This window comes from Neoarius graeffei, chromosome 3 (genome assembly GCF_027579695.1).
Source record: "Neoarius graeffei isolate fNeoGra1 chromosome 3, fNeoGra1.pri, whole genome shotgun sequence".
Lineage (NCBI taxonomy): Eukaryota > Metazoa > Chordata > Actinopteri > Siluriformes > Ariidae > Neoarius > Neoarius graeffei.
In genome coordinates, this window is record NC_083571.1 from 966,984 (window position 1) to 1,039,072 (window position 72,089).

Consider the following 72,089-nt stretch of genomic DNA (forward strand, 5'->3'; position numbering starts at 1 on the left):
GCCGCGCTGTGCTCCGATCACTTTTTGAAGAATCCCCATCTGTTGGAGAGTTTAGGTGTCAGTGTCGGACAGAGAAGCTCAAACCTGACGCTGTTCCGACAAAATTCGAACACAAAATCAAGCAGTCAAAGAAGAAACGGAGCAGCAACGCTCAAGCAAAAAGGGGAAGATTGGAGATAAACATTTTTACCCTTTGCTTGCAATTGACAAGTCAAGAATCCTGAGGGCTCCTGTACAATCACTGTGGAAATGAGACAAAAGGGATATTTCCTCGCTTAGAGTCGGCTATAAATAGTATAATGCTTGTATTACTATTAGCAATATAAACGAATCCACGTTATATTATAGGGATTGTGTGTGTGTGCCCGTGTGGTTTAATTATTCTTCAAAAGGGCTCTTATTTAGTATTACGATGAAAGTAGGAATTGATCATAACTACCAGGATAAATCGTTTGGGCGCGAGTCTTGTTGAGGTCCGGAGTCGCCACGATCAGAGTTGGCTGAGTCGCTGTCTGATTCCGAGGCCGCACGGTCAAACCAGTGAGCCACATTCACCGACTGCTTCGCAACGGCCATAGGGTCATACAGATACGGTTTCACCTCTCAATATTCAATTTGGAGAGTTCCTACTTCAAAATCGCTCTCGCTTTCAGACATTTTACACAATCTCTCACGACCAAAGTCCGTACACGTGTGCTCGGTTCGCAGGTAAACACAGAGCTGCTCCCGGTCTGTTTGCCTTGAATGGCATCACGACGGCGGTCCCCTGGCGGTGAAAGTGCGCGTAAGTGAGATGTAAACAAACCTTCGGAACTTGCGCAAACCAGTATATTTTAACCATTTTATTCAATTTTAGGGTGCAAATTAGACACCAGGAAGATTGAATTCGCTTTTTGGGTCGTTCTTCTCGAAAATAAAGTTGATGTTCTACGTTCCACCTCCAACCCTTGCCTATGACTTTTAAATCCTTTGGAGTCAGCAGGGATATTCTTACTACTTTCTACTACTTCTTCACTGAGAGTATAATGACATTTTCCATAACCTGCTGCTTCCACTCCCTTAGCCTCCAGGACAAAAAACTGCCTGCAGAGCACAATCAAAGTGTGCTCTAAAATTATTGGACTCCCCCTTAGGTCACTCTTAACTCTCTGTGAGCAGCAGACAGTAAACTCAGTGGGCAGGATTCTTCAGGAACCTTCACATGTCCTGTTCCCTGCATTTGAGTGGGTCCCCTCAGGACGCCGGCTCCACTGCCCGAGCTGCCGAACACAGAGGAGAAGAGTGACCTTTGTCCCCAGAGCTCTTCAGCTCTCTGCCATCCTTGTCCCTTTACTCGCCCCTCCAGCCCCTTCCACCTTCTCCACATGCACTCGAACCTGTCTGGTGCACTATCACCCACTCTGTACACATACCACTTTAAATATAGTCTCTGCTGCTATTGATCCTTCTACCTCATAAGCAAATTGCACCACACTGTATTTTTGTATTTTTGTCTATACTGCTTTTTAATTTAATTTTTTTGTTAAATCTTTTTTTATTTTTTATAGTTAAACACATACATACCAGTATATGCATATGTACATACAATATACCAAAATATATATACATAATATATACATACTTACATACACATGAAAACTTCAATTATATATAAAAAAAAAAAAACAAAACAAAAGAACAATGAACAAAAAAAAAAAAAACACTACCCTATCACCCCCCGCCCCTCCCGTCTCCCACGGCTCGTCCTGACAAAAAAAAAAAAAAAAATGATACTGGTTACCGATGCATTCCTGAGTACAACAGACACACTCAGTTGGGCAGTACCTCCAAATTAGTGAAATATGAAATAAAGGGTTGCCATTTGTGAAAAAACTTGTCCGTACATCCTCTCAATGTATACTTAATTTTCTCCAGTTTTAGGAAAAACATGGTGTCTTTAAGCCACCTGAAAATGGAAGGACATTTAGCAGATTTCCAATGCAACAGTAAAGAACGTCTTGCTAGTAAGGATGTATAAGCAATAATATCCTTTTGTATAGAATTCAGTGCAAGTGAGGCATCAGGAATCCCAAAAATGGCAACCAACGGGCAAGCCTGCAGATTTACACCAAGAACAGTGGACATAATGGAAAAATAGCCTGTCCAAAAACTATTCAGCTCAGGGCAAAGAAAAAACATATGGCTGAGGTGACAGGGAGAGCCATGGCACTTATCACATGTATCTTCTACTTCTGGATATATTTCAGAAAGTCTTGACTTGGAAAAATGGACCCTGTGTAAAACTTTGAATTGGATAAGTCCAAGACGAGCACAAGAAGTAGTAGACTGTATCCTACCTACAGCGCGTTCCCAGACCTCTCCAGTTAATTGAATTCCCAGTTCCCTTTCCCATGCATTCTTAATTTTGTCATTTGACTGACTGTTTAATGCCAAAATGAAGTTATATATATTTGAAATCATTCCTCTCTGATGTGGAGAATGTGAGAGCAAGCTTTCCCAAGGTTGCTCTGGAGGTACAGAGGGAAAATTAGGGAAACACTTAGAAACAAAATTACGAATTTGAAAATAGCGAAACAAATGAGTAGCAGGGAGTCCAAAATTAGATGACAAGTTGGCAAAACTATCGAAAACGCCATCTACATATAAGTGTTTAAATTGTTTGATACCCTTGTCATACCACCCTGAGAATGTTGAGTCTAAGAGTGATGAAGGAAATAAGTGGTTGTTGTTTAAAGGACCCAAAGAAGATATGGCTGTGAATTTAAAGTGTCGTCTAAATTGATACCAGACCTTTAGTGTATTCAGAACCACTTGGTTATCAGTGTATAAAGAGAGTTTTGTAGGTAAAGAAGAATAGAGTAAAGCGGCTATGGAGGATCCCCTACAAGATGGTAGTTCTAATTTACACCAGCAGGTTCCAGGAGATTGTAACCAGTAGCAAAGTTTATGAATGTGAGCAGCCCAGTAATAAGATTGAAAACTGGGTAATGCAAGTCCACCGCTAAGTCTGCATCTCTGCAATAGAGATTTACGAACCCTTGGTGATTTCCCAGCCCATATAAAAGAAGAAATTATCTTATCCAGGGAGTCAAAAAAGTTTTTTGGCAGAAAAAGAGGAATTGACTGAAATAAGAAAAGGAATTTTGGTAAAATATTCATTTTGACAACATTAATCCTGCCAATTAACGAAAGGGGTAGGTTACCCCACCTTTGAATATCCGATGTAATCTTTGAAATGAGAGGAGTGAAATTAGCTGCTGCAAGGCCAGATATTGAACGCGTCACATTTATACCTAGGTATTTGAACCCCGCCAAATTAAAATGAAAAGGCAAGTCTGACTGTTGGAGGCAACATGCTGCAGTGTTAATGGGAAAACATTCACTTTTCTCCAAATTCAATTTATAACCTGAAAACGAACTGAAGTTCTCCAGAATATTTAAAACGGGAGGGACAGAAGTTGCAGGATCAGTTACATACAATAACAGATCATCAGCATACAACGATAATTTATATTCAATCCCATTTCGAACGACTCCTCTAAATAAAGGGGAGGACCTTAGTATAATAGATAAAGGCTCAATAGCGACTGCAAAGAGCAAGGGCGACAAAGGACAGCCTTGGCGACATCCGCGACCCAGGACAAAATAATCAGAGTAGATATCGTTAGTATGGACACTAGCTTTTGGGGATGAGTAAAGAAGGCGAATCCAAGAAATAAATTTATCACCGAATCCAAATTTCTTCAGAACTGCAAACAGGTACTCCCACTCTACCCTGTCAAAAGCTTTTTCAGCATCTAATGAAATTACAATCTCAGGAAGTTTAGATGAATACTTGGAGTAGATTATATTAAAAAGTGTACGGGTATTAAAAAACAGTTGGCGTCCTATTATAAAACCATTTTGCTCTTCAGATATAATAGAAGGGAGCACGTTCTCTAAACGAGATGCGATTACTTTAGCCAGCACCTTCACATCAGCATTAAGCAGAGATAACGGTCTGTAAGAACCACAGCTGGTTGGATCTTTATCTTTTTTAAGAAGGAGAGCTATAGTGGCTTGTGTCAGGGTTGGTGGTAAAGAACCAGATTCCAAGGATTCGTTGAAAACTGATAAGAGTAGTGGTGCCAGTTTTCCAATAAATGTTTTAAAAAATTCAATTGGAAACCCGTCGGGGCCAGGGGCTTTATGGGATTGCATAGCTTTAATTGAATTGGACACTTCCTCAACAGAGAGAGGGGAGTCCAATTGTTTGGCAGTATCGGAATCAATCGTAGAATTAGAAAGATTCTGAAGAAATTCATTCATTCTAGTATTGTCTGCAGGGACGTCAGCCTTATATAATGATGAGTAAAATGATTTGAAAGTAGCATTAATTTCCTGAGGGTCTGTAGTAATTATACCAGTCGTGTTTTTAATACTAAGTATCAATCGGGAAGTGGCCTGTCGCCGTAATTGATGTGCCAGTAATCGACTGGCCCTGTCACCATGCTCATAGTATGAGCTGCGGCTGTGTAATAACAAGTGCTCTGCCTCTTTAGTTGACATAAGAGCAAATTCTGCCTGTAAATCTAAACGCTGTTTAAGAAGTTCTGGAGAAGGGTTCAGACCGCATCTTTGATCAAGGTCACCAATCGCAGAAGTAAGTACTTTAAGCCTAGCATTAAGCCTTTTATTGGAAAGCGCAGAATAAGAAATAATCTGTCCTCTAATATAAGATTTAAATGTCTCCCATAACAATGAACATGAAGTGGAGTCATTCTGATTGAAAGAAAGGAACTCATCAATAGAATTTGAAATGAAGTCACAAAATTCCTTATCTGACAAAAGAAGAGGGTTAAATCTCCAAAGTGGGGGGCTACGTCTGTAGGTAGATAATTGAATATCTAATAACAAAGGTGCATGGTCAGATATTACGATGCCTAAATAGTCAGAGGAAACTACACATGAATTAAGAGTGCTATCTATAAAAAAATAATCAATCCTTGAATACGATTGATGCACCTGAGAGAAAAAGGAGAATTTTTTAATGGAGAGGTTACGAGATCTCCATGGGTCAACAAGACCGTTCTGCCTCATAAAATCAAAGAATGTTTTAGCCATAGCAGATTGAGCCAGATTACGGGGATTAGACCGATCCAACTTTGGGTCAAACACGCAATTTAAATCCCCACCGAAAATCAACAGGTGAGTATTTAAAAAGGGGAGGTTGCTTAATAATCTGTTTGCAAATTCAACATCGTCAAAGTTTGGTGCATACACATTTACCAACAAAACCTTTTTTTGCATTAATGTTCCGGCAACTATGAGGTAACGGCCATTCTTATCAGCAATGACATTAGTGGATGTAAACTGTACTTTTTTGCTAAATAAGATGGCGACTCCTCTTGCTTTTGAGTTAAAGTTTGAGTGGAAGACCTGACTCACCCAAGGGCAATGTAGTCTGTGATGGTCCTTAACCTGAAGGTGAGTCTCCTGTAAAAATACTATATCAGAGTTTAAACGTTTCAAGTGTGTAAAAACCTTAGATCTCTTAACAGGATTACCCATGCCTCTAATATTCCAAGTAATAAATCTGAGAGATGTGCCTGATTTATTGTGGTTAACCATTTAAGTAAATAAAGGAAAAAAAATACAGATAGTCATAACAAGCCGTGGTGGGACACCCTCCCCCCAACACACCCCTAAACACACATACACCCAAAGTCTCCACATAACCCCAGAACAAAGGAGACAGCGGTGTTCCCCAAAGTGACAAAAGGTCGTCCACAACAAAGTGAAAACGACTCGGAGAGTAAGCAGAACAAACAGGAGTAAGAGAAAAAACCAAGAGTACAATAAGAAAAAAAAAAAAAAAAAAACGAAAACTCCTACCGATTTCAAATCAGATTAACAGCATGCGCAAAATGACAATTACAATATATATATAAAAAAAAAAAAAAAAAACCTCACACGAAGACTTGTTTCGTCCGATAGAAAACATTCCACCAAAATACCAATGATAAACATCCCGTCAAGTTTCCATAGAGATCACGAGAAATACAGGCAGTATGGCAGCAAAGGAAAATATTCTAAATAACAAACCAAGTTATACACAGCACTGCGAAAGTCTCCAAAAAAGTAGTGAAAATACAATAATTTCCATTGCTCTTTAAATAACCAAAATAGTGTGTATAACTCCTAAGAAAATAAATTATATATATAAATAAATCATTTTTTAAAAAAACGGCGTATATTACAAACAAACAAAAGCTACACTAACCTAGTTAGTGCATCAAGTCGGAAAAACCCTCATTAATGCAATGACAAATTTGAGATTAAGTGAGTCCACAACTGTAAACAATAGAGCAAAAATCAAGCCTGAGTGCGATAAAGAGTAAAAAAGATCGGCTGTGTAAAAGAGTCATTACAGCTCACCCATCCGTCAACTTTTTGACATAATCTCCGGCTTTCTCCGCTGAAACAAAGTCCTTCTCCACTCCGTTATACGTGATGCGAAGCCGCGCCGGGTAAAACAGCCCATATCGAACACCGTCAATGCCACGAAGTTGCCGCCTGACATCGTTGAATGCAGCCCGAGCCCGGGCTATCTTTGCAGTGTGGTCTGGGAAGACTGAGATGGTCAAACCTTGGACTTTAATTTCACGGAGCTCTCTCGCGCGGCGTAAAATGTCCACACAATCACTATAATAATGAAATCTGCACACAATAGCTCGTGGTCGTTCTCCGGGCTTGGGCTTAGGTTGAAGAGTCCGGTGGGACCGGTCCAAAAGCGGCTCCTTTTCCAACGCGAACGCTTCCTTTAGCATGGCAGCTACAGCAGTGGTGGTGCAAGTGTCGGGGCCCTCCGGTACTCCAATTATCCTCACGTTGTTACGTCGTGACCTAGACTCCAAATCCTCACACTTATCTTCCAGCTTGGCTACGCGAGCAGTGAGGTACTCGATGGCGCTTTTCATCTGGACGATGTCGTCGGTACACTCGGAGAGTACATTCTCCATCTCCACAACAGTACCTTTCAGTGCAGCCACATTAGCATCCGTATCAGCTTTATCCTTAGCCAACTGTGCTTTCACGGTTTGCAGGTCGAGCTGGATAGTTGACAAAGCATCCCCAAGAGTCGCCTGTAGCTCCTTCTTAAAAATATCAGCAATGTCAGCCCTCAAGGAAGCCAACAACTCGAACTTGAGAGCGGCGACGTCAGGGCCAGCCTGCGACGGGACGGACTCGGCGGGGTTGGGTGGGTCACTCGAGGCTGTGGTCGAAGCTTGCAGGCTAGGCCTCAGTTGCGTCTGAATAGTGTTGCGAGTTTTTACGCTCTTCCCGGCCATTTTACCGTCGTCCAAGATTAACTTTGCAAATAAAAAATGAAACGAAGTGAGACTAGACAAATTTTGTGACCAAAAAGCGCAGATTAATTACAATTTAACTCGAAATCGGCAGGAGCCCTCAAACTCACGTCCTACTCCATTAACTGCTCAGCAGCGCCCTCCTCTAATTTAATTTTTTTAATAATTTTTTTAAATTATCATATTTATACCTATTGTACCACTGTACAGTTATTTATCCACATACTGCCACCTTGCACACTGTCATAATTTTTATGTTTCATGCTTTTGTGTGTGTGTGTGTGTGTGTGTGTGTTTAACTGTACTTCTCTGCATGCCTTTTAAATTGCCCCTAGGGGACAAATAAAATGTTTTGAATTGAATTTAAACTTTCATCATCCTCAGTTTTCAGTCCGATTCCCTGAATGTCTCGGTGAAAGTGATGACTGAGAGGAAAGAACACATGATTTTTATCACTTTACCGAACTCTGAAGCCACAGGGGCGGCAGCAGAGGCCAGCGGGAATCTCACTAATGATATGAATGACACTCGCCAGTCCACTCAGGATAAAACAGAAGATAACGGTCAGAATGACACTAACGGTAGAGCTGAGCCTTCTGTTGCTGGTCAGACTCATGAGTCCGTCTCGAATGCAGACATCTGAGAGCATGTGAATGAGATTACTGATGAGTCACAGAAGGAATTGATGTGTCAGTGAAGGTTCAGGAGACTCTGATAATGAGTATATTGATATAGAGGACTTAGGCCGAATCCCATTTCACCCCTTGGACCAACCCCTTGGCCCTTCCCCTCCATTTTGCGCGTTTACGTGAAGGGGTAGGGGTATCCCAATCCCAGTTAACGCGGAGGGGTAGGGGAAGGGGTAGGGCTTCTGTACCCCTCCAAATGGAGATTTTCCTGGAGCTGACTCCGAACGAAGGGGTTTGAGTGATTTCCCACAATGCCATGCGGATTTCAGCGAGATTTCATGCGGATTTCAGAAAGATGGCGGTTCCCGCGGCGGAAGATTGTCATAAATGTATTTTCTCCATTATTTACGTGTTTTAAGTTGTTATCCAGAGGAAACACGCCGCTTGATTCGCTTTCGAGCTGAGAATGAGCAGCGATTTCTGAAATCCAAGCTGCTGCTAAAAAGCTTTGGGAGTGAGTATTGTTTTCAGTTGCTTGACTGCGTACGTTTTGTTCTGTTATTCTCGCTTTTATTGTTTACATGAGTGTTCTGACACCTCATTCTGTCGGATGTGGTGCACGAAGCGCCAAAGATATCCCATTCAGTGGTGTTAGTTAACAAATCACACCCTGCCAGCAGAGATTTCTGGTTCTGGCTCTGACTGTAGCGGCTGGTCGCAGCCAATGACACATTTGGTCGCGTTTTGCTAACGTAAACGCTGACGGAGGTACGCGATGACGTATGCGATCGTTGAAGGGCTATCCCAATACGTAAGGGTTGAATTTCAAGCCCTATCCCTTGTAGCTCAGTTTCAAGGGGAAGGGCCAAGGGGAAGGGGGAGGGGTAGGGGAAGGGGTAGAAATTAGAATTGGGATTGGGCCTTACTCAATGATTTTCCAGAGTCAGAAGACTGAGGATCTCATCTCATTATCTGTAGCCACTTTATCCTGTTCTACAGGGTCGCAGGCGAGCTGGATCCTATCCCAGCTGACTACGGGCGAAAGGCGGGGTTCACCCTGGACAAGTCGCCAGGTCATCACAGGGCTGACACACAGACACAGACAACCATTCACACTCACATTCACACCTACGCTCAATTTAGAGTCACCAGTTAACCTAACCTGCATGTCTTTGGACTGTGGGGGAAACCGGAGCACCCGGAGGAAACCCACGCGGACACGGGGAGAACATGCAAACTCCACACAGAAAGGCCCTCGCCGGCCACGGGGCTCGAACCCAGACCTTCTTGCTGTGAGGCGACCGCGCTAACCACTACACCACCGTGCCGCCCCAGACTGAGGATCAACTGGTAAAAAAAGAAATTGCACACGTTGGAGCAAATGAATAAATTTCTTGATGTTACAAAAACAAATGTATGCAAGCTGTGGGTTGGATTATTATTATTATTATTTTACAGATTGACCTTTGTTTTTGGTATCTCATTCAATGACAATGAAAAAAGCTTCCCTTGAGGAACCTGAGCAGATAGTGTTACCACCTGAAGGAAGTTCACATGTGCAGGAAGATGCACTCTTAAGACGCACAGAGCTAAACTCAATAAGCACAAATGAAAAAGAAGTCCTTTCACGTCATCCATGGAGGTTTATTTATTTATTTATTTTTAGCATCCTAGGCTTATATTAATCTGGACTCTTTAAACATCAGTGGAAGCCGTGATGGGAACAAAAAGATCTTCTCTTTTACACAGACCCCCATAATCAGGGAGACTGGTGAAGGGAATGGAAGGACCATTTTTTTTAGGCTATGGGTCTAACACCAGTACGGGAGTTACTGTTTTGCTCTCAGAGCATTTTCAGAGTCAGCCAACAAACATTATTGAGCTTGTACCAGGGGAAATGCAGCACACTGATGTAGACTTCAGTGGTTTCTTCTTTCCTCTTTGTCCAGCCCCTAATGTTGGTGCAGAATGCAAAGAGTTCTTCCAGAAACTAAGGATTGTGTTATCAGATTGTTCTAAAAATAGGGTGATTTTTTTTTTAGCTGAGGATTTTAATTGCGCAGTTCACCACACACTAAACAGGAACCATGATGAACCCCATCCAAAGTCTGCTACTGTTCTAAAAGCCTTGCTTGCCTACCATGATTTAGTGGACGTGTGGAGAGAGCAGCACACCTGGATGAGGTGTAGCTCAACCGTACTTTCAGGAGCAAGGCTCGACAGAGTGTACAGCCAAACGACCCATAGAGGAATGTTCTGCTGTAGCTGTATCACCCCCACTTTCCTGTCAGACCACCATTTTATTTCTGTTGCCTTTCCTCTGTCACAAAACTGTTCATGTTCCTCCTACTGGGTTTTCAGCAATAGTTTTTTGCAGGATCACAACTTTGTGGTTTCTTTCACCCTTTCCTGGGAGGCCTGGAGAGAGTAAAGTCTGTTGTCCATCCCTCAGTCTATAGTGGGATGTGGGTAAAAAGCAAGTTCAAGTCTTCTGTCAACAGTTTAAAACAGGAAACAGTTATACTTGTAATAGATGTATCACGTTCATTATGTCTTCTTATTAAATCAAGTCATTAGTTTTCTTTTGTTTCAGACATGTAAAAGTTTTTTCCTTTACCTGACATGTTTCGACGGTGTAACTTCCGTCTTCATCAGAGGGTCACCCGGATGTTGGTGTGTGACGTGCCTTTATAATCAGCTGATGTTACGGAGGTGTGGCCTCCCTGTCAATATTGACAGGTCGGTCCCGCCTCCCGCTGTCAGCGTTGCCCCCTCAGGACGACGCTTCAGGTGTGGGAGAGCATGTACGCCCCCTCATCCCTGTTTATTGTTCTTGGGCTCCACTTTCTGATTCCTATTGACTCCTTAATCCAACGGTGGTATCTGTTGTTCTCTTGCTGTATGATCTGAGCATTGTCCCAGTCCATTATATGATTTTCCCTTCTGCAGTGGTCCGTTATTGCTGATTTGAGGTTCTCTTGCATGGCTTTATCTTTTATTGCTCTTGTTTGTCTCTGTTCTGTTTCTTTTTCACATTCCTTTTTTTGTGTACTAAAACTCCTTCCTGTCTCCCCAATGTAGGTTTTGTTGCATGACAGGCATGGTATTTCATATATGACATTACATTTACTGTGTTGGTCGATTTTGTCCTTAGGGTGAACTAGTAGCTGTCGTAGTTTGGCGTGTGGTTTCACAGGGGTTTGTATGTTGTGTTTTTTCATGGCTCTTTGGATTTGTTCTGTGACTCCTCTGACACACGGTAGAGTCACTACTGCTTTACTTTCCTGTTTTTGGGTTGTCTGTTTTCTTCCTTTTTCCTGCGTCTTTTCTTTTGTTTTCACTTGTTGTGCGCCTTTGTGTATGGCCCATGGTGGATATTGACATGTGATCAGAGCTTGCCGTATGTGTTGTTGTTCTGTTGTACGTTCTGTGGGGTCGGTTATGATTGCTGCACATTCGTAGAGAGTTCTGACAACTGACAGTTTGTGTGCGATGGGGTGTTCGGACGTCCAGAGCAGATATTGATCAGTGTGTGTTGGTTTTCTGTAGATTGTTATTTTGATGTCTTCGTCGTCTATATGATGAATTTTTATGTCCAAAAATGCTATTGATTTTTCTGTTTCCTCTTCATGTGTAAATTTTATGTTGCCGGTGTCGTCTATGGAGTTGAGGTGATCAGTCAATTGTTGGGTGCGTCCGACTTTCACTTTCTCCAGGATGTCATCTACATACCTCCTCCATAATGTGGGCCTGCACTCTTCTGGGGCAGATGTAATAGCCTCTCTTTCAAGATGTTCCATGAAGAAGCCGCACATTATGGCGGAGAGTGGGTCCCCCATCGCAAACCCCTCCTTCTGCCTGTATATTGAACTGGAAGTATGTGGATGTGGCAATGAAATTGAGCAGTTGACTGATAACTGTGTGTGTTTCTTGAGAGTCATCAGTCAACTGCTCAATTTCATTGCCACATCCACATACTTCCAGTTCTGCGGAACAATATACAGGCAGAAGGAGGGGTTTGCGATGACTCTACCGTGTGTCAGAGGAGTTACAGAACAAATCCAAAGAGCCATGAAAAAACACAACATACAAACACCCGTGAAACCACACACCAAACTACGACAGCTACTAGTTCACCCTAAGGACAAAATCGACCAACACAGTAAATGTAATGTCATATATGAAATACCATGCCTGTCATGCAATAAAACCTACATTGGGGAGACAGGAAGGAGCTTTAGTACACAAAAAAAGGAACATAAAAAGGAATGTGAAAAAGAAACAGAACAGAGACAAACAAGAGCAATAAAAGATAAAGCCACGCAAGAGAACCTCAAATCAGCAATAACGGACCACTGCAGAAGGGAAAATCATATAATGGACTGGGACAATGCTCAGATCATACAGCAAGAGAACAACAGATACCACCGTTGGATTAAGGAGTCAATAGAAATCAGAAAGCGGAGCCCAAGAACAATAAACAGGGATGAGGGGGCGTACATGCTCTCCCACACCTGGAGCGCCGTCCTGAGGGGGCAACACTGACAGCGGGAGGCGGGACCGACCTGTCAATATTGACAGGGAGGCCACACCTCCGTAACATCAGCTGATTATAAAGGCACGTCACACACCAACATCCGGGTGACCCTCTGATGAAGACGGAAGTTACACCGTCGAAACATGTCAGGTAAAGGAAAAAACTTTTACATGTCTGAAACAAAAGAAAACTAATGACTTGAGTTATACTTATACGTATCAGCGCTGTGTGAGACGGCTGCCTCTCCAGTAGCTCTGTAGTTTTTAGCTCTTTAAACCTCTTTTTTCCACCTTTTTTTACTTTTTGCTCTTCTTACGAAGAGATAGTGTGTTTAACTATATAACATGGATATATTGAACTTTAACACGCAACCAGGAGCCAGTTTTCTCACTCATTCGAGAGAGGAGCTGCTGGCCCTGAAAACAATGGGACGAGCCGGGATACGACACCCCATCCCGGCAGAACTGAGGAGGAAACCCAGGGGCTGCAAAGCTGGAGCTAAGCTAAAGGCTAGGCTAGTGGACAACCGGCAGCACTACAAACCATCCATTCCCTCCGTTGTCATGGGGAATGTGAACTCGCTGCCGAATAAAGTCGACGAGCTTTCCGCTCTGAACAACCAGCGGATTTACCGGGAGAGCAGCTTATTTATCTTTACGGAGACATGGCTAACACACCTTGTACTGGATGCTAACGTGGACCTGCGGGGAATCACTGCTGTGAGAGCCGACAGAGACACTAAAGCATGCGGGAAAAGCAAAGGTGGGGGACTCATCATTTATGTTAAATGGACCATCACTACATCTTCAGAACTTTTGAAGCATTTGGGTTTGGCCCTTATTTCATAGCATACATCAAACTCCTGTACACAGATGTAGCATGTTAAAGATAAATGGGACACTTACAAGACCTTTACCTGTCAGTGGAGGCATTCAGCAAGGCTGTAGTCGCTTTGGTCTTTTGTCCGCTGTAGCTATAGAGAGTCTTCTGACACAGTGAAGGAAGAATCTTCAAGGTGTTTCTGTTCAAGCCTCTGCTCCAAGAGGGGTTTCACCAGTGAAGCTTCTTGCTTATGCAAATAATGTATCTGTTGTCATACAGTGACAAGAGGAAATAAGGAACTTGTTTGCTTGCTTGGACACATTTCAAAAGGCTTCCTCTGTAAAAGTGAACTAGGGAAAAGCCTGTCCCTGCTGGTAGGGCAGTGGCAGGACATGGAAGTGCCACAGCTGCCTATACAGAGACAGACTAAAGATCCTTAGGGCCTTCTTTAGCACAGCCTGTTAATGCAGAGGGAGTGGGATGGATTATCTGAAAAGGTGCTTGGGAGACTGAAGAAGTGGGAGTGGATCCGTATACAGCTGTACTCTAAAAGGTGAATGCTTATTGTCAAAAATCTGGCTGCATCAATGCTGTGGCATCAACTAGCTCTTTTAAATCCACCTGCTGAGCTTCTCGTCTCTCTTCGGAAGAGTTTTGTGAAATTCTTTTGGGATGGGAATCACTGGCTCCCTTCTGGGGTCCTCTATCTCCCTGTGGCTGAAGTGGGGCAAGGCTACCAAAGTAAAGGCAATGAGACTTCAGTCTGCCCAGAAGTTGTTGTATAGTACAGATCTGCCCTGGGTGGAGTTTGGCCTTGCATTGTTGAGGGCCAGGACTGAGCTGCCCATCGATTGATAGTTGTTTTTATTGTCACACACTAACTCTGTTCAGATGTTGCCTACCAGTTTTTATGGTTCTGTTCTTGAGGCCTGGCAATACCTCAGAGTGCCATGAACAGAACACTCTGGCCTCGATGAGCCTTTGTTTTTTGTGTTTTTTATTTTTACTGGTTTAGACAAAGTGTTGTATCTGAACATGTTACATCGCATTTTACCAGAGCAAAAATAAACAATCTTAGTCATTCATTTGATTTGATGGAAAGAAGCTGGAGGTCTGTACATAATCTTGCATCTTCTCTGGGATGTAAGTCTGAAAGAATGGTAGGAGACATACTGAAGAGTTTGAAGGCAGGTCTACCTGACTGCTTTCTGAGCTTCATTAATCAATTTATTGATGGAGATCCAGTCAATGTCCCATTTCCTGATTTACTTGTTCACCCCAACAGAGTTGTACATGAGAACAATGAGAGATGGTACTCCTTTAAGAGATGCAGGACTTACATTTTGTAAGACCTGGTAAGAAGGATCTGTAAAATAGTATTGTTTCAAGTTTCAAGTTTATTTGTATAGCACTTTTAACAACAGGCATTGTCATAAAGCAGCTTTCCAGAAAATTAAAGATTTTAAACATGAGTTAATTTTATCCCTAATTTATCCCTGATGATGAAGCCTGTGACGACGGTGGTGAGGAAAAAGTCCCTCAGATGGCATGAGGAAGAAACCTCAAGAGGAGCCAGACTCAAAAGGGAACCCATCCTCATCTAGGTGATAACAAACAACATGATTATAAATAACTCACTTCTATAACTGTGTCCAATAGAGTCACAAAGTACAACTGTGTAACCAGTAAATTCATAATAGTTTAATGGGAAGTCTGTTTTGTTGAAGTTATAAATTATTCATTGATGGAGACTTGAGTGTAAAACTGTTCATGACAACTGCAGTCTTAAAGTTAGCAAGTCAACGGAAGTCCTCAGACGTAAATGTATTACTGTAAGCGTCCAGAACGTCTTTCAAGTGTGTCTTTCGACTGTCCATATGGACTCCGTCCTCCACAGGAGCGATGTGATGAGACTCCAGCCAGACGTAGGGCATCAGGATGGATCATGTGAGTCCGAGGAGCAGAAGGGGTTCAGCATCACTAGTATCTCAGGATCGACATGTAACTCAGAGAGACAGACAGAGGGGAGAGATGGGGGGGGGGGGGGGGAGCAGGTTGTTAGGTATGCCCAATGTCACCTAAGTTTAATGTGTGCATTTTAACATACTGAAGAAGAGACCTGATACAAAATGGAGGACTCGTGAGCCAGTCGAGATCCAGTCACCCTCGTGGAGGATGTTGTATAAAAGTCTAATTTTAAAACACTTTGGTGATCTTCAGTGGTGTGTTCTCCACCGGACCATGGCCACCAAGGTCTTTTTTTTGTTGCAAAGTTGAGGCCTGATATTTCTCCACTGTTCAGTCTTTGTAATGGACCAGTCACAGTTTTTCACTGTTTTTGTGATTGCTTAAAACTGTCTTCTCTTTTCCAACTTCTGGATGGAGTGTTTCGTAGACTTGGTTCCATTTTTTTCAAAGGAATTGTTTATTTTGGGGGTTGAGTACTCACGAAATAAGAGAGCTCTGAACTTGTTTAAATGTTTTGATTGAAAAGCAAAGCTGGCGGTATGGAAGAGTAGTAGATGGGAGGAGGAGGAGGCGGGGCAGAGTGTAAACCAAGTGGACATGTTTAAGGTTCTAGCGGAATCAAGGGTCAGAGTGGAACATGTTTTTTTTTTTTTTTTTTCAAGTTACTGCTAATACTATTTGCTCACATAAATGGTGCATAAACAAGGGTTTGATTTCAGAAGTTGATGGTAAATTGATATTTAATTGGTAAAATGTGTTTCTCGTATTATGGGGTTGGGCTACTTAGTAGATGCTTTAGGATGCTTTTGATCCATATAACTATTCAATATCAATAAAGGGGCTTTAAAAGTCAGAGTTTAACTCTCTCTCTCTCTCCCTCTCTCTCTCTCTCTCTCTCGCCCCTTTCCCACATCCTGTTAAAGTCGGGACTCTGACTCCTTTGCTCCTCCCCATGTTCTGTATGAAGCGTGTGAATGTGGAACGGGGTGTGTGTTGTTCCTCCTCTGAGCTGAGTGATTGGTCGTAACAGAGCTGGACTCGGCGTCTGTGTGAAAGGGACAGATGGCACAGTGGGACAGGGTGTGACGCTTTTAACACTGACACTGTTCTTTCTGAGAGCAGCACGAATTCAAACATCTACGGTGTCTAAGATCCACGAGCCTTTCTGTCTTACATCACTTCCTGTTTTTCTTCACTTTCTCCTCCAACATGTTTCTGATCCACAAACATGTTTCTCACATGAGTCTCTCCATCCACTCCTCTCTTCCTCATCAACCCCAATCCCCGCCCCCTCGGCAAAAGGACACAATCGTGTTATATATATCGATCCCATTGCTTCCTTAAACCTGAATTACTTAACAGAAGTGATCACATGATTATATGATGTTCAGTGACTCTACTCGTGTTTGAAGAAGGGTATACACATGACGGATAACAAAGTCACCTCAACACTCAGTTCACCGCTGTTGTGTTTAAAGCAGAGAAAAGTTAAAAGCATTCTATGTTAATTTTGTGTGTTGAAATATTTTAAATCCTGGATCTGTGGAGTCCAGAGTCTTTCTCCACAGTGCAGTGAAACTCTCGCTCAAAAACAGTCAGCTACTATTATGATAAAGTTCACATTAAGATGTGAAGAATGCATCGTGTGTGTGTGAGAGAGAGAGAGAGAGAGAGAGAGAGAATGATGCCAGTGCTTTTTAAACACACTCAGCTACAAGAAATAACACACTCCAACATTAATTCATTATGAAATGACTTCTCTCGCTCTCTCTCACGCACAGTAAACAGAAACCTCGTTAATAATAACATGTGAACGATGAAGCTTCTGAAGTTCACTGGGAATAATGGAGATATGTACAATTTCAGACGTGACCTCTGAATAAACTATAAACTTCTATAAACTTTCCCAAAACTTTTCCCTCCCCATCACTTACTTCCACCATCATGACTACTAATCTGATAAGACTAACTTAATTTCCTGTTTTCCTTCTCAGATCACCAGTGATCTGCTTTCTGTCTGTTGCTGGGAAAACAGAATTTCTTCAGAATAACTAAAAGTGATGAAGATGGAATAACTGCTGTGAGCTTTTAATTCCCCCTCTGCCTCATCTTTTCTCCTCTTTCACGCAGCAGCTGAATTCACTCTGCAACAGTGTGAGGAATTTATTAAAGAAAAACAAGAATAACTGTAGGAGGAATTCTTCCAGGATTCTTTTGGAATTAAAAAAAAATACACATCACTTGATGTCAGCGTTACTGCTCCTGCCTTCCTTCCTTCCTTCCTCAGCTTGTCCCACAGTCAGGTTGCCATTTCGAGTCTTCTGCCTCCATCTTTGTCTATCTTGGGCATCTCCTTCAACCTTCAACCAGTCCCTTCTCTCTCATGTCTTCCTCAACAACAACATCCATCCCCACTTTGGTCTTCTGACTCTCCTCTTTCCATCAACAAGTAGCTTTAGCACTCTCATCCCAACATAGTTCTTCATCACTTCTCATTCCATGTCCATACCAGAGCATTCTCTTCTCCTGGATCTTCTTGTGAATTTCTGTCACTTTCATTCCTTTCCATATCACTTCATTCTTGATCTTATCCATCTCCTTAACTCTATATGACCACCTCAGCATCTTATTCTCCATCACATCCAACCTCCAAAGTGTTACTGCTCCATTAATGCAAAAGAACTCTACAAGTGTAAGTGCACACCTCCGCCAAGCCACATATCATCAACATCAAACTCCCCAGAAAATGGAATTAAATTTTCACCAAAGTCAGTTCAGACAGGATATGTTGTATATACTGGGCTAATTTCTACTGGTCATTTTATAGAAGATAAAAAAGGCGGAATTTTCCTGGAATCGTACACACAGTCTATGAAAAACTACATGATGGATTCGATGGAACTAAAACCCCCAGAGATACACTTATGATAATAACTAAAAGCTGAATGTTATCAAACACCATATATGAGATGTGAGAAACACTGCAGGCTGCAGTGGAATCAGATAATCATCTTGAAACGTCAGCAGGGGGCAAATGGTTCATGATCAAAGCTAACGTGACCGACAGAGTTTGTGTTCCTCCACTTTGTTCTGCCTGATTGACTGATAGCATCTAACTTTAGCTGCCATGTCTTTGCTGAATGACAGAGCAAACAAACTAAAATGCTCATGATTCTTACTGCGAGGTGAAATGATCTGATTTAACTAGAAATAAAACTCACATCAGGAACACAGAGAGCTAGTTTCAGCAAATGTTCAGTTCTCAGTGCGAAACGTTTTGATAACTTTTTCACCTCTTGACAACTGAAAAGCGTTTAACTGAAATGTCGTAAATATTAAACGATACATATAAATATACATTTATATGTACAATATAGGGCAGCACGGTGGCGTAGTGGTTAGTGCTGTCTCCTCACAGCAAGAAGGTCCGGGTTTGAGCCCCATGGCCGGCGAGGGCCTTTCTGTGTGGAGTTTGCATGTTCTCCCTGTGTCCGCGTGGGTTTCCCCCACAGTCCAAAGACATGCAGGTTAGGTTAACTGGTGACTCTAAATTGAGCGTAGGTGTGAATGTGAGTGTGAATGGTTGTCTGTGTCTATGTGTCAGCCCTGTGATGACCTGGCGACTTGTCCAGGGTGAACCCCGCCTTTCGCCCGTAGTCAGCTGGGATAGGATCCAGCCCGCCTGTGACCCTGCTCACGATAAGTGACTACAGATAATGGATGGATGGATGGATGGATGGATGGATGGATGGATATGCTTATTTTGAATTTGATGTCAGCAACACATTTCAGAAAAGTTGGGACGGGGCGTGTTTACCACTGTGTTGCATCACCTCTACTTTTAACAACACTCTGTAAATGTTTGGGAACTGAGGAGACCAATTGCTGTAGTTTTGAAAGAGAAATGTTGTCCCATTCTTGCCTGATATACAATTTCAGTTGCTCAACAGGTCGGGGTCTCCTTTGTCGTATTTTGCGCTTCATAATGCACCAAATGTTTTAAATGGGAGACAGGTCTGGACTGCAGCAGGCCACTTTAGCACCTGGACTCTTTTACTATGGAGCCATGCAGTTGTACCGTAATATGTGCAGAAAGCGGTTTGGCGTTGTCTTGCTGAAAGAAGGAAGGCCTTCCCTGAAAAAGATTTTGTCTGGATGGCAGCATGTCACTCTGAAATGTGTTTATATCATTCAGCATTAATGATGCCGTCCAAGCTACCCATGTCATGTGCACTAACGCCCCCTCATACCATCACAGATGCTGCTTTTGACCTGTGCACTGATAACAAGCCGGATGGTCCCTCTCCTCTTTAGCCTGGAGGATGTGGGGTCCATGATTTCTAAAAAAAATTCAAAAATTTTGATTCTTCAGACCTCAGGACAGTTTTCCACTTCGCCTCAGTCCATTGTAAAAGAGCTTGGGCCCAGAGAAGGGGGCGGGGTTTCTGGATATTGTCTATATCTGGTTTTAACTTGCGTTTGTGGATGCAGTAATTAAGTGTTTTCACAGACGATGGTTTTCTGAAGTGTTCCTGAGCCCATACAGTGATTTCCACTACAGACACGTGTCTGCTTTTAATGCAGTGTCTCCTGAGGGCCTGAAGATCACAGGCATCCAATGTCAGTTTTCAGCCTTGTCTCTCGCATACAGAGATTTCTCCAGATTCTCTGAATCTTTTAATGATATTATGGACTATAGAGGATGTGATCCCCAGATTCTTTGTAGTTTTACAATGAGGAATGTTATTCTTAAATTGTTGCTCTGTTTGCCCACACAGTCTTTCACAGAGCGGTGAACCCCGCCCCATCTTTACTTCTGAGAGACTCCGCCTCTCTGGGATGCTCTTTTTATACCCAATCATCTGACTGACCTGTTGACAATTAACCTAATTAGTTTTTTTTAAAGCATTACACAACTTTTTCTGTTTTTTGTTGCCCCTGCCCCAACTTTTCTGAAACATGCTGCTGACATCAAATTCAAAACGAACAGATATATTCCAAAACACAATAAAATTTCTCACTTTCAACATTTGATATGTTGTCTTTCTACTATTTTCAATGAAATATAGTTTCCATGATTTGCAAATCTTCATCTTCTGTGTTTATTTACAGTTTACACAGCATCCTAACTTTTTTGGAATTGTGGTTATATATATATATATATATATATATATATATATATATATATATATATATATATATATAAAAAATCTCCTTCTCACCCCCGGCGGGGGGGGGGGGGGGGGGGGGGGGGTGGTATCCATGTCATCCTCAAGCTCGGGTCCTCTACCAGAGGCCTGGGAGTTTGAGGGTTCTGCGCAGTATCTTCGATGTTCCTAGGACTGCGCTCTTCTGGACTGAGGCTTCAGATGTTGTTCCTGGGATTTGCTGGAGCCACTCTCCCAGTTTGGGGGTTACTGCCCCAAGTGCCCCCACTACCACGGGGACCACGCAACCCTTGACCTTCCACATCCGTTCCAGCTGCTCTTTCAACCCTTGATACTTCTCAAGTTTCTCATGTTCCTTCTTCCTGATGTTGGCGTCAGCTGGGATCGCCACATCTATCACCACCACCCTCTTCTGCTCTTTGTCCACCACCACTATGTCCGGTTGGTTAGCCAGGATCTGTTTGTCAGTCTGGAAGCTGAAGTCCCACAGAATCTTGGCCCTGTTGTTCTCAGCCACCTTCTGTGGTATGGCCCATTGGGACTTGGGTATTTCTATTCCATACTGGTTGCAGATGTTCCTGTATATCAAGTTTATTTGTACAGCGCTTTTAACAATAAACATTGTCGCAAAGCAGCTTTACAGAATTTGAACGACTTAAAACATGAGCTAATTTTATCCCTAATCTATCCCCAATGAGCAAGCCTGTGGCGACGGTGGCAAGGAAAAACTCCCTCAGACGACATGAGGAAGAAACCTCGAGAGGAACCAGACTCAAAAGGGAACCCATCCTCATTTGGGCAACAACAGACAGCCTGACTATAATATTAACAGTTTTAACAGGTATAACCCTCAACTGTCCTCATACTATACTATCCCAGCCACTTGATTGTGCCTCTCCATGTACGCTGATCCAGCTAGCATCTTACACCCTGCTACTATGTGCTGGACTGTTTCAGGGGCTTCTTTGCACAGTCTGCATCTTGGGTCTGATCTACTCTGGTAGATCCTGGCCTCTATGGCTCTTGTGCTTATGGCCTGTTCTTGTGCTGCCATGATTAGTGCCTCTGTGCTGTCTGTCAGTCCTGCATTATCCAACCACTGGTAGGATTTCTTGATATCAGCCACTTCCTCTATCTGACGGTGGTACATGCCATGTAGGGGTTTGTCTCTCCAGGTTGTCTGTTCCTCCTCCTCCTCTGCACTCTCATCAGGGTTCTGCTGCCTGAGACATTCACTTAGCAGTTCATCCTTTGGGGCCATCTTTCTGATGTATTCTCGGATTTTCGATGTTTCATCCTGGACCGTGGTCTTGACGCTCACTAGCCCTCGGCCTCCCTCTTTCCGCTTAGTGTATAGTCTCAGGGTGCTGGACTTGGGGTGGAACCCTCCATGCATGGTGAGGAGCTTTCTAGTCTTGATATCTGTGGCTTCTATCTCCTCCTTTGGCCAGTTTATGATACCAGCGGGGTATCTGATGACTGGTAGTGCGTACATGTTGATGGCTCGGACCTTGTTCTTACCATTCAGCTGACTTTTCAGGACCTGCCTTACTCTCTGGAGGTATTTGGCTGTGGTTGACTTCCTTGTGGCCTCTTCATGGTTTCCATTAGCCTGTGGGATGCCAAGGTACTTGTAGCTGTCTTGGATATCACCTATGTTGCCCTCTGGTAGGTCAATCCCTTCAGTCCAGATCATCTTGCCTCTCTTTGAGACCATCCGGCCACACTTGTCCAATCCGAATGACATCCCTATGTCATTGCTGTAGATCCGGGTGGTGTGGATCAACGAGTCTATTTCTCGCTCATTCCTGGCATACAGCTTGATGTCATCCATGTAGAGCAGGTGGCTGATTGTTGCCCCACTACGGAATCGGTACCCGTAGCCGCTCTTCGTGATGATCTGACTGAGGGGGTTCAGGCCTATGCAGAACAGCAGTGGTGATAGCGCATCTCCTTGGTATATGCCGCACTTGATGTTGACTTGGGCAATGGGTTTTGAGTTGGCCTCTAGGGTTGTCTTCCACATTTCCATTGAGTTCTGTATGAAGGTCCTTAGGTTCCTGTTGATCTTATACAGTTCCAGACATTCCAGTATCCATGTGTGTGGCATTGAGTCGTAGGCTTTCTTGTAGTCAATCCAGGCACTGCACAGGTTGGTCTGTCTCTTCTTACAGTCTCGGGCGACTGTTCTATCGGCCAGTAGCTGGTGCTTGGCTCCTCTGGTGTTACTGCCAATTCCTTTCTGTGCCTCGCTCATGTATTGAGCCACATGCTTACTCATTTTTGCCGCAATGATGCCTGACAGGGCCTTCCATGTTGTGCAGAGACAGGTAATTGGCCGGTAGTTGGATGGGATGGGTCCCTTCTGGGGGTCCTTCATGATTAGGACTGTCCTGCCTTGGGTTAGCCATTCTGGGTGGGTTCCATCCCTCAGCAGCTGGTTCATCTGTGCTGCTAGGCGTTCATGGAGTGCAGTTAGCTTCTTCAGCCAGTACGTATGGATCATATCGGGGCCTGGTGCTGTCCAGCTCTTCATCTTTGACACTCTTTCTTGGACGTCTGCCATTGAGATGGTTACTGGTTCTTGTTCTGGGAGGTTGCTGTGGTCAGCTCTTAGGTCCACTAACCATTGGGCATCGGTGTTGTGTGATGCCTTTCTTTCCCATATGTCTTTCCAGTATTTTTCCACCTCAGCTCTTGGTGGGTCTGACCGGTTGTTGTTCCCCTGCCATTGAGAGTACACCTTGGCTGGTTCAGTGGAGAACAGCTTGTTTATTCTCCTGGCCTCTCCTTCCTTGGTGTATCTCCTCAACCGGGTGGCCAGAGCTGTTAGTCGCTGTTTGGCAGTTTCGAGTGCCTCTGGTATGGAGAGTGAGTTGTACTTCCTGGGTGCCCCTTTATTCACCATGTTCCCTTTCTGTAGTTCAGCTAGCTGGCTAACTTCTCTCCGTGCTGCCTTTATCTTGGCCTCTAATCGTCTCTTCCATGGTGGATACTGTTTGTTATGTCCCGAGCCCACCTTGTGTCCAAGCATCTCCATGATTACTGTTGCTGTACTGTGTATCAGCTTGTTGGTCTCAGTGATGGTTCTTGTGGAGATTGTCTTCAGAGCAGCATTCACATCTACTAGTAGATCTTCTGAAGGTACTTGGCAACTCAGCTTCGGTATTCGTCGGGGGCTCCAGGTTTCCAGTTGGGTCACGATCTTCCTTCTCAGGTCAGCAGCTCTTGTGTTGAGGCTGTTAGCTGTTGGGGCTTGGTACCCAATCTCTGGTTGTGGGGATGATGACATCTCCCCGCTGACCTGTCTTCCTGGCTCCCCCTTGCCGTAGCATCGTTGTTGTATTTCATTAATCTCTAGTTGTGATAGCAGATTTCGATTATGGATGTTGGAACACTGGGCTAATAGCTGTTTCTTTGTTAGCCTTGATTGTGGGTTTCGAAGTATCCAATGGTCCCACATTCGCTGCATGTATCCCCTCTCTCTGGGATTGCTTGTATAGTAGCATTCCAGCAAATCCGTATTTTCTGTCCTCGTCCATCGATGTCTTGTTCCAGTAGCCCATTTCTCATCAGTTTGCCCTGGTTCCCTAGCAACTGACGCAGACCTTGTTGACCCGGGTGACGTCTGAGCCGGTATGACTCTATCAGTTATGTTTTCACTCATTCCTGAGGTAGGCTGATATATCATGAGGGGTTTTTGCCTAAGGACCCTTACTGGATGATGTTTTGCCCCGACCGGGATTCGAACCCTGATCTCCTGCGTCGTAGTCAGTGAGCATTACCACTGTACTATCCAGCTGATATGTGTGTATATATGTGTGTGTGTATATATATATATATATATGTGTATATACACATATGTCATCATCAGTGACATTACCTTACTGTTATACAGTAGCAGTGAATAAATTCTTTCATGAAGTTTAGTGCTGAACAAAGTTACAGTGAAAAATTTTTCAAATGCGATCAAAGGTGATAATAATGCAGAATTACTGAAGATGATTTGACCCTGCATCGACACTCTGTCCTTCTGTTTTTTCTGAAAGGATCCCATTAAAAGCCACTCCACTCAGCTGTTTTATCTGTTATATTATATCAGATTAGTAAAGCTGCCAGTTTTTATTTCCTCACAAAAAAAAAACATCCAAAATGTTAGTGGTCATCCCATCTTTTTGCACACACACAATGACCCTGTCCGATTTCTTTATGATCTAATACACTATAAAATAATGCTGTATGCACTTTAAAGTGAATGTGAATCTTTTGTGAATGATCTGCACAGCCTTGATTTAATTACTGCAAAAAAAAATCTCATCCATCAGAGGTAATTTTATTTTGTATTAATCAGTCTGATGCTTTTATCCAGAGTGTTTTATGCTCTGTTGAATGTCGCCACTTAATTTTGATCAAGGCCATCTCCGGTAACGTAGCAGGGCTTTTAGTTCAGTTTTGAGTGACGAGAAATGAGACTGACGCTCCATCATGTCTTCTGATGCTCCATGCCCTCCAGTGTCCTGTAAAGTCTGGTAAAGTGTACTTACAGCGAATTAAGATTCATTATTTCTCTTGTACTGGTACGAGACCGCGAGTTGGTCTCGTGGTTAGCGTGTCTGTCTCTCGATTGAGAGATCGTAAGTTCTACTCACGGTTGGGTCATACCAAAGACCATCATAAAAATGGTACCTACTGCCATCTGGCAAGGCACACTGCAATACAGATGAAAATGGGGAGTCAAACTCTCGCAGTTGTCAGAGGACTCGTCCCCCACTGTAACCCTAGCTAGGTGAGAGGCTGAGGGCTACGGAAACAGAGATTGGCGCCACATGACGTGGGAAGGACTTTGATTTTGATTTATCTTGTACAGAATTTATATGAGGTCCTCAATCCTGAGTTTAGCGTATGACCATATTATCACATCATCACCAGTCAATATGTCCCGCTTCTCTACTCTTCGGTATGAGCGCTACAGCTCTCACTGTCAATTCATGATCTGCTGTGTACCGTATAAATGAAATGCCAATGGAAATTTGGAGTGTGTCACTACAAAAGATCAAAGCAATCTCATCTCATCTCATTATCTGTAGCTGCTTTATCCTGTTCTACAGGGTCGCAGGCAAGCTGGATCCTATCCCAGCTGACTACGGGCGAAAGGCGGGGTACACCCTGGACAAGTCGCCAGGTCATCACAGGGCTGACACATAGACACAGACAACCATTCACACTCACATTCACACCTACGCTCAATTTAGAGTCACCAGTTAACCTAACCTGCATGTCTTTGGACTGTGGGGGAAACCGGAGCACCCGGAGGAAACCCACGCGGACACGGGGAGAACATGCAAACTCCACACAGAAAGGCCCTCGCCGGCCACGGGGCTCGAACCCAGGACCTTCTTTCTGTGAGGTGACAGTGTGAACCACTACACCACCGTGCCGCCCCACAGAAAATTAATTTTGGTGAAAATCAACTGTCAACTGAAATGAATACAGAGCATTACTAGATGGGACTTAGTAGAGTCCATATCTCCACCAAGCCACATCTTATCAATCCCAAAATAAAATCACTTGAACATAGGATAATGCTTAAGTTGTCCACCAAAATTCATCAAAATCCGTTCACTACTTTTTGAGTTACATTGGAAACAGACAAAAAAATCTTGGATCCACAGACGTATACGCATTCACCTCAAAATCTAATCAATTGTACCTTTCCTCAAAAGTTACTTTGGGAACAAACAAACAAACAAATGGAGGTGAAAACATAACGTCATCCAACACAATTGGTGGAGGTAATAAAAGAGAAAAGTGAAGAACCCTGAGTACTGAGACTTGAGGAACATCACTGGAGCAGATTTGAGCATAAAGAAAACCGTGAAATGTACTTTCTACACTCAACTCCATAAGAGTCTGGTGATCATTATCTCCACCAACTGTGTTGAAGGAAATGACGTTTTCGCCTCTGTTTGTTACTTGCGAAAATCAGAGATTTTTGTTGCAAGTATGTTGATCTGTCCGTTTGTTTGTTTGTTTGTTTGTTGGTGCTCTAGCATCATCATTTCTTGTCCAATCTTCACCAAAATGCGCAGGACAACTCACTAGAGTCACACAAAGTCATCATTAGTTTTTGGTGGGTCAAGGTCACTAAGGTCAAATTTTGTAAAAACACCTAATCGGCCATAACTTCCATTTCTTTGTGATTTTCACAAGTATTGTGCTCTACACGACTTTTCATTTGTTTGTCTGTTTGTCTTCTTCCAACATAACTCAAAAAATAGTGGATGGATTTTGATGAAATCTTGAGGAAAGCTGGGCTATGAGCCAAGGAACAACTGATTAGATTTTGACACAAATCCAAATATGTGGCTTGGTGGAGTTATGCACTCCCCCCTAGTGCCCTTCTAGCCTGCTCTTCTTCTACTATTGTTTTGCTGTTGGCCCATGACTCTTCTGCTTCTTCTCTTCTTCCCACCTTTTCCTGACACTAACCTCTTCAGCAGGTATGGAAACCATCTTCTCATGGCAGTTTATCACCTAAAGCTGAATCCCAGGATGATTCATATGTTTTATCTTCCTGGAAATTATCCACACTTTGATCTTTTCATCTCCTTTGAAGACCAACTGAACAGTTCTGAAAATTAATTGGTTTTTTTTGTAGTCCATTATCACTCTCATGTTAGAAGCCTTATTCTCTCCACCAGACCTCCTGAACGTGTAATTAAATCAGGATGCAGAATACAGCAGTCCAGCTCATCATCCATCATTCCAGGTGGTGGAAAGAAGTTCTCCTGCCTCTCTGAGTGCCTGAAGAACCACATTTTCACTAAATACCTAAACAAAGAGGGCGGCACGGTGGTGTAGTGGTTAGCGCTGTCGCCTCACAGCAAGAAGGTCCGGGTTCGAGCCCCGTGGCCGGCGAGGGCCCTTCTGTGCGGAGTTTGCATGTTCTCCCCGTGTCCGCGTGGGTTTCCTCCGGGTGCTCCGGTTTCCCCCACAGTCCAAAGACATGCAGGTTAGGTTAACTGGTGACTCTAAATTGAGCGTAGGTGTGAATGTGAGTGTGAATGGTTGTCTGTGTCTATGTGTCAGCCCTGTGATGACCTGGCGACTTGTCCAGGGTGTACCCCGCCTTTCGCCCGTAGTCAGCTGGGATAGGCTCCAGCTCGCCTGCGACCCTGTAGAACAGGATAAAGCGGCTACAGATAATGAGATGAGATGGGATAAAATATTTACTCAGCTACACAGGCAGACAAGCAGACAGAGAGACAGGCAGACAAAGAGACAGGCAGGCAGGCATACAGGCTGGAGGATTCATTTGTGTCCCAGTGGACACACGGAATGCAATTTTATTTTGGGAAAGAGTTCAGATCTGATATTTACAACCATATTCACCATAGTTTCACGCACACACTTAATGGCACTAAGCAGATGTTTTTTATCCAAACATCAGATCACTGAGTCGAAAAGCAGAAACAGGAGTGAGAGCTGAAACATGCAGCAGGGTTACAGAAAGTCATGGGTTTTGTTAATAGTCTTTGTTTAGGTCTCATCTCATTATCTGTAGCCGCTTTATCCTGTTCTACAGGGTCGCAGGCGAGCTGGAGCCTATGCTTAGTGCCATTAAGTGTGTGCGTGAAACTATGGTGAATATGGTTGTAAATATCAGATCTGGACTCTTTCCCAAAATAAAATTGCATTCCGTGTGTCCACTGGGACACAAATTAATCCTCCAGCCTGTATGCCTGCCTGCCTGTCTCTTTGTCTGCTTGTCTGCCTGTGTAGCTGAGTAAATATTTTATCTCATCTCATTATCTGTAGCCGCTTTATCCTGTTCTACAGGGTCGCAGGCGAGCTGGAGCCTATCCCAGCTGACTACGGGCGAAAGGCGGGGTACACCCTGGACAAGTCGCCAGGTCATCACAGGGCTGACACATAGACACAGACAACCATTCACACTCACATTCACACCTACGCTCAATTTAGAGTCACCAGTTAACCTAACCTGCATGTCTTTGGACTGTGGGGGAAACCGGAGCACCCGGAGGAAACCCACGCGGACACGGGGAGAACATGCAAACTCCACACAGAAAGGCCCTCGCCGGCCACGGGGCTCGAACCCGGACCTTCTTGCTGTGAGGCGACAGCGCTAACCACTACACCACCGTGCCGCCCTAAAGCTTTTATTTAAAACTATTTTGCTATTTCATTTTGGTGAACATTCTCAAAATTTGCTACTTCTATTCTCTGTCTAAAACAGTCATGGGGCTGTTTTTGTGCATCTTTGACCTATATTGAGAGCCATTTTGTAAATAAGTTATTTAGTTCCGCATTACCTGTTGTAGTGGGAGGGGGCTTTAATTGATGAGATGCACAGAGGCACATGTATGAGGAAGCTGTGAGTTCCTGGAAAACAAAGGGAACAGCTTCTGTCCTGGTGAGACACGTTGTGATGCTCTCTACCATTGTTTTAAGCTAGCGAGAGTAAAAGTTGCTAAACCTGGTTTAAACTGAAAAAAAAAAACCTAGCGTGAATTTATTGTGAGCTTGTATATGACTTTTACAGTTGGTTTTGGTTGTTAAAAGAGACGCTAAACTATGTTAAAATCGTCTGAGATTTCGTCTCATTGGCATGTTGTTTCACTCGCTGCAGGGGGAGACCGCGCCAGTGCCTGTGTGTGTATGACTTATCTGCCCTCTCTTGCTACATTGCAGAAAATTAAAAGTGCTGATCCTGACCCCGGCCTGAGTGTCTGTCTTCATGTATACCGGCATCCTTCTTAAGTCTGCTACGCCTGCCTGTCTCTCTGCCTGCCTGTCTCTCTGCCTGCCTGTCTCTCTGCCTGCCTGTCTCTCTGCCTGCCTGTCTCTCTGCCTGCCTGTCTCTCTGCCTGCCTGTCTTTCTGCCTGCCTGTCTCTCTGCCTGCCTGTCTCTCTGCCTGCCTGTCTGTCTGCCTGCCTGTCTTTCTGCCTGCCTGTCTCTCTGCCTGCCTGTCTCCCTGTCTGCCTGTCTGTCTGTCTGCCTACAATCCATATCAGCAGGCAGAATCAGTAACAGTAGGCAGCTGAAGGTCAAGCAAGACACAAACAGCCTATCAGAGGAACAGACAAAAGGCAATAATCCAATAAACAAGCGAGAGTCAAAAACCCAGGATAACAATATTACATGGGCTCGGTAAGGTCACACTGAATGCAATACTTCGCAAAGTCAGTTAGTTCCCAGCGTCCTCATAAATGCATGCTGATTGCGCTTTAATCCCGGACAGGTGCATGTAATTAGTCTTTGAGGTGCGCGCTACTCAGAGCGCGAATGTATGCAAGTGAAAGTTCAAGGCGTGCCAGGCACAAACACGTACAGATGTGTGCGGATGTGACAACTACAGTGGTGCTTGAAAGTTTGTGAACCCTTTAGAATTTTCTATATTTCTGCATAAATATGACCTAAAACATCATCAGATTTTCACACAAGTCCTAAAAGTAGATAAAGAGAACCCAGTTAAGCAAATGAGACAAAAAATATTATACTTGGTCATTTATTTATTGAGGAAAATGATCCAATATTACATATCTGTGAGTGGCAAAAGTATGTGAACCTCTAGGATTAGCAGTTAATTTGAAGGTGAAATTAGAGTCAGGTGTTTTCAATCAGTGGGATGACAATCAGGTGTGAGTGGGCACCCTGTTTTATTTAAAGAACAGGGATCTATCAAAGTCTGATCTTCACAACACATGTTTGTGGAAGTGTATCATGGCACGAACAAAGGAGATTTCTGAGGACCTCAGAAAAAGTGTTGTTGATGCTGATCAGGCTGGAAAAGGTTACAAAACCATCTCTAAAGAGTTTGGACTCCACCAATCCACAGTCAGACAGATTGTGTACAAATGGAGGAAATTCAAGACCATTGTTACCCTCCCCAGGGGTGGTCGACCAACAAAGATCACCCTAAGAGCAAGGTGTGTAATAGTTGGCAAGGTCACAAAGGACCCCAGGGCAACTTCTAAGCAACTGAAGGCCTCTCTCACATTGGCTAATGTTAATGTTAATGAGTCCACCATCAGGAAAACACTGAACAACAGTGGTGTGCTTGGCAGGGTTGCAAGGAGAAAGCCACTGCTCTCCAAAAAGAACATTGCTGCTCATCTGCAGTTTGCTAAAGGTCACGTGGACAAGCCAGAAGGCTATTGAAAAAATGTATTGTGGACAGATGAGACCAAAATAGAACTTTTTGGTTTAAATGAGAAGCGTTATGTTTGGAGAAAGGAAAACATTGCATTCCAGCATAAGAACCTTATCCCATCTGTGAAACATGGTGGTGGTAGTATCATGGTTTGGGCCTGTTTTGCTGCATCTGGGCCAGGACGGCTTGCCATCATTGATGGAACAATGAATTCTGAATTATACCAGTGAATTCTAAAGGAAAATGTCAGGACATCTGTCCATGAACTGAATCTCAAGAGAAGGTGGGTCATGCAGCAAGACAACGACCCTAAGCACACAAGTCGTTCTACCAAAGAATGGTTAAAGAAGAATAAAGTGAATGTTTTCAAATGACCAAGTCAAAGTCCTGACCTTAATCCAATCAAAATGTTGTGGAAGGACCTGAAGCGAGCAGTTCACGTGAGGAAACCCACCAACATCCCAGAGTTGAAGCTGTTCTGTACGGAGGAACGGGCTAAAATTCCTCCAAGCCGGTGTGCAGGACTGATCAACAGTTACCGGAAATGTTTAGTTGCAGTTATTGCTGCACAAGGGGGTCACACCAGATACTGAAAGCAAAGGTTCACATACTTTTGCCACTCACAGATATGTAATATTGGATCATTTTCCTCAATAAATAAATGACCAAGTATAATATTTTTGTCTAATTTGTCTAACTGGGTTCTCTTTATCTACTTTTAGGACTTGTGTGAAAATCTGATGATGTTTTAGGTCATATTTATGCAGAAATATAGAAAAGGGTTCACAAACTTTCAAGCACCACTGTACTTCGAAAACTGTTCCATAACTGTGGGGCTTTGTAAGAAAAGGCTCCGCCCCCTGATGTAGCCTTCACTATTTGAGGTACAAACATGAGCCTGCACCTTTTGATCCAAGTCAGCATGATAGGGGGTGGGTGGGTGGGGGTAGGGGGGGTGTACTGAAGTTTTCATTGAATGATATTCACACAGCACACAGGCTGTAGAACAGAATAAACCAGGCATCACCAAATGGTGGACCTCAGTCCGGATCCGGACCCAGTGATGGTTCTGTCCGGACCCGTGACCAATGGTAAATTCACGAGATTAAGTAATTTTCATGGAGCATTATTTTGGACGGTCGTGGTTATTGACAGTGGGCGCTGCTACTCCAGTTAATACGACAACAGCTTCACTCAGTTGAGCCAATAAAATCGTTAGTTTACCCAGCGCACCACAGCACAGCAACAAGCAGAGAGGAAGAGAGTTCAGTTCAGAGACAACCGGCCGAGACAACATGGCTTGCTCCAAAAGGCGGCGGAAAGTAGACAAGGAAAATCGTTGTTTTAAAGATGAATGGACGGAGAAATATATGTTCATTCTTCCGGCGAGCAGTTCAAAACCAGTGTGCCTCATATGCTCCGAAAACGTGGCATTAATTAAAAGCGGCAACGTGAAGCGCCACTACGAAACGAAGCACAGCGCTTTTGAGCAAAGTTCTCCCCTGAAGTCCGAGCTGAGGGCCGCAAAACAACCCAACTGCAGGCACAGTATGACAGGTCTACCCGACTCATCACACACACACTTACAGCCCAGCAACGTGCAAACGAATGTTCCTTAAAAGTAGTGTGGATTTTGGGGCAACATAAAAAAACATTTAGTGATGGGACAGTTGTGAAGGAGTGCTTAAACGCCGTTGCTGAGACACTGTTCTGCTCACTGATCTGCAAGGAAATGCTGCATTAAGAGAGCATTTTGAGACAGCTGACCCTGCTACTTTCTGGTTACAGACTGTTTCTGAGAGTGTGTTCCCTGGTCTAACCAAAGGAGCACTGCACACCTTGACTATGTTTGGATCGGCTTACAGCTGTGAGTCAGCTTTTTCCACTATGAACATTGTCAAAACTACATCTAGATATTGCACCAGAAACTTCCATCCAGCTGATCTCCGCTTCTTCAATCACAAGCAAAACTACTATCGGAACTCTTACTTTCCAAGAACTGTTAAATTATGGAACAGCCTTCCATCTGCTATAAAATTCTCCCCCACGCCAATCTCCTTCAAAAGACAAATATCTGTTCACTTCTTTGAGAAACTCGCTTTGTACCATCCTCCGTAATGTATGATTTTTTTTCCCCTCCCCCTTTTTTTTTTTATTATCCTAAATGCGTCATAAGTCTTTATATTTTTGTAATCTGTGGGGGTTGAATGTCAATTGGGGCTTACGCCCTGTTTTCTTCTCCTGTCACGTTTGTATCTTTTTTTTTTCCCCTATTTTTGCTATACACATGTATATATTTATTTTTTTGTTGTAATTTATACTTTATGTGTAATCTATATTTTATGTGACAAATAAATTAAACTAAACTAAACTAAAAAACCAAGTACCGTTCTAGGCTCAACAATGAACACCTACATATCTGCATGAGAATGGCACTAACTCCATTCCAACCAAGATTTAAATCACTGGCAGGTCAGCCACACGCCCGTTTTTATCATTAAGAAAAGTAAAAGAAGAATTAAAAGAGAAAAGTTCAAAGAAAAATGTTCTGTTTGCATTTCCCCCCAAAAAGCCACTTGTTTTCTGAAAATGTGGACTTTTTTTTCTTGAAAAGTCGGCCCTCATTTTTTTAGGCTGGGGCCTCCTTATTTTAAGAACAAAGAAGAGAAAATGTGAAGTCGATGCTCTGTTTGCACTTTTTAGTGAATGTTTTCTGAGTTGACTTTTTTACTTGAAGTGTCGGCCTTCAATTCTTCAGGTTGGGACCTTTTTAATTTAAGAGAAAAAGGAGTTATTCCACTCTGTTTGCACTTTTTTATTTATTTTATTCTGAGGTTTCTGTTTTCTTTAATCTGAAATAAAGGCCTTGAATTTATTTTCCTGGGACGACTTTTATTTATGGTAAAAGAGATAGCTGTGCACTCAGTTCATTTCCTGCATTGGAAATAAACAATAAATATTGTTGAACCCGTATGAAAATGTGGACATAGGGGAAGGCTATAAGACACAAACTGGACTTCGGGTCGGACCTTCTACTTGGACAAAATTTAATAACTGGACCTCAGTGACTTTTAATTGAATACCCCTGGAATAAACCATCTCCAGATGAACATCACTGAGTCCTACAGACTGAACACCAGATAAAGATGTTAAAACACCATCTGCTCCAATACCCTGTTTTTAATTATTATTATTATTATTATTATTATTATTATTAAATTGGGTGCTAATTGGAGTGTTTAGTGAAGAGGCTGGTCTTTAGTCTTTTGAAGACAGACAGTAACTCAGCTGTTTTCCAGTCAGACAGGAATCTTCATGCAGGTTCTCTGTGTCCCCTGAGGGACAGTGTGCAGTCAAGACAAGAGTGTGCATGTCTCACTCTCACACACACACACCTCAATCATGCCCACTCCAGTGAGCAGGACAGCAGTTAGAGTGATGATCGTAGGCATTACAGCATGTTCATTTACAATCAGAATAAAGTTTCTCTTAACATGCAATCGTGACGTCTGTAGACAGGTCTGGTCATGCTGTGTGTGTGTGTGTGTGTGTGTGTGTGTGTGTGTGTGTGTGTTGGTGGTAATCTTGGTGATGTGCTCAGACGTGTCTTAGACTCTCTTTCTCTCTCTTCTCGGTCTCTGTGTGTGTGTGTGTGTGTGTGTGTGTGACAGAGATGGAGAGTGAGAGTTTCCGGATGTTTCTGGTGCCTCTGCAGTTTCCCACAGTGATGAAACAGGACATCTGTGTGGATGTGGTGATGTTATACTCTGTGTGTCCTCACACGACCCTGTACTGTCCTCATCACTGCAGACAACACAACAGGAAGCACAGGTTTACCCTGCCTTATAACACACACACACACACACACACACACACACACTACAACAAAGTAAAAGTACAGATAACTGTATCAGAGACACATAGATGGACAAACAGTAGTGTGTGTGTGTGTGTGTGTGTGTGTCCTTTTCATTCTACTGTCTGTCATAAGTACTGCAGCATATATTCAGTGAATTAAAGAAATCAATAATTTAATAAAACCAGTGATGTAACTGCAGTATTTAAGTCATGAATATTTAATGAGTATTGTTGAGAAGAGCACTGATTGGCTGAGGTGAGCTGATTAGCCAACTTTATGCAATTATGCATGTGAAAGATAACAAAAGCACAAAAATCATAAAGAATAAAATTTAACAAATATAACTGTATTATTCACACAAATGTTATATTCTGTTATTATTATTATAGATAGATAGATAGATAGATAGATAGATAGATAGATAGATAGATAGATAGATAGATAGATAGATAGATGTTAGTGCTGCCCCCATGTGGTTATCACTGTGTATTACACTTACTGTAAACCCACACAGAAGGAAGAGAGGGTCAGTAAAGCACAAAAAATTACCTTCATCAAAAGGATTAAAAGAGAAGAGACAGGCTTAGTGAGGTTTGTGGATCTATATAGGAAATAATTTGGGTTCTGTATTTATAAAATTGAAATCGTGATCACCAAAAGAGAATCAGATATATAAATAAAGAATAATAAACACAGGAAATAAAACTCCTGGTATTTTTGAATGTGGAGGAATTACAGCATGAAAGTAATCAAATATGTAATTTTAAAGTTAATTAGTTCTTCTTCTTGTTTTGTTTTTATCGTCTATAGTATTCAGTGGTGAATGAAGCAGTTTATAGTGTAAACATGAGCAGTAAAATGCTTTATATTTCAGGGAGTAATGTGGGATTGTGTTTGTGTTCAGGTGTAGTTTTATTCCTCCAGCAGTAGCTGATGTGTTACATTACATTACATGGACTTTAGCAGATGCTCTTATCTAGAATAACATACAACAGGTGCAAATGTCAGGTACAAGAAGTGCTGAACTTCTAGACAAGAAAGTTCTAATGCCAACTGAACAAGTGACAGAATAATACTGAGTGTAATATTCTGTTGAAGTACCAATCAGCAAACAGCCAAGGAAACAAACCAACCATACAAAAGTACAACTAAATAGAGAACTCAAACAGCTATCCCCAGGCTACACAGCACACAGTCTGGGTTGGTCTAGACCAAAACGCAGTTACACAGTGGACAGGGAAGCAGGGAAGAGGTGCAGCCTGAAGAGATGGGTCTTCAGTCTGCGCTTGAAGGTGGTCAGGGAGTCAGCAGTTCTGACTTCAGTGGGAAGGTCATTCCACCAACAGGGAACCTGGACAGACAGCAGTCTTGAGCGGGCAGAACAGGAGCAGAGAGGACGAGGGGCCAGGCAACCAGTAGTAGCAGAGTATAGGGATCTGGCTGGTGTGTAGAGGTGGACCAGACTCTGGATGTATGCTGGCCCTAACCCCTTGAGAGCCTGGTAAGCTAACACCAATGTCTTGAATTTGATGTGAGCTGCAATAGGCAGCCAGTGCAGGTTGGCAAGCAGAGCGGTGACATGGGAAGAATGAGGGAGGTTGTAGACCAGGCAAGCTGCAGCATTCTGGATGAGCTGCAGGGGTCTGATGGCAGAAGCTGGAAGGCCAGCAAGGAGAGAGTTGCAGTAGCCCAAGCAGGAGAGGATCAGCGCTTGGACTAGGAGCTGAGTAGAGTAGGTGGTAAGAAAAGGCCGGCTCCTTTCGATGTTGTAGAGGAGGAATCTACATGTTTGGGTCACTGCAGCGATGTTTGCTGAGGAGGAGAGTTTGTCGTTGAGCACAACCCCAAGGTTCTTCGCACTGGGTGAAGGAGACCTAGAGATGTCCCTCAAGGAGATGACAATGTCCAGGGGTGGAGAGGATGGAGCAGGAACGTAGATTGCCTTCGTCTTGCCTGGGTTGAGCTTCAGGTGATGGTTGTCCATCCAGCTCTGGATGTCACACAGGCAAGCAGAGATGTGAACAGAGACCTTTGTGTCAGAAGAAGAAAAAGAGAGAAACATTTGGGTGTCATCAGCGTAGCAGTGGTAGGATCACCCATGAACAGAGATAATTGGCAGAGAGAGTGAGTGTAGAAGGAGAAGAGAAGCAGACCAAGGACTGAACCTTGAGAGATGCCAGTGGTAAGTGGATGTAGTGTTGATACAGTACCAGACTGGGTACCCTGGAAGGAGTGAGCAGAGAGGTAGGACTTGAACCAGTCTAGGGCTCTCCCACAGATATCTATAGCTGATAAGGATGACAGGAGGATGGGTGATCAACAGTGTCAAACGTAGCAGAAAGGTGTAGGAGAATCAGGACAGAGGAGGGAGAGGTGGGATGTGCTGCATGAAGTGCCTAACTGACAGAGAGAAGCATGGTCTCGGTTGAGTGTCCAGCTCGGAAACCAGACTGGTGAGGATCCAGGAGGTTGTTCCATGAGAGAAAAGAGGAGAGTTGGTTAGCAACAGCATATTAAAGTGTCTTTGACAGGAAGGGGAGAAGAGAAACAGGGCAATAGTTCTGGATGACAGAAGGGTCTAGGGTGGGTTTTTCAGCTGAGGAGAGATGTGGGCCCATTTGAAGGTGGAGGGAAAGTATTTGGAGGACAAGGAGGAGTTGACAAGGGAGATGATAAATGGGAGGATGTCAGGAGTGTTGGTCTGGAGGAGAGATGAGGGGATAGGGTGAAGGGCACGGGGGGTAAGGGCCCCATACACATTCAAAAAAGTCGTCAAAATTTTGTATCAAAATTTTGATATCAAAATTTTGATGCAAAATTTTGATGCAAAATGTCCACACACGATTCAATGTTTTTTCTATCAAAAATTCAGTATTGTCAAAAACTTTGACATGGACGCAGCAGTGGCCGTAGCACTTGTGTTCGCTTTGGACAATGAACCGCCTTGGCATCGACGGAAATGGTCGAAAGACTGGTTTTTGAAACGGCGAACGTACGGTCACGTCAACCTCCTCAGAGAACTTCGTCTCAAAGAACCAGAGGACTTCCGTAATTTCCTTAGGATGGATGCCCCATCCTTCGATGAATTATTGGACCTTGTCAAGCCATTGATATTGAAAGAAGACACTTGCCGCTTTTCCACTACCAACGCGGCTGAGTCGGGCTGAGCCGTGCCGTGCTGAGTTGGGCTGAGTCGAGCTGAGTGGGGATATTGGAGTTGCATTTCGACTACAACCGCGCTGAACCGTGCTGGCTGGAAGTGGGTGGACACATTGGGTGGAGTTAGCGAAAGTGGGTGGACGTCACGTGATGTCGTTAAGCGGCGCAAACAGTGACATCAGTGATCTTTTAAGCGGTAGTCTCACTACCCGGATAGTAAACAATAAACATGGAGGACATGGAGTCGTTAGTGTTGCTGGTCTTGGTGCTGTGGCTTGTTGTCACCGACAACGCCAACAGATACTGGCAAGAGCGTATAGATGAGGCGAGGCGCATAAGGCTTCAGAAATTCTCATAATTCGTAATTCTTCTTCTTCTGGGTTTACGGTGTTTACAGATCCCAGCGTGCTCGCGGGGCGTGTGTGGGCATGTGAGGACACTCCTCCTCACCAATCAGTGCACAGGGGAGTGTCTGCTCACGCCCCCAGCCTCACTCAGCTCGGTTTGGCTCGCTTCAGCCCCACTCCAAAACCGTGCGAGTTTTGGGTGCTAAGCAGGGCTGAAGCGAGCTGAGTCGTGCTGTTCTGAGGTAGTCGAAACGCGAGCCGTGTCGGGCTGAAGTGAGCTGAAGCGAGCTGAAAAAGGGTAGTGGAAAAGGGCCAACTGTGATGCGTTCATCTATACCATCAAGTGAACGCTTGTCCATCACACTGAGGTACCTGGCATCTGGAAATTCTTTTGAAGACTTGAAATTCCTGACTGCAACGTCTCCGCAAGCAATTGGAAAGATAGTTATTGAAACTTGCGAGGCCATCATCTTTTGTCTGAAGCGTCAACAAACAATAAAGGTGAGTAAACTTTTATTCAAGAAACATTCATATTATGTTTCAAATTTATGAACATAAAAATAAACTGAACATATTTATAGTATTTTAAGTATAAAAATAAATTGAAAATTGAAAATACGCACTGTCTGTGGCAGTCTGAGTTCGATATTACAGGATCACGAAATCATGTGCATACTGTACATGAACAATCTTGACATTATATCAATATTGACACACCTCATCTTGGTATGTCATGAAAGTCAAGCATTGGGATCGAAACTGCTGAAAAATTCTGACATTTCGGTTTGGTCACCACCCGTTTCCGGTCGAGAGAAATGCCTGCCCTGGAAATTGCTCATGAAAGAAGATGTAGATTCAGGCTGAAATGGATAGTTGCCAAGTGAACCCTGGGGGGTACTGCAACGACTACTGGATGGAGTGGAGGTTTCGCAATTTATTTGCACCGAATTTCTGTGCAGCGTGCCACATCGACCTTCAAACAGTATGTCGTTTATGGCTTTCTTTGCAAACAGCGCTTGTCTGGTATCCATATATTTAAATTCATGTGCCCATGTCTTGGCTTGGTTGAGGTACTCGTCATCCGGCTCAGTTAAACGTGCTTTTGCCATGGACAGCAGCTCGGCTTTCTCAGCTTCCAGGACTTGCTTACGTTTTTTGCCACCGCCGCCGAGAGAGATCTGACTGGAGGCTGATGGCTTCATTGGCCTCGGCTTTGTGCTTTTCATCTCTGGTAATGACCCCTCGCAGATTTCTGTTTCAATGCTGTCTCCTGCGTCAACAGTGCTGTCTCCTGCGTCATCTTGGGTCTGTAACAGAATAAACAGAATGACATTATCTTATTAAATTACAGCGGCGCAGTAGGATATCAGTTATCGAGAAAAATTATTATGGTAATTGTTTTGTATACAATTATTGTCAGTTGAGTAACAGCCTTCAATTTCTTTCAGCTGCCGAACACACCAGAGGAATGGATTCTAACGAGCGACGCCTTCAAGACGGCCTGGAATTTCCCGCACTGTGTAGGTGCTATAGACGGCAAGCACATTGCGATTAAAAAACCAGTCGGATCCGGATCATTCTACTTCAACTACAAAAAGTTCTTCAGCATTGTACTCATGGCTGTTGTCAATGCCGATTATGAATTCATTATGGCAGATGTAGGCGTCAATGGGCGCGTTTCCGATGGAGGAGTGATCGCAGTGACTGAATTCGGCCGACGCCTTGACGACGGCACTCTCAAGCTCCCAGCACCAGAGCCCATAGTTCAAAACGGAAACAACATGCCGTACGTTTTCGTCGCCGATGATGCATTTGGAATGACAGAAAACCTACTGAAGCCATACAGCGGCGATAATTTAGATCATGACCAGCGAGTGTTCAATTATCGCCTGAGCAGGGCGCGACGTGTATCAGAAAATGCTTTTGGCATATTGTCCACACAGTTTGGTGTATTTCGAAGCGCCATACAACTTGCCCCTGAAAAGGCCACGACGATAACACTAGCATGCTGCTATCTGCACAATTTCCTCCGCAAGAAATCAAAACGCTACTTGAGGGCCGGAAGTGTAGACTGGGAAGATGCTAATCACGAGTTGCATCCAGCGGACTGGCGCGAAGCAAATGAGCTCGAAGGTTTGGAGACTTGTAGGAATAGAAACATTCGTGCTGACGTACGTGGTGTACGAGATTCCTACCGCCAATACTTCTGTACACAAGGCCGTGTTCATTGGCAAGATGCCAGAATTTCATAATAATAATTATGGGGATTTTGTAGCCTGCACTAAACCTTCTGACACCGAGACATTCAAGACATTGTAGTTGTGCTGGATATGAAACTGTATGGACAATATCACTCTCTTGGAGTCGCACCATGTGTACAGCGGACACGTATACGGATATTCAAACTCGGTGTTTATGTAATGAATTATAATGCATAAATTTAAAAAAAGAGAATACTCATCAACTCACCTGAATTGTTTCTGGTTTTTCGCTATTGTTGTTATCATCGGTGTCGGACATTGTGCTTCTCGACTGGGCAGGAGTCTCCTGATCTCTTAAGAACATCATCGAATCCATGAACCACGATTTTGACACGTACAGGTCTTCGGTTCCGGCACCAGATTTGGCACTTTTGTCCATTTTTCGCAATTTATTGTGAAAATTCGTTCGCAGACTGTTAATACATTTTTTTAGATCCTCTAATGTGGCGGAAATGAAATACATCCGATATTTCTTCGGTAGAATCTCGTATGCTTCGGCTTTTTTATCACGATTGCTGTAATCATCTGACTTAATTTTCCACAGGGCTGGCAAAGTCTGGTACAACTCCAAAACTTCAATGAGAAACTTTTGTTTTGCCTCTTTGGCCGCTTTGGTCTCTTTCTTTCCAGACATGGTGATGATACTTGTGAAGTTGTCTCTTTGGCGGTCAAGATCGAAATGAAATTTTGATGAAACTTTTGACAAGCCCCCCCCCCACGCATCAATAATTTGACGACTCTTCAAAAAATATCAAAGTGATTTGATATGTCAAAATTTGGGTTCAAAATTTTGACATCAAAGTTTTGACATCAAAACACCCTACACATGATCAAACTTTGTATCAAAATTTTGATGACTTTTTTGAACGTGTATGGGGCCCTGTAGGACAGTGAGAGAGCAGGAGCTGGGAGACATCTGACGTGGAAAGAGGGGGGGACGCAGAGAGCAAGGGGGAAGAGACAGGGAGTGTGGGGAGGGGTGGGAGGGGAAGGAAGGCATGGTGAAGGAGTTGCAGATGGATATGATCTTTTCCTCAAAAAAGACCACAAAGTCCTCTGCAGTGATGGAGAACTGAGGTGCAGCTGGTGGAGAGTTGAGGAGAGAAGAGAAAACAGAAAACAGTTGATGAGGGTTGGAGATGGAGGTCTGAATTTTGAAGTGATAAAACTTGATCTTGGCCAATTTGAATGAGGCTGTGAACTCAGCAAGGAGGGCCTGGTAGCTAGACAGGTCAGCAGGAGCTCTGGGTTTTTTCTAGTTCCTGTCTGCTGCATGTAGATCGATTCTGTTGGAGTGAAGTGTTTCGGACATCCAGGGACTAGGAGGGGAAGATCTTGCTGGTCTGGAGACAAGCAGAGATAATGTGTCAAGTGTTGAGGAGAGTAGGGAGGATGCAGCAGACTCAGTAGGGAGACTGGCAAAGGATTCAAGTGGGTGGAGGGAAACAGTGACGGAGATAAGGGAGGAGGGAGAGAGGGAGTGGAGGTTATGACGGACTGTAACAGTGGGGGTAGGAGGGGGACGATGGGTGGAGCGGAAGAGGGAGGAAGAATGAAATGAAGTGGTGGTCAGAGAGATGGAGAGGGGGAACTGTGGGATCTGAGGGAGATCAGGTTGAGAAGGTTGCCAACTTTATGGACTGGAGGTGAGTTCAGCAGGGAGAGATCAAAGGAGCGGAGTAGGATGTCCAGTTCATCAAAGAAACAGCTCACGGGGCCAGGAGGGCAATAAACACCAACAGCAGTGAGTGAGTGAGTGAGTGAGTGATGAGGCGCGGTCTCTCCACAGAGTGAGAAGAAAACACAGGAGAGTCAACGAACCGCGCTGTGCTGTAGTTTCACTTCTGTCCTTTAGGGGGCAGGCGCGCGGCGCTCAGAGCGGGGAAAAACCCGGAAGTGCCGAAGAAGAAGCAGCAGCAGCAGGATCAGTAGCGGCGTCGACAAGATGGCGGACGGCAGAGAGAAAGGGCTCCAGGATTACAGGAAGAAATTACTGGAGCATAAAGAGATCGACGGGCGGCTGAAGGAGTGTGAGTGACGCAGCGGGGAGATTAGGGAAATTACCCGGGGAGGGCTTCAGCGGGGGTTCGGCGGGATACCGGGGGATCAGTGTGCGGCGCAGTGCAGCGCGCTGTGTCATCATCCACCATACACTACACACACACACACACACACACACACGATACACTACACCATACACACACTTACACACACCCTTACACACACCCTTACACTACACCATACACACACACACACACACCATACACTACACACACACCATCAACTACACCATACACTACACCATACACACACACACACCATACACTACACACACACACACACACACCATACACTACACCATACACACACACACACACACACACACACACCATACACTACACCATACACACACACACACACACACACACACACTTACCATACACTACACCATACACACACACACACACACACACACACACACCATACACTACACCATACACACACACACACACCATACACACACCATACACTACACCATACACACACACACTTACACACACCCTTACACACACCATACACTACACACACACCATCAACTACACCATACACACACACACACACACACCATACACACACCATACACTACACCATACACACACACACACACACACACACACTTACACACACCCTTACACACACCATACACTACACACACACCATCAACTACACCATACACACACACACACCATACACTACACCATACACACACACACACACCATACACACACCATACACTACACCATACACACACACACACACACACTTACACACACCCTTACACACACCATACACTACACACACACACACACCATACACACACACACTTACACACACCATACACTACACCATACACACACACTTACACACACCATACACTACACCATACACACACACACACACACACACCATACACTACACCATACACACACACACACACACACTTACACACACCATACACTACACCATACACACACACACACACCCTTACACACACCATACACTACACACACACCATACACACACACACACACTTACACACACCATACACTACACCATACACACACACTTACACACACCATACACTACACCATACACACACACACACACACACCATACACTACACCATACACACACACACACACACACACACTTACACACACCATACACTACACCATACACACACACACACACACACCATACACTACACCATACACACACACACACACACACACACTTACACACACCATACACTACACCATACACACACACACACACTTACACACACCCTTACACACACCATACACTACACACACACACACACCATACACACACACACACTTACACACACCATACACTACACCATACACACACACTTACACACACCATACACTACACCATACACACACACACACACACACTTACACACACCCTTACACACACCATACACTACACCATACACACACACACACACACTATTACACACCACACCATCAACTACACCATACACACACACACACACACCATCCACACACCATCAACTACACACACACACACTATTACACACACACACACACTATTACACACACACCATACACACACACACACCACACACACACACCATCAACTACACACACACACACTATTACACACACACCACACACCATCCACTACACCATACCATACACACACACACTATTACACACAACATTCACTATTACACACACACACCATACACTATTACACACACCATACACTATTACACACACCATACACTATTACACACACCATACACTATTACACACACCATACACTATTACACACATGGAGAGAGAGAGAGAGAGATGAAATAAACTAAACTGACCTAAAGTTCTTTGCTGTCCTGTTTTGCTGCCCTCTGTGGTGTTGCAGTGAGGGAGCAGCTGAAGGAACTCACCAAGCAGTACGAGAAATCTGAGAATGACCTCAAAGCGCTGCAGAGTGTGGGACAGGTGAGCAAACAGAGGAACAACACACCGCAGCAGCAGCGCTGTCTGGGTTAAAACACTAGATTTAGAGGAGCAGTGTGAGTAAGTGTTGATGGATATAACCTTCAGGAAGTTTTCATGTTGTGGTTCCTAGATTTACATAATTTACTGCAGTGCGAGCGCTGTGTATTCAGAGATGATGGAGCTGTACATTTCTAAAGCTCCTTACACACACGAAATCTGCTAATGTATCAGGTAAAAACAACACGGAGCACGTTAAACAAAATCCTAGTCAGTCTTTCCTAAAAACACAACACTTTTCCTTCCTACCTGACTGTATTTATTAATGGGATGTTACGGCGTGTGAACCATGTGACACCGGATATGACGTATAATTCGCACAACGGTGAGTCCATTGCAGCGAAAAGCCCAAACCGAGACATTAGTGAGTTACTGAGTAACACAGCACCAGTAGAACTCCATCACATCTCTGAATTCGCCTGCAGGTCTGATTGACTGGAGACGGAGAAGGTACTTGAGGAAAAATGTTCCGTCACACTCTGACCACATCATCGTTTACACCAGCAATGTAATCATTAATGTTACTGGATCACCAAGGGATGGGTAAAGATTTCAGCTGTACTGTTTTGTTTCCATTCCCACCCAGCACCGCTGAGTGCGAGTGTACGCAGGGATCCTGTACGCGGACGACGATGTTCTGTGCTCTAAATCGTTGTATGAGGCCAAAGAAGTTTTGAATATAATCAGTGAGACCTGCAAGTGTTCTGGACTGATGATATCTTTCAAGAAGACCAAACCCCAGATATTCAGCGATCAGGTGCTTGTGAAGGAGCCGACTTTGTTTGGTACAACCGGTCAAACCTTTGAGAACGTGAGCGAGTTTAAATATCTTGGGAAAGTTGTAATGAATACAGACGACGGTTGTTTCATCAAACAGCATGTGGCAGCCAAGTTCCCCAAGTGGGGTGGGGTGGGGTGGGGTGTCCGTGTCCACGAGACAGAAGGTCTCGGAAGCGTGCGTTCAGTTGTGACTGACCTACAGCACACAAGCATGGTTCTCAACTGAGCAACAAATGGCAAAGCTGAAGTTTATGGGCATCGTGTAGTGAAGGGTGGTTGGTGCTGGAAGGTTTCCGATGAGAAGGATGAAACGGTTCACTTTGTGTATTCAGAGGAAAACATCTTGAAAAATAATGAAGCCCATCAGAGATACGATCACTGTGCAGTGTCTGAAACGCATTGCTCAGGTCACATTTGAATTGTGGCCAAGAAACGATCACACAGGTCCTTGGCTGAAAATTGCGAATCGGCTCAAGCCGTCCAAACGGGAGTTCAGCAGGTGAATTCATTTGCTTTGGCCCGCCTCCAGGGCGGTGATTATCACTGTAGCAGAACTGTGAGTGCGGTATAAACAACGCGAGAAAAGTGATATTCTACAGAGTGTGTGAGATTATAATGAGGTTATAATGTGCTAGTTTGTGTCCTGTAGGTGTAGTGTGCAGTTCCCCTGCAGTCTGAGGGCTGGTCATTACAGTCAGGATCGCGGACCGCACCTTTAATCACTCTGTTGGAGTTGATGAGTTTAAAAGAATAATGTTGAGTGCCAATATTTATGCACAGCACCCAGTTCAGCTGCTTATTGACATGTAATACAGTGTAGTGTAGTGGTGTGTTTAGTTCATGAGTGATTTTAAAAACATGATTAAAAGGTGTTTGTTTATTTAACCTGTGTGTGTGTGTGTGTGTGTGTGTGTGTGTAGATTGTGGGCGAGGTGTTGAAGCAGCTGACGGAGGAAAAGTGTAAGTGTGTGTTTGGACTGTTCTCATCATTACGGCTTGTGTGTACACACTCCACTGACAACTGTGTGTGTTTCAGTTATTGTTAAAGCCACGAATGGTCCACGCTACGTGGTGGGCTGCAGGAGACAGGTAAACACCCCTGCTGTGTGATGTCACTTCCTGTGTGTGTGTGTTCTTGTGTGTGTTCTGATGTTGCTGATTTATTTTATTTTTTTAGCTGGACAAGACGAAGCTGAAGCCTGGGACCCGAGTGGCACTGGACATGACCACCCTCACCATCATGAGGTGTACACACACACACACACACACACACTGCCCCTAGTGGTATCTTGAAACGTGAGGTAAGGCCAGCTTCACTCACTGCTGTAACACCGTGTGTGTGTGTGTGTGTGTGTGTGTGTGTGTGTGTGTGTGTGTGTGTCAGGTATTTGCCCCGTGAAGTGGACCCGTTGGTGTATAACATGTCTCATGAGGACCCAGGAAGTGTGTCTTACTCTGAGATTGGAGGATTATCAGAACAGATCAGAGAGCTCCGAGAGGTGGGAACTCACACACATGCATACTCCCTGTCCAGTGTTTAAGTCAGTGTTGAGTACCGTATTTTTCGGACTATAAGTCGCACTTTTTTCATGGTTCGGCTGGCCATGCGACTTATACTCCGGTGCGACATATATATGTTTTTGTTTTGTTTTTTTCACCGCGGAATAACTGGAGCTGATGCTGAGTCTGACGACAGCCACGCAGAAGAAGAGGAAACGGCGCTTCATCTGCCGCTGGAGGCAGAGTTGTTCAGAAGCGACACCGAGGATGAGGAATTCAATGGATTTGCTGATTTGGAGGGAAATCATCAGCTTGATAAACTTGATTGACCTGTGTTTTATTATTAATGATAGGCCTATAGTTATTTAAATAAGTTATGTAGTGATTTTAGGCAGTGCTTAATTTGTGAAGTGGGAGGTCCCGGAACGCAGGAGGTGGGTGGGTCCGGCGACTCAAAAAAAAAAAAAAAGGCGGGGGATGGTTTACTATAACTTTACGCACATGCGCTTATTGTGTGTGTAAAATAATAATAATGATAATATCAGACATTATGATCTTAGAAAACGCTTTAGTGACACAGTTACAGACAGTAATATGTCGTGATATTATATTATAAAATATTAATTTTTATTAGTCTATATCTTAAATTATATATTACATTTATCTTCTAAAATAACAGACTGTACTTATTTCACCATTGGAGATTAGATCACACAAGGCATGAGTTAAATGACTCATTTTAAGGATTTAAGTAGGGGATTTAAAAGCGGTTGTTGTTGGTTTTTTTTCACTAGACGGTTGTTTTTACTACCGTACCTGTCTTTGGAGATGATATACCTGTAGCCTACTTGACCTCTGATTTAATGAAATAAAATTTGACAAAAATGAAGAATGACTCTCCTCGATGATGACTACAGCTTTAATAACAAAAATGAAAGAGCCATGGGGCGATAATAAGCCCTAACGGTAAAAATATTCTAAAAGCAAACTGATTAATGCATCAGTAATAGGCTACTAATATTAGTTATAATAATAATATGGGCTATTAGTAATAACGATAGTGATAGTATTAAAGATAGTAGTAGATATTTAAAATAATCAGACGAGGCTACTTACAGGGCAAAGGGCGCGTTATCACTGCTCAGCTGTTCGTTTATTAAATAAACAATGCAGTCGCACAGTAACCACGCACCGCTTATCAGATACAATCACAGATTCTATGGATAGAATAACCCTTCAAAAAAGTGCGACTTATAGTCCGGTGCGACGTATATATGTTTTTTTCGTCTTCATAATGCATTTTTTGGCTGATGCGACTTAAACTCCGGAGCGACGTATAGTCCGGAAAATACGGTAGTAAACATACAGGAGACACCCTCTCTGACTATTACAGCCAATCAGATGCACTGTAGCTTCAGCTAATTTACATAACATTCAGTAAATTGTATTGTGTCCCAGTTCACTGTAGAGACGACATTAGAGGCTGCAGTGCATTGTGGGTAAACTGTACATATTTAGATAGAACACTAAACATTACACTGACTTGCAGCTAATGCAGTACCTAGTGTGTGTGTGTGTGTGTGTGTGTAGGTGATTGAGCTGCCTCTGACGAACCCTGAGCTGTTCCAGCGTGTGGGCATCATCCCCCCAAAAGGCTGCCTGCTCTACGGACCTCCAGGTGTGTGTGTGTGTGTTTAAAAGATTGAGTGTGATATCACCCAGTGCCAAGTGCACTTGGTGTAACGTGTGTGTGTGTGTGTGTGTAAAACACAGGCACTGGGAAAACCCTGTTAGCGAGAGCTGTGGCCAGTCAGCTGGACTGCAACTTCCTCAAGGTAAACTTTATCATCTCACACACACACACACTCTCACAGTGCAGTGCATTATGGGTAACACACTATAAATAATAGGCGGTGTATGAGTGTATATGGCGGTGTGTGTGTGTAGGTGGTGTCGAGCTCCATCGTGGATAAGTATATCGGTGAAAGCGCTCGGCTGATCAGAGAGATGTTTAATTACGCTCGAGATCATCAGCCCTGCATCATCTTCATGGACGAGATCGACGCCATTGGTAACCTCAATCACACCTCACGCTACACGCTACACAGCCCGCTGTCTCACTCTCATCACTGAGTGTGTGTGTGCTTTCAGGTGGACGGCGTTTCTCTGAGGGAACGTCAGCAGATCGTGAGATCCAGAGAACCCTGATGGAGGTGATTATTACCGTCTCACTGCCTTCTGGGAAAAAACACCAATTCTGTGGGGCCGCTGTAATCAGGGTGTCCGCGGAGTCTAAACAAGTCTAAAATTACACATTTTCAATTTTAGGCCTAAAAAAGTCTAAAATACAGAGAGATTTTGCACTGTTGGTCTAAAATCTCATTTGGGTAATTTAAGACCTCGGTAAATCTTCCCGGAAGTTCCTTTCAGCATCTAGATGTCACCCGGGATTGGTTGGCATCTCGGTGCTGAAAGGAACTTCCGGGAAGATTTTCTAGTTTCGGTTGTGTTGCCAGATTGGGCGGTTTTAAGTGTGTTTTGGTGGGTTTTGAACATATTTTGGGCTGGAAAACATCAGCAGTATCTGGCAACACTGCGAAGATTTTCTAGTTTTGGTTTACAGCGCTGACTCAGTTCGTGCAATCGCTGGTGTTGCGTAGGCGACCGTGTAAGCTCTGTCAATTTCAGCGACAAATTAAAAATAGAAGTGGACGAATTGGTTCCTAAAAGAACTAGTAAGGGGTCAGTCATCTGGCGTTTTTTTGGATATTGTGAGGAGGACGTGGAACAGCAAATGCCAGTTTGTAAAGTGTGCAAAAAAACCTGTCCTCACGAAAGGCAGCAGCACGACAAATATGTTCCATAAACTCACCCGGTACAGTATGCAGAGTCTCTTAAACTCCGAACTACTTGCCCACGAGCTAAACAAATGACCCCAGCGGCCTCGTTCTCCAAAGCCCCCCGTATGAGAAAACGAGTCAGAGATGGAGAGCTATAACGGATGCAATCACTCACTTCATTGCTGAAGACATGATCCCAGTTAGTATAGTGGAAAAACCAGGCTTCCAAAAATTACTAAACACACTCGATCCCAAACATGAGTTGCCTGGTTGCAGACATTTTACAGAGAAGGCAATACCGGAATTCTACACATCTGAGAGGCAGAGCCAGAAAACATTCAGTTCAAAAGTGTGCAAAGAGGAAAATGATGTTTTGCAGATCTCTCTCTTCTCTCCCTCAATCTCTCTCTCTCTATTGTGAATGTTCCAGTGGTTCTCAGCAGTCAGGTTAAGAGCTTGGAGATCTATTTTTTAAATAATTTAATGAAAGAGCACTTTTCTTATTTAGGCTCAATGTCTCTCAGTGTTGAGCTGCACTTTATTGGTTTGAGCTCTGAGCAGCTCTGTATTGTTTTGCCCCTTTGTTGAAATTTTCAAGATTGTTTTTGCAGTTTGTGCCACATCTTTGTTGAATAAAAATAGTCTTATTTCAATTCAATTGTGATTAATCACCGACATGAAAATGTAAAATGTGTTGTTGAAAACCACCTGTAAAGTTAACCAAGAATGTTATTTAATCTGCAGGGATTGTAGTGAAAACAGTAAAGAGTAAAAGTTAGATTTCATGGGGTCCTTTAGAGGAGATTTAAATATATCGAGATATATATCGTATATCGTGAAATGGAGAAAATGTATCGGGATATTCATTTTTTCCCATATCGCACAGCCCTATTGTCACGGTTTGTAGCAAAATGGGCAAATGCAAGTTTAACGACTGCTGGCTTGAACGCAGTGATTTCGTAGACTGGTTAAAACGTGTACCAAACAATCCGTTTGAGGCGTACTGCACATTGTGCAAAAGAACACTCAAACTCAGCATCCTGGGTGTAAAGGCACCGGAATCGCACGTGAAAGCGGAGAAGCACCAGGCTGCCCATAAAAGTCTGCAACAACCGCATGCCATCACTCAATTTTGTTCACCGTTGTCAGTTCCAAGCACATCTCGAGACGGTGTATCAGCTAACTCCGTGCAAACTGTAACGTTACAACACGCAAACCGTACGGAATCGAACGCCTCATCCTCAAGTGATTTGCGGGACGTCTTTGGCTCCACTGCAACTTGGTTCCTCATTAATGCAAGAGCGCACCCTCGGGATGTAATGAGTGCGTTGGTGAATGATGATAAATTTTGTTATTGTAAAAGTAATTCAGACTCTCCCAATTTTTTTTTTTTTTTTTTTTTTGTGTGGCATAAGTCTTAAATTTAACCTGCTATGGTCTTAAAAAGGTCTTAAAAGTCTTAAATTGAACTTGTTCAAGCCTGCAGACACCCTGTGTAATGGAGTGTGTGTGTGTGTGTGTGTGTGTGTTAGCTCTTGAATCAGATGGACGGGTTTGACACTCTGCACCGTGTAAAGATGATCATGGCCACGAATCGTCCTGACACACTGGACCCGGCTCTGCTCCGGCCCGGCAGACTCGACAGGAAGATCCGTGAGAATTTTTTACATTTTATATCACACACACACACACACACACACACACACACACACACACACACACCATGCCTCACTGTATGTGTGTGAATTTCCATAATGAACCTCACACAGAGGAAGTGATGTAATAATCCACTCCACAGGTTCCCACTGTTTCCTTTAATCTCTGGTTTTGAACTGTTTATTACAGAAACAATGTTTATTTCTTTTATAAACGCAGATGAATCTATTTTCCGTTTGCTTCCTGTTGTTCAGATATCGAGTTGCCGAATGAGCAGGCTCGTCTGGACATCCTGAAGATCCACTCAGGTCCCATCACTAAACACGGAGACATCGGTGAGAATCACACTGATTTTTACACACACACACACACACACACACAGCTCATTTACACGTTTATTCTTTTCCCAATGTTTAATCTTCTCATTTCCGGAGGACTCTCCACCAGGGGGTGCTGCTGTGTAGGGGTTATTAAAGTATTTATTTTTACAAACTCTTGGGGGAAAAACTAGAGAGAATTTATTATTTTAATTCGCACAGAATTTAGTTTAACACTCCTGTAAGTGGAGAAACAAGCTAATGAAACGATAAAGCATATAAGTGATGGACTTTGATTATTTTCCTATAGCAGCATGTGCCCAAGTGTTTTAGTCCTCTTATACCTCAAAATAGGACACGTCATACATTTTACTTCTGAAAGTCGGAGAAACGAGTGACTTCCTGTTCTCACTTCTGTTATAGCAGCTATAAACTACAACAGCATTTTAGTGTCACTGTTTCAAAACAAATCTCAAGAGTAAAGTCGTGATATTTTGAGGGGAACCCCATAACCCTGTGACAGGTTGGTGCCGGGGATCAGAATTTTCCTCCGATCGGCGGATTTCTGACTTTTTCAGACCAAAATGATCGTTTTTGAGATCGATGTAAATCCGTTGAGAACTTTTCGGGGGTGTATGGTTAACGATCTGTGCTCACCTTATAATGAGTTGATTGTTGGTGGCTCCGGGTTAAAACACACTCGAGTCTTTCAACATGTCGTAATTAACCTTCACTTTTGCGACAATGTTGGACTTATTTGCGGTAGAATTTTCGTGAAATCCCATCGCGTGCGGTGTATAAACACAAGTGCACATGCTCTCCACGCGTGGCTTGCAATCGCCGTTCACCGACCGTACACACTGTTTGACGATACGCATTGGTAACATCGGAAAGACCCGTATTCAGGCGGGATGTTTTAGCGTATCGACGATGGCAAAAGCCCCAGATAAGAATGATAAAGGTGCAGGAATAAAGAACTGTTTTCGATGGGCTTGGTTAGAAAGAACACTGAATGCCGAGATCGACAAGCGGACTGTCACAACGAAGCTCGGCGATCACATACGGAAACTAGACGTCCCACGAAAAGCACTTTGCTTATTGTGTTCTGACACGATAAACTCCGCGAGTAGAGGGGCGAGGACTATCCAACTTCACATACACACCACCAAACACACAGGCAGGGCCAAAATTATTTTGCCTGTTTAATGATTCATTATTTTATAATGTATATCGCACAAATCAATGCCGTGGTGTGTGTGTGTGTCTCTTATAAATGAGGTTAGCTTGTCTAATGTAGCATGTTGGGGAGAATCATAGTATCATATCTATATTTCTGATAAAATTTTAGGTATGATAGCGTGTATAACTCTCCTACTTATTGCTCGTTTCATGGGGGGGAATTGCTGGCGTGTGCCGTGCGGGAGCGTCTGCCCACATTTTTTAGGCCGAGATGAACTTATAGTTTTTGATTTTAAAAAATTTCCAATATGTAATGCCCATTGTACACGCCTGTTCTTTAACTCAAACTCACCATCAGATTGCCCGTATGGTATCTGTATTACATTACACAACATCCTGTCCAGATAAAACCTCGTTAGTCCACACAACAGTTGAAAGGGAAGTGATGAGTGATGTTGAATGCTGCCTGCTTAATATGCAAGACCTCCTGCTACCATGATAACATCAGAAGAAAGCTTAAGAGAATGATATAACGGAACTTTTTTCTGGTTTGCACTTCATTGTAAAGGATTAGAGCATTCAAAGACATGAATAGCAAAAATGCAGAAATATAATACTGTAGAGCTCGTTTATATTAAAAGGTGCATTGATTTTTTTTTTTTTTAAATCATCAAATGTGAATTGATTAAAAACAAGTCTCTTGTACCATATTAATCATTTTCACCTGGGAGTCACCAAGAAGGGGAATTTATTTCCAAATACATTGCTACTTTTTGTTGATAAAATTAATGGTTTGGGGGTAAAAAAATAACCAAAAATCATTAGCCCCCGCCCCCTGGGCCCCGCTGGGTGCCTGCGGCCCCCAAACCCCCGGCTTTTTTCAGACTTTTTAAATATTTTTCATTCTCATCCCTGTGGTGCATATCACAGCAGAGAAAATAAAGACACATTTAATCTTCTGCTGCAGCTGCACCAGGTTAATATTACTACTCGAACCTTGAAATGACTTTTTTTTTTTTTTTCCTTCTAAATAAACACAAACCTGAAGGAAATGGTCTGTTTTGTTGTGGTCACCTTCAGGGCTGCACTCAGTACAACGTTACAGCATACACACTCGCCATGAGGCTTAACTTTATCATACTGATCCATCATTCTGATCATCTACACGCCCCTTCTGAACGGCACACACACATGAACCACTGATTGCCTTGAAGGTAACCACCACCTGCTGTTTCTCCTTCAATAAAAGAACAAATAACCTCATCAAATCTTCAGTGTCCCTCATTTTAACCTCAGACCATTTCCTGTACAAGTCCCTGGGAATGAGCTGTTACTATAGAGCACACATTCTGATTGGCTGATGTAGATCATGTGAGACACACCTCTGCTCAGAGGCCAGTAGTAAGTAGGTAATTTACTACTTTAACCAGCGCTGTCTCTGCTGTGATGAGGTCTAAATCCTGAAAGTTTACATGAATGTTATTCCTAAGCAAGTATGATCATAACTGTTGAGCTGCAGCCTTTTCTAGGATCTTGGAGATAAAGGGGTATATATTTTAAAATCAGTGGTTTAATAAACATTTTATTGTAAATATGAATGTGAATTTATTTTTGTTCAGATTATGAGGCGATTGTGAAACTGTCAGACGGGTTTAATGGAGCTGATCTGCGTAATGTCTGCACGGAAGCTGGTAAACTAAACCTCCAAGACATTTCACTCTGATCTGTAACTGATGATGTGTGTGTACAGCGTGTTAATGCGTGTATGTGTTCCTCCGTAGGGATGTTTGCTATTCGTGCTGATCGGGATTTTGTCACTCAGGAGGACTTTATGAAGGCGGTGAGGAAAGTCGCAGACTCCAAAAAGCTTGAATCCAAACTGGATTATAAACCAGTCTAAAGTAAAACCTCAGCTCGCTCACACACACACACACACACACACACAGTGACTGAGCTGAGGAAACGTTTTCATTCTTTTTGTATTTAGTATAATGTAGGGAGTTCAGTTTTCAACGCGGGCCACGCCTTGTGTGTTTGTGTGTAAAACCATCACTACTCTTCACAAGGCTTCCACCGCAGTGAGTGTGCGCCGCCTTCAGGGCCCTAGTTGTGTGTTTATTAGGCTGCAGCGGTGTCGTGAACACACTGTTGTGATATCAGCGCTGACTTTGTGTTTAATCTCAAATAAATCATTACACATTGTTTATCGTCTCATTAAATTTTCATACTGAATCAGTGTGTCCTCTTTCTTTACAGAGATTAATCACTCATTTAAATATTCCTTCATGAGGAGGTACAGCTCCTTAATATTAATCCAAACTTAACGCTTCTGACTGTAAAGTTGAATTCTGGGTAAAATGTTCTGTTGGAGTTTGGAGACGTTGCACTGCTGCGTGCACACTGTGTGTCCTGTGTGTAAACGTTCTGCTGAGATCAGAAGCGTCCTCCGTTTTATGATTCCGGAGATCGCTGAAGCAAACAAGCAGCAATATCACGTGACCACCATGGGGCGTGTCCGAGCAACCTGTGGGCGAATGTGGTGGACTCGGCTCTCCCTCCAGCAGAAACGGAAAACCGGCCGAGTGAGTGCAACTGTAAGGTAAAGCAAGGTTCGAGAACGTGTCATTTTTATGCCTCCGCCATCGTAAGTTGCGGGAGGCATTATGTTTTCGGGTTGTCCGTCCTGAAACCTTGTGATCCGTGCGTGCGTCTGTCCTGAAACCTTGTGAACGCAATATCTCTAAGGCTAATGAAAGGAATTTCACCAAACTTTCACCGTTTGTGCGCTTTGGGACAAACATGAACTGATTAGATTTTGAGATCAAAAGGTCAAGGTCACTGTGAGGTCAAATGTCTGTCCGAAAACCTTGTGAACACAATATCTCCAAGGCTGATACAAGTAATTTCACCAGGTCAAGATTACTGTGAGGTCCATTCCCAAATCACACCTTAATAAGGCGTGGTCTACCAGGTGGAGGCGTACCCATCGACGCTGTTGGCGTCGAGTTCTATCTAGTTCTAGACAGATAACTAAATCATTGTAGCTAGCGCTTAGCTATCTTAAGGCCCGGTCACACAGCGCTTTACGGCTTTATCACGGCCAAAACCCGTCAAAAAGTGCTCTCCCGTGAAGCAGACGATATTGTTCGTGTTGATGTCGAAGTTAAGACGTGTTACAGTCGATATACAGACGTGACAGGACGCAGGGGAAAATCGGAACGGCGTCGGACGCGGCAAAAAGTTTTGGACTGCTCAAAACTTTAGACCGCGGACAACCACGGCCGGCACACGTGGTAAAGACGTGCAACACAGGTGAAAAACGTGATAATCAGTGTCCCGGCCGTTATTAAAACTTGGGGAGACGTGGTAAGACGCGAAAGTTTGGCGGTCTATCACGGGCAGAGCACGGTCATCGGACGGGTGTTACGCGTTGGTATCACGGGATATAGCGTGTGTTTAGCGGCTTATCACTGAGAAATGGATTTTTCCGCGTACATAGCACTGTCTAAGCCCGTTAAACGACGTCTCAAGTTCTAAATTCGATTGATCACTGTCTAATCACTTCTGCATCACTTCTGATTTGCGGCATGTAAATACCGTAATTTTCTGAGACCTCGGCACTTGCAGTCTAGATGTCAAGGGGTGAACATGAACCCTCAACGCTGTGATGTCCTCATCTTAATGCTCCAGCACCAACAGAACCAACTGATACAGGCTCAACATATCCTACTGCTTTTATATGCGCAGCAAGCCGCTCTTCCAACGACGCTGAGCCGCGGTTACCCGTGATTTGGCAGTGCTATGGCAGTGAAACAGCCGCCGACGGCCATACCCCGTACAAAGCACGGCAAAGCCAAAATTGACCAAAAATTACCACTTACGACCACGTCCACCAGATTTTTGTATCTTTTTGTACGTGATATAGACGCGGAGTGCTGTGTGACCGGGCCTTTAGCCTTAGAGGGCATGGGCTCGACTCCCCAGTAGTGAGTACGGAGTTATAAACCTAATGTTCTGATCTTACAGAGAATGAATAAGAACACTAAAGCAATAACAGAAAAGATATAAATGTTCATCTTTTGTTTCATGGATCCATTTGTGAACGTCAACCACAAATTACATCCCGGCAACTCCGAACTCTGCGAGGTCGACGCAGAGTCACGATGTTTTCTTGATGGCGTTGCCATCTTGGTGTGACGCAGTTCCATAGTGATACTAATTAGCTAAAGCTCCTCCCTCACATTTGGCTGTTTCCTGTTTGCGTATGGCCGTACTGTTTACCTCAGGAGGGTCCCCGAACTGAGAAAAGTGACCCTCAGGACATCAAAATGATCACATCTCAGCCGCATGCTCGTGTTCTTGTGAGACAGAGGAAAATGTCACGCACAATAAAAAAAAAAGTAAATTTCAGCTGGCGTTACGGTCAGCACCTGTGGTTTGGGACTTTATAATAAGAACACGCCTCCGTAAGGATTAATGAACAAATAAAATCAGTTTATTTCAGTACAAACTTCACTTTCATTCTATAACTTTACAGTAACACTCGTTTGAGTTACACCTTTTTTTTTTAAACACTCATGAATTTAAACATCTCTGACCTTCAGAAATTCAGACTAATGAATATAAAACATGACATCTAAATACACAAGATTCCAGTTTGTCCTCCTGAACCACATCATGGTCGCTGCAGAGTGCACTAGTTTTAACATTTTATACACAGTGGAGGGAGTTTACTACACATCCCATAATGCACTGGTGGAAAGGGTGTATGGTTTGGGACACGCCCACAGTGAGCTGGTCCCGGTGACGTGTTTGTAGTATGAATGTAATTTTAGTGATGCAGCACGTTTAACACTGGACCCAAAGCCGCAGTTTGAGGTGAGGTTTCGACACAGGAACCTTTAACAGAACCCCAGCACGCTTTTCACAAACTTTGGAGGGACATTTCTGCAACCAAAGACATTTTTTGGAGCCCAGAAACCTTCAGAATTTTTTTTTTCAAACTTGCATGTTTCAGGAGCCCAGAGATTTTCTTTTCTGGAATCAGGACACTGCGTTATGGACATTTGAATGTGATGTGCACTGGGATCAGAGTGGAACAGTCAGCAAAGTTCACAGTTTTTGTTTTTCCCCATGTGGTGTGATGGAAACGTTGCAGGAGTGCGTGCAGAGCAACTTCATTTTACTTTATCCTGTGAATCTGAAAAGTTCCTAAACTGCACCGTTCGTTCCACCAAAGAGTTTATGAAATGATTTATAAACAATGACAATATCAGGAAAATAACTACCATTAAAAAGCAGTGCTGTGGGGGGGGGTTATAAGCCCTGCCCCTCTGGCCAGTGGGGCGTGGTTGTGGGCGGAGACAGGCTGAAAGACTCGCAGACGAAGGCTCTGCACATGGGGCAGTGCTGAAATCTCCCCACACACTCGTCACACACACACGCATGACGACATGGTAACAACACGCGGTTCACTGCTGCATTCTGACACACCACACAGTCCCGCCCTACAACTCCTGTCCACGCCCCCTCTTCGTCTGATCCCGCCTCTTCCTCCTCCAGTTCTTTTTCAGTGGGCTGTGCCTCTTCCTCCGTAGGGGTGGGGCTTGTGTCATTAGTGGACATGAAGAGTGGCTGTGAAGGAAGAGAGCGATGTTGGACATGTTCAGATTTTATTCTCTGAGAGGGAAACAGTGAGTGAATCCAGTCAGCATGTGATCACCTTCAGGTCGAACATGTTTCCATCAGCAGTCAGCAGGATGTGGAACAGGATCCTCGCAGGAAGGCGGTACTTATCATCAGGAACATGAACAACTGTAACACTCACCACCTGCAACAGCAATCATCACCTACGTTATAACCATCATCACCTCCATCACAACCATCACCATAACCATCACCACCATTACAACCATCATCATAACCATCACCTCCATTACAACCATCATCACCATCACCTCCATTACAACCATCATCACCATCACCTCCATTACAACCATCAATATCACCACCATCATCATAACCATCACCTCCATTACAACCATCACCACCACCATCATAACCATCACCTCCATTACAACCATCACCATAACCATCACCTCCATTACAACCATCATCACCATCACCTCCATTACAACCATCAATATCACCACCATCATCATAACCATTACCTCCATTACAACCATCACCACCATCATCATAACCATCACCTCCATTACAACCATCACCACCATCACCTCCATTACAACCATCACCACCACCATCATAACCATCACCTCCATTACAACCATCATCATAACCATCACCTCCATTACAACCATCATCACCACCATCATCATAACCATCACCTCCATTACAACCATCACCACCATCACCTCCATTACAACCATCACCACCACCATCATAACCATCACCTCCATTACAACCATCATCACCATCACCTCCATTACAACCATCACCACCATCATCATAACCATCACCTCCATTACAACCATCACCTCCATTACAACCATCACCACCACCATCATAACCATCACCTCCATTACAACCATCATCATAACCATCACCTCCATTACAACCATCATCATAACCATCACCTCCATTACAACCATCATCACCACCATCATTATAACCATCACCTCCATTACAACCATCATCATCACCATCATCCAAACTATCACCTCCATTACAACCATCATCATCACCATCATCATCATAACCATCACCTCCATTACAACCATCATCATCATCATAACCTCCATTACAACCATCATCACCACCATCATAACCATCACCTCCATTACAACCATCATCACCATCACCTCCATTACAACCATCACCACCATCATCATAACCATCACCTCCATTACAACCATCACCTCCATTACAACCATCACCACCACCATCATAACCATCACCTCCATTACAACCATCATCATAACCATCACCTCCATTACAACCATCATCATAACCATCACCTCCATTACAACCATCATCACCACCATCATTATAACCATCACCTCCATTACAACCATCATCATCACCATCATCCAAACTATCACCTCCATTACAACCATCATCATCACCATCATCATCATAACCATCACCTCCATTACAACCATCATCATCATCATAACCTCCATTACAACCATCATCACCACCATCATAACCATCACCTCCATTACAACCATCATCATCACCATCATCATAACCATCACCTCCATTACCACCATCATCATAACCATCTCCTCCATTACAACCATCATCACCACCATCATCATAACTATCACCTCCATTACAACCATCATCACCACCACCATCATAACCATCACCTCCATTACAACCATCATCATCACCATCATCTCCATTACAACCATCATCACCACCATCATCATAACCATCACCTCCATTACAACCATCACCATCATCATAACCATCACCTCCATTACAACCATCATCATCATCATCATAACCATCACCTCCATTACAACCATCATCATAACCATCACCTCCATTACAACCATCACCACCACCACCATCATCATAACCATCACCTCCATCATAACCATCACCTCCATTACAACCATCATCATAACTATCATCATAACCATCACCTCCATTACAACCATCATCACCACCATCATCATAACCATCACCTCCATTACAACCATCATCATCACCATCATCATAACCATCACCTCCATTACAACCATCATCATCACCATCATCATAACCATCACCTCCATTACAACCATCACCACCATCATCATAACCATCACCTCCATTACAACCATCATCATAACTATCATCATAACCATCACCTCCATTACAACCATCATCACCTCCATTACAACCATCATCACCTCCATTACAACCATCATCACCTCCATTACAACCATCACTGAAAACATCACCATAATGCTCTTGGTGAAGATGAGAATGTGATAATTATGAGGAAGGTGATGAGGGTGATGTCATCATTACCACTTTCACAACCATGATCATGATTTACAGTGTGAACAGAATGTGTGTGTGTGTGTGTGTGTGTGTGTGTGTTACTCACAATGTCGTAGGCCTCCCTGCCATCCGCGTTCGCTAAGGTGAGAACAGCGACTAGCGGATAGCGATCTCTTGGCAGGAATCCGAAATCTGTGACTCCGAGATCAGGGGGCAGCTGAGTGATGCACTCTGACCCCTGACCTTTCACCGTGCTGACATCACTGTTAAGGATAAACTCTCACAAGTGCTTAATAACCATCATAATTACACTTTATAATACTCACTGTTAATGAGTTAATTACAGTACAGACATTTAAAATGTGTTAATGAGTGTCGGGGAAGGAGAGCAGGAGGTGTGATAACTACAGTAAAGACGTGAAGGTGTTGCTGAGGCGTGTTAACTACAATCAGGTCAAGTGAAGATGTGTTAATGACGGTGTTAATGATGGTGGGATATGTGAGGGCGTGGTGGTGGGATATGTGAGGGCGTGGCAGTAGGATATGTGAAGGCGTGGCAGTGCAGGTATTGCCTCTGTAGAGCCTGTTGGAATAAGCGTGCTGTGTTCAGTCTCCGTGTGTATCGGTGTTCCTGCAGGGCAAACTGTAGAGCCTCAACACTGCAGCCCCAATAACAACTCAACACACACTCCTCTAAACAACACGGCCGCAGACACACACCATCTGAAAACACACACACACACACACACACACACACATTAACATGACAGGTCTCTCTGTGAGAGGGAGACACACAGACAGACAGACAGACAGACAGGTGTGGTGGTGTTTTACCCGTCACTGAGGCGAATGTGGTTTTGGTGTCGATCTCCAGAGAGAACGGATTGGGAACCCGAACCATCTTCTTCTCTGGAGCAGGAGGAAGAGCATCACCTTCATCTGAACTTCTCACAATCACCGGCACATCAAAGCCAAACCTACACACACACACACATATTTACAGTGGTGCTTGAAAGTTTGTGAACCCTTTAGAATTTTCTATATTTCTGCATAAATATGATCTAAAACATCATCAGATTTTCACACAAGTCCTAAAAGTAGCTAAAGAGAACCCAGTTAAACAAATGAGACAAAAATATTATACTTGGTCATTTATTTATTGAGGAAAATGATCCAATATTACATATCTGTGAGTGGCAAAAGTATGTGAACCTCTAGGATTAGCAGTTAATTTGAAGGTGAAATTAGAGTCAGGTGTTTTCAATCAATGGGACGACAATCAGGTGTGAGTGGGCACCCTGTTTTATTTAAAGAACAGGGATCTATCAAAGTCTGATCTTCACAATACATGTTTGTGGAAGTGCATCATGGCACGAACAAAGGAGATTTCTGAGGACCTCAGAAAAAGCGTTGTTGATGCTCATCAGGCTGGAAAAGGTTACAAAACCATCTCTAAAGAGTTTGGACTCCACCAATCCACAGTCAGACAGATTGTGTACAAATGGAGGAAATTCAAGACCATTGTTACCCTCCCCAGGAGTGGTCCACCAACAAAGATCACTCCAAGAGCAAGGCGTGTAATAGTCGGCGAGGTCACAAAGGACCCCAGGGTAACTTCTAAGCAACTGAAGGCCTCTCTCACATTGGCTAATGTTAATGTTCATGAGTCCACCATCAGGAGAACACTGAACAACAATGGTGTGCATGGCAGGGTTGCAAGGAGAAAGCCACTGCTCTCCAAAAAGAACATTGCTGCTCATCTGCAGTTTGCTAAAGATCACGTGGACAAGCCAGAAGGCTTTTGTTAGTTTTTTCTTTTTTATCAGACATCTAATTTTTTAGGTTTGTTTACCTGACATGTTTCGACGTACGACTGTCATCTTCCTCAGAGTGTCACCGGATGTTATTGGTGACGCATCTTTTATCAGCTGATGTTTCCGAAGGTGTGGCCTTCCTGTCTGGATTGACAGTAGAAGGTGTGACCGACCTGTTAATCCAGACAGGAAGGCCACGCCTTCGGAAACATCAGCTGATAAAAGATGCATCACCAATAACATCCGGTGACACTCTGAGGAAGACGACAGTCGTACGTCGAAACATGTCAGGTAAACAAACTTTTTGGTTTAAATGAGAAGCGTTATGTTTGGAGAAAGGAAAACACTGCATTCCAGCATAAGAACCTTATCCCATCTGTGAAACATGGTGGTGGTAGTATCATGGTTTGGGCCTGTTTTGCTGCATCTGGGCCAGGACTGCTTGCCATCATTGATGGAACAATGAATTCTGAATTATACCAGCGAATTCTAAAGGAAAATGTCAGGACATCTGTCCATGAACTGAATCTCAAGAGAAGGTGGGTCATGCAGCAAGACAACGACCCTAAGCACACAAGTCATTCTACCAAAGAATGGTTAAAGAAGAATAAAGTTAATGTTTTGGAATGGCCAAGTCAAAGTCCTGACCTTAATCCAATGGAAATGTTGTGGAAGGACCTGAAGCGAGCAGTTCATGTGAGGAAACCCACCAACATCCCAGAGTTGAAGCTGTTCTGTACGGAGGAACGGGCTAAAATTCCTCCAAGCCGGTGTGCAGGACTGATCAACAGTTACCGCAAACGTTTAGTTGCAGTTATTGCTGCACAAGGGGGTCACACCAGATACTGAAAGCAAAGGTTCACATACTTTTGCCACTCACAGATAAGAAATATTGGATCATTTTCCTCAATAAATAAATGACCAAGTATAATATTTTTGTCTCATTTGTTTAACTGGGTTCTCTTTATCTACTTTTAGGACTTGTGTGAAAATCTGATGATGTTTTAGGTCATATTTATGCAGAAATATAGAAAATTCTAAAGGGTTCACAAACTTTCAAGCACCACTGTACACACACACTTAATACCCCCCTCCACACACACACACACACACACACACACTCTGACCCTCCGAGCAGTGCTGCCGCAGTGAGGATGAAGCCCAGCGCGATGACGGTGATGTAAAACAGTGGAGAATATTCATACAGCTTCACTAACAACTCCGCCGCCATCACACCGGAAATACAACACTCACTCTCTCACACACTGCGGAACTGTCACAACACTGCACACTCCAGACAACACACACTTCCGGTTTAACGGCAGCTACGGTGGCCTCGTGGGTCAAACCTACTGAGCGCTGTGTAAACCCTGGAGCTGACAGGGCAGAGTGAAGCCATCCGGCCGCCATCTTACCACTCCCACCGCAGGTCTTTAAAGCCATGGATTCGATCAAATTTGCCCCAAGAATTTTTTTTATTTTGATTTTATTCGATCATAATGTAAAATGAAGTACAAAATACATTAAAATCAGGATTACACAAGAAAGCGCAAGCACTTATTTCCATTGTGGTCCCATTAAAACACATAAAACAGCAATGGCAACGTTATGATTTGACTTAATATTGACTCACTGTACTATGTAAATGGTGAAAATCTCATCTCATCTCATTTCATTATCTGTAGCCGCTTTATCCTGTTCTACAGGGTCGCAGGCAAGCTGGATCCTATCCCAGCTGACTACGGGCGAAAGGCGGGGTTCACCCTGGACAAGTCGCCACAGGTGAAATGTCCATCCACAACCTTTGACCTGACGGTTTGTACAGTTCACTGCTGCACATGCAGCCATTTTTATTGTAATTTTTCTCGGTAACTAAGTCAATAACTCGTCCAGGTCTGTGTAGCTTCCATTAGCCTAAATGACCGGCCCACTCTGAGATAGGAGTGGTAAGATGGCGGCCAGATGGCTTCACTATGAGTTCTCCAGGTTTTATATAGAGCTCAGCGGTCAATCAGCGTCCGGAAGTGACCGGAAGTTCCCTATGTTTCCACCTGGACCACGTGACCTGGTGTGTTATTTCCTCATGTGAAAGTCAGGTTTATTTATTAGGGCCTGAGCACCGGTCGGTGCGAGACCCTATTGTTTTTCGAAGGATTAATCTTATTTTTCTGCCGTGTTTGGCCTTATTTGAGGCATTTCCCATGCACGAAAACTCATTAAATTTGATACACACATCAGTCCTTGTCATCGCTACTCAGCCACAGACTTTTGGCCCCGGGTGTGGCCCAGGGACTTCATAGCGCCCCTTTTCCATTTCCCATTGAAATGAATGGGTAGAACTTTGGAATGATGACGTCATAAGGCCATTTGGAGTGAAATTACACATGGTCATTTCTAACGTACTCCTCGACGGTTCTTCATACTCATGTCAAACTTGGCAAACATGATGCCAAGATATTGCTGAATGTTGAACTTCTTGTAATATGATTCTGATACTCTTTAGCCGTTATGGGCCTGTCTGGTATAGCGCCACCAACTGGCCAAGGAAAGAACAGGGTTTTGAATATGTGTGTTTTGACACATGATGAATTTTAACATGCTCCTTCTAGACGGTTCATGAGATTCATGTGAAATTTGTTATACGTGATGCCAAGATGTCGCTGATCTTAAATTGCAAAGGGATTTTTGATATCTTGTAATATGTTGAAATGGCCTTATGATTTTAATATCTTGCCACATAAACAGGAAACATGTCAGAAAGCCACAGTGCATTGACTGTATGGTCGGACACTTCTTACTTCAATAGATATTATGATTATTATGATAACCTGACGCCCAATGGGCCTGCCTGTTATAGTGCCACCACCTGGCCAAGCAGGAAATGTGCCAGAAATTGGCAATGCCTTCACTGATCTGACACTTTACAAAATCTCATCTCATTATCTGTAGTCGCTTTATCCTGTTCTACAGGGTCGCAGGCGAGCTGGATCCTATCCCAGCTGACTACGGGTGAAAGGCGGGGTTCACCCTGGACAAGTCGCCAGGTCATCACAGGGCTGACACATAGACACAGACAACCATTCACACTCACATTCACACCTACGCTCAATTTAGAGTCACCAGTTAACCTAACCTGCATGTCTTTGGACTGTGGGGGAAACCGGAGCACCCGGAGGAAACCCACGCGGACACGGGGAGAACATGCAAAGTCCACACAGAAAGGCCCTCGCCGGCCACGGGGCTCGAACCCAGGACCTTCTTGCTGTGAGGCGGCAGCGCTAACCACTACACCACCGTGCCACCCTGAATTTTTAGTCACTTTATAAAAATACAAACATTTAAAACAGTGAGACAAACACAGACGTGTCATGGAGTCACAGTAGAGTTTAAACTCCATCCCTCTCTGTGAACACGGATATATTCAGCCACTTCAGGAGACACAGACACCTGTAATGACCTTCTCCACACCACCCGAGTGTCACTGCACTTCCACTAATCACCAGCAGGTGTCCTCAGGCGCACAGGAGAAACCGGGCACTCCGCTCACCCCTGCCTCCGAGCGCGCGGCTCTTACCGGGGAGTGTGGAATAGACGCGCGCACACATTCTCAATGCGGATGTGTGCAGTCGGGGTGTGTGCGCGCGTGCGCGTCAGAGCTGCAGAATGAAACACACCCCGAGTTCCAGGCGCGTGCACGCGAACAGGTAAATTGGAACGGACAGGGTTCCAGTGACCCGGAGGGGATGATTAAAGCTCTCTCTCTCTCTCTCTCGGTGAAGCTGCGCCCATGAGCGGGTTCCCGGGCGCCCCGGGGGGACACTTGCGCACCTCCTCACGGGACTGGGGGCTGAGTGATGCGCGCGCGGACCTGATGGACACACACGGCATGCTGCTGGGCCTCCCTGAGGATGAGGATGAGGATGCTCCCTACTCGGACCCGGACTATCTGGACCCCAACTACACGAACGGTGACGAGCCGGCGGCGAGGACGCGCCCGAGCACGCGCAGCCGGTCCGGAGAGGTGACGGAGCTCGAGGCGCAGGAAGTGCGCTGGTTCTACAGAGAGGACAAGAGGAACTGGAAGCCCTTCGTGGGTCACGACTCTCTGAAGATCGAGCTGGCTTACCGGAGCCTGTGCGCGCGCGAGGGCGTGTCCGAGCCGGAGGCCAGTGCGCGCGCGGAGCCGGTGTGTGTGCGCGGAGGACTGTACGAGGTGGACGTGAAGGAGAAGGAGTGTTACCCGGTCTACTGGAACCGTGAGTAGATACACCACTCAGTACGAGCGCCAAAGATCAGGCGTGTTTCACTGCCCCCTAGTGGACAGACAGCGCAGTGTCATTCCTAACCCCGCCCATTCTCACGTGCTGAACGGGGGGAGGAGTTCTGTTCTGTTCCAGCTCAGGAATGTTGAACCCTGAAAACGTCACCAACACTGACTTCATGTTCAAACTGTTAATATTATAGCCATGCTGTCTGTTGTTGCCCAGATGAGGATGGGTTCCCCTTTGGGTCCGGTTCCTCTCCAGGTTTCTTCCTCATGTCGTCTGAGGGAGTTTTTCCTCGCCACATCATTGGGGATAAAACTAGCTCATGTTTAAAGTCGTTCAAATTCTGTAAAGCTGCTTTGCGACAGTGTTTATTGTTAAAAGCGCGATACAGATAAACTTGACTTGACTCGATCTCTCACCCAGTGTTCCTTCTGATGTGTTTTATGGGAGTGACTGGATTTGATAAATAAAAGGGCGTGGTTAATGGGTGAGGGTCGAGTATCATGAGCACACACTCCAACACTGTGGACAAGTGTGTAGTGAAGTCATGTCCTGTTCTGCTGTAAGCTGCCCTTCAGGAGGCTTCTGAAGCTCACTGTACTGATATCATAACCGACCCCCATCAGTGGGCGGAGTCACGACTTGAACCAGGGGACAAACCACCAGCTAGAGTTTATTACAGTTTATTACTGACTGTCTGAGATCAGATAACACTCGACATGTCGTGGTAAAGTTATCCAGTGTGTGGTTTTTATATTCCACTGAAAGGACGAGTGGGAAATAAAGATCACATCTCCATTCAACTCTGTTCCTTACTGCAGGAGGCGGAGCTGGGAGCGAAGGACACCGCGCACTGCGTACATTATTTGTATTTCAACAGCAGATACTGAACATGTCCAAGAGAAAGTTCCTTCCGGACAACAAAGTTTATTGTATCTTATCCATTTATATAGTCATTGTTTAATACAGGGGCGTGTCTTGGATCAAGGGTGTGTCTTACATTAAGGGCGTGTCTTGGAGCAGGGGCGTGTCTTGGATCAAGGGTGTGTCTTACATTAAGGGCGTGTCTTGGAGCAGGGGCGTGTCTTGGACCAAAGGCATGTCTTACACCAATGACATGTCTTGGAGCAGAGGCGTGTCTTGGAGCAAGGGTGTGCCTTACATCAAGGGTGTGCCTTGGATCAGGGGTGTGTCTTGGATCGGGGTGTGTCTTACATTAAGGGTGTGTCCTGGAGCAGGGGTGTGTCTTAGAGCAGGGGTGTGTCTTGGACCAAATGCATGTCTTACACCAAGGGCATGTCTTGGATCAAGGGTGTGTCTTACACCAAGGGTTGTGTCTTGGAGCAGGGGCGTGTTTTGGGCCAAAGGCATGTCTTACACCAAGTGTATGTCTTGGATCAGGGGTGTGTCTTATACCAAGGGTGTGTCTTAGAACAGAGGTTTGAGGCTCGTGATTATGTTAATAATTTAAGTGAAAAGTGAAAACTACAGACACAGTTTAAATCTGCTCAAACACTTTTACACTCTGAAATAAAATGACTAAAGTGTCGTGTTCCTTATCGCTGGTGTGAAACGGCTCATGTGGTTCTTTCAACCTTCAGTGGTGTTTGGGCCACAGCTGAAAGTGTGTGTGTTACAGAGCAGGAACGGATCCCGGTGATGAGAGCTCAGTGGTTTACAGACGGGACGTGGCTGCCGCTGGACGAGGAGGACGGAGACCTGATAGAGCTGGAGCATTTATCCAAATTTAGGGGACATCGAATAGAAGATTCCCTCGAAACAGAGGGTGTGGCTACGGGGCCGGAGAGCAAGGAGGGTGAGGCCACACCCACACCACCAACACCACTCCAACCACCACCACCACCAATAATAATAATAATAAAATAATAACAATAATAAAATAATAACAATAATAAAATAATAACAATAATGTCTGATTGTGTGTGTGTGTGTGTGTGTGTGTGTGTGTGTGTCTGATTGTGTGTGTGTCTGATTGTGTGTGTGTCTGATTGTGTGTGTGTGTGTGTGTGTGTGTGTGTGATTGTGTGTGTGTGTGTGATGTGTGTGTGTGTGTGTGTGATTGTGTGTGATGTGTGTGTGTGTGTGATTGTGTGTGTGTCTGATTGTGTGTGTGTGTGTGTGTGTGTGTCAGTGGTGCACAGTGTGAAGCTGAGCCGCAGTCATGTAGACTGGCACAGTGTGGATGAAGTTTATCTGTACAGCGACGCCACAACGTCCAAAATCGCTCGCACCGTCACACAGAAACTCGGCTTCTCCAAGGGTCAGTCAGGAACATTCTCCTCCTCCTCCTCCTCCTCCTCCTCCTCCTCCTCCTCATTCTCCTCTTCCTCATTCTCCTTCTCCTCTTCCTCATTCTTCTCTTCCTCATTCTCCTTCTCCTCTTCCTCATTCTTCTCTTCCTCATTCTCCTCCTCCTCTTCCTCATTCTCCTCCTCCTCTTCCTCATTCTCCTCCTCCTCTTCCTCATTCTCCTTCTCCTCTTCCTCATTCTCCTCTTCCTCCTTCTCCTCCTCCTCTTCCTCATTCTCCTCCTCCTCTTCCTCATTCTCCTCCTAATCCTCCTCCTTCTTCTTCTACTACTTCCAACTTCTCCTTTTTTCCTCCTCCTTCTTTTTCGTCTTCTCCCCTAAACTTAAACTCTATTTGTTAAATCTAATCCTCATCCCTGGTCTTAACCCTGGTGTGTGTGTGTGTGTGTGTGTGTGTGTGTCTGTTTGTTGGTGTGTGTTTATTTGTTGGTGTGTGTGTGTTTGTGTGTGTGTTTGTTTGTTGGTGTGTGTTTTTGTTTTTGTGTTTTGGTGTGTGTTTGTTTGTGTGTGTGTGTGTGTTTGTGTGTGTGTTTGTGTTTGTGTGTGTGTGTTTGTTTGTGTGTGTGTGTGTGTTTGTGTGTGTGTTTGTGTTTGTGTGTGTGTGTTTGTTTGTTGGTGTGTGTGTGTGTTTTGTTATTGTGTGTTTGTGTGTGTGTTTTGTTTTTGTGTGTGTTTTGTTTTTGTGTGTTTGTGTGTGTGTGTTGGTGTGTGTGTTTTGTTTTTGTGTGTTTTGTTTGTGTGTGTGTTTGTGTAGCCTCCAGCAGTGGGACACGTCTCCATCGTGGTTATGTGGAGGAGGCAGCTCTGGAAGACACGCCCCCTGCCGCCACCCACATTGTGTTCGTGGTGCACGGGATTGGTCAGAAAATGGACCAGGGGCGGATCATCAGGAACACCAGCATGTAAGCTCCACCCACCAACAATCCCCACCCACTCCTGCTTTTTATGCCCCGCCCAAACAAAGTTTATATTGAAACAGGTTCCGTCTGTCTGACTGTCCATCCGGGCACGTTTTCATTTCCGGGCCGTGTCTTTAAAACTGCTGAAGACATTGTCATGAAACTTTGTATAAATATCAAGCAACACGTGAACTGGTGCCTTTTACTGGGTTGGAGTTTTGAAAAAAAGTCATTTTCAAATTTTTACATAAAAAATAGATTTTGATTTAGTTTCTAAGAGCGATGTTTGTTTCTGGAGCGTATATCCAAAACTATTGATGATATGGATTTAAACTTGGTATACATGTTAACAAGGTGCTGTAGATGTGCTTTTTCATACTAAGAAATTTTAATTTTTCATGTTTCCATGGAAACAATTTCAGACTTAGTCTCTGAGGGGGAGGTTCAGTTTCCAGAGCAGAACTTGAAAACTATGAGTGGTTTGGTCTTGAAAGTCGGAATACGTGTTGATTAATGTATATGTGGCTTTTGATACTAAGAAATGTGAGAAATGTTAATTTTTAGCTCAGCTGGACTGAAGGTGCGGTGGGTTTATGCCCTGGGCTGCTGAGGGCGGTGTAAAGAGGGAAGGCTGGTTTCCTGCAGCACAACTTGAAAAATGTGACAAATAATATCGTGAAACTTGGTATAGAGTTGGTATATGGGGGGGGGGGGGGTGTATAGATGACTCTCTCTTCTTGTTAATGATTGAGATAAAACGCTGCTGCGTTTAATGAATATGTAAATATGTAAATGTGGGTGTGGCTGTACAGTAGTAGTATATCAGTACGGTTTTTGTAGTTATAATAAAGTCTTCAGTGAGTTGAGAATCACTTTAACGTCATTTAAATGTTAATAATGATCAGATTTGTGTTTCAGTGACGGAGGAAGATAAACTTTCTGTTCATGAGTGATATTTGATCGTAACTTGTGTGTGTTTATTGAGGATGCGTGACGCTGCGAGGAAAATGGCGGAGAAACATTTTTCAGACAGAACGACGGAGCACGTGGAGTTCCTCCCTGTGGAGTGGAGATCCAAGCTCTCTCTGGATGGAGGTGAGGGAGAAGATCACATTCAGCTCAACTTCGATTCCTTTCTGTCGGTTTGTTTTTTAGCGGAATGGTTTTCTTTTATTTTTATAGATGTTATGAGATGCGCTGAAATAAAAACAATGTGACGAAGAAAAAACCCTCAGAATTGTAGTAACAGTGAAATTACACTAATGACGAGATGATTAATCGTAAATCGTTCACGTTTTATTTGAAGTTGGAAACGCGACTGTGACGTGTGTTAAAGCGGATCATCCTCGAAAAACGCAGGGCACAGGGTCATATCAGGGCGGAGCTTTATACTCCTCTCGCAAATAAACACATTTAACAAATCCCAAACATCGAGCACTTGCAGACGTGTTTAAGCGGTGTCGACGTTTCCATGGAAGCAACACCTCAAGAGTGTGAGTTAAATCTCAGGGCTGTTTTTATGATGATGTAATTATAGATGCGTGTCAGAGTAAACGATACGAAAGAAAGATCACATCACCATTCTGGAAGATATTTCAGTGACATGTGACGTAACTAGTGCTGTATTTAATGCTTTAATTAACATCTCCAGAAATAAATGTATTGTTTTTTAAAACAAATATGTAAAATTTAAAAAATGTGTAAAAAATACATTTAAAGATTAAGTTCAGAAGTTTAAAGTGCATCTCACGGGTAAATTCAGGAGCGAGATCAGTGTAATTCTCCTATTTTATATTAAACTTTGGTCAAATATCTGTCACATTTTGCGCAATACCAGAAAAATTCAGTTGAAATCAAGCCATTTGAGGCGAATTGCTCCGCCTCTGAAAAACTTGGCGTTTGGATTTCCCAGCAAACATTGATTTTCGTGGCGTCGCGTGCGGGACGCCTCCCTCTGAATCCTACGTCAGCGCTGGTTTGTTTATGAGAAAACGACCTGGTGGTTTTCTGCAGATTTCTTCAACGTTATCGTGTAATTATTAAAATGGTTAACAGATGTATCGTAGGAGGGTGTAGCAACACCAATCATGATGGGATTAGTACTCATCGTTTCCCAAAAGACCGGACAGTGAGAGAGAAATGGGAGCGCTTGGTCTACACAGGCTGTGCA

General features: G+C 43.9%; 3 protein-coding genes across 3 annotated transcripts in view; 2 read left to right on the plus strand and 1 right to left on the minus strand.

Moving 5' to 3' along the window:
- The first annotated feature begins 42,171 nt into the window (after positions 1-42,171).
- On the plus strand, positions 42,172-54,884 carry psmc6 (proteasome 26S subunit, ATPase 6). Its single transcript, XM_060916206.1, has 14 exons — positions 42,172-42,304; positions 44,244-44,323; positions 46,081-46,120; positions 46,197-46,249; positions 46,338-46,405; positions 46,545-46,659; positions 48,251-48,338; positions 48,434-48,495; positions 48,608-48,731; positions 48,812-48,873; positions 51,033-51,153; positions 51,411-51,491; positions 54,272-54,343; positions 54,434-54,884. The coding sequence occupies exons 1-14, from the start codon at positions 42,220-42,222 to the stop codon at positions 54,550-54,552; spliced, it is 1,170 nt and encodes a 389-aa protein (XP_060772189.1). The 5' UTR covers positions 42,172-42,219; the 3' UTR covers positions 54,553-54,884.
- A 2,241-nt stretch (positions 54,885-57,125) lies between these two features.
- cgrrf1 (cell growth regulator with ring finger domain 1) lies at positions 57,126-63,723 on the minus strand. The gene is made up of 6 exons (XM_060916207.1): positions 63,550-63,723; positions 61,443-61,585; positions 61,154-61,331; positions 60,715-60,859; positions 58,375-58,482; positions 57,126-58,286 (listed from the first exon to the last, which is right to left on the minus strand). The coding sequence occupies exons 1-6, from the start codon at positions 63,651-63,653 to the stop codon at positions 57,969-57,971; spliced, it is 996 nt and encodes a 331-aa protein (XP_060772190.1). The 5' UTR covers positions 63,654-63,723; the 3' UTR covers positions 57,126-57,968.
- A 2,356-nt stretch (positions 63,724-66,079) lies between these two features.
- ddhd1b (DDHD domain containing 1b) overlaps positions 66,080-72,089 on the plus strand; it is a 22,386-nt gene continuing 16,376 nt past the window's right edge. The window contains exons 1-5 of the mRNA XM_060916209.1: positions 66,080-66,678; positions 68,330-68,506; positions 68,843-68,971; positions 69,775-69,922; positions 70,905-71,014. Of these exons, the coding sequence (XP_060772192.1) occupies positions 66,210-66,678; positions 68,330-68,506; positions 68,843-68,971; positions 69,775-69,922; positions 70,905-71,014 (1,033 nt within the window). The 5' untranslated portion in view covers positions 66,080-66,209. The remainder of the gene's footprint in view (positions 66,679-68,329; positions 68,507-68,842; positions 68,972-69,774; positions 69,923-70,904; positions 71,015-72,089) is intronic.

What these genes read in the sequence shown, in the direction of transcription:
- psmc6 (XM_060916206.1), top strand. Translation starts at nt 42,220, where the DNA reads ATGGCGGACGGCAGAGAGAAAGGGCTCCAGGATTACAGGAAGAAATTA. An exon ending in GCAGCTGACGGAGGAAAAGT is followed by an intron (nt 46,121 to 46,196) that starts GTAAGTGTGTGT and finishes TGTGTGTTTCAG; the next exon opens with TTATTGTTAAAGCCACGAAT. An exon ending in TCCAGAGAACCCTGATGGAG is followed by an intron (nt 48,874 to 51,032) that starts GTGATTATTACC and finishes TGTGTGTGTTAG; the next exon opens with CTCTTGAATCAGATGGACGG.
- cgrrf1 (XM_060916207.1), bottom strand. Translation starts at nt 63,653, where the DNA reads ATGGCGGCGGAGTTGTTAGTGAAGCTGTATGAATATTCTCCACTGTTT. An exon ending in GCGGCAGCACTGCTCGGAGG is followed by an intron (nt 61,586 to 63,549) that starts GTCAGAGTGTGT and finishes GTGTGTGTGTAG; the next exon opens with GTTTGGCTTTGATGTGCCGG. An exon ending in GAAACATGTTCGACCTGAAG is followed by an intron (nt 58,287 to 58,374) that starts GTGATCACATGC and finishes CTTCCTTCACAG; the next exon opens with CCACTCTTCATGTCCACTAA.